Genomic DNA, 71,393 nt, shown 5'->3' on the forward strand with positions numbered 1-71,393 from the left:
TGCCTAAAAAGACTCCTTATTAGCTGTTATAAATTCACTGTAAACCATGGCTTCTTTGGCCTTGTTGGTTTATTATTTCCCCCAGATATGATTATGTGTTCCCTTTTCTCACTCCCGAAACAATGACGTTTCGGTTGTGGCTGTTTTGTAGTGACAATTTTATGGAATAACACCAAAAACAAAGATGTCAGCTCAAAGATGCTAATCAGAACACGGTTAGTTAGCGAGTGGTACACGTATGAAAACTAAATGTTATGGAATAACTCCTAAAAAAGCGTGCTTAAATGCAGAAAAAAAATGTTTGTTAGTGACGTTCCTTAAACAATGAAATAACTAACGTCATAATACATTTTTGTACCTTTGTTTCGCCTCAACGTTCCACTAACTTTCGTTCTGAACCACGTGCTCGTTTACAGTAAGAAAACGTATTTGCAGAAAACTTTAGCACGGTTCCAAAAAGACTGAATTTACAGTTTTTTAGTGTAGAGTTGTGTCTAAAATGGCCCTTAAACAAAAGGCAGATAAAACTCTGTAATGTTTTTAACGTTTAATATATTCACATCAGGTTCCCCCAGTGTAAAAACGTTGTATTACAAACTTTGGTGTCGTTATAATGTCTATTTCAGACCACAAAGGGAGATTGTTTTAGATGTTCTGCTTATGTTTGTCCATATAATGGCAGTGAACAATGACCATTAAAAAAAATACAGAAGTATCATAAGCGCAGACTATAAAAACAGATGACATCTATTGTAATGACACTGTAGTCGTTGTGGTGAGTGCTAAAAGTTTTGAAATTTGTTGAACACACAGTCATATAGGCCTAACATCAGAAGCGTGATATGAGTATTCGTGACGGACACCTTTATTGGTAAGAGCAAAATAATATTTCTCGTGGTGATGTTTTTTAAGTGAGTGGGAAAACATAATTACGCCACTATGGTGACGAGTGTATTGAGTGTCATTTAATACATTTAATACTACTATACATGTAATACTGATCAAAACTACATAAAATTAAATACTGAAATATTGTTTTAATTTAAAATAGCTGCGTTCAAATTATTCCTGTGATGGCAAAGCTGGTAAAACATAAAAATCACGCCACAAGATGGCGGCAAATTAATGTCTTTTGACTGCCATTTAATACTAATAAATACAAAGACTGCAGTTATTTCTTCAAAAATATAGTAAAAACAGGAATATTGTGAAATACTATTACATTTGATTACTAATACGTTTTGAAATAACTGCTTTCCATTTTAATATATTTTAAAACGTAATTTATTTCTGTGATGGCAAAGCTGGGAAAACATAACTACGCCACAAGATGGCGACAAATGAGTGTGTTTTGACTACCGTTTAATACTCATATATACTAAAGCTGCTATTGTTTGATAAAACATACAAAAAAAAAACGGCAATATTGTTCAATATTATTGTATTTTATCACTACTGCGTTCTAAAAGAACTGCTTTCACCATTAGATGGCGAGAAGTGAGTGTTTTTGAGTGACATTAAATACTAAAAAATACTAAGGCTGCGTTTATTTAATCAGAAATACAGAAAAACAGGAATATTCTGAAATATGATTACATTTGATTATTATAACGTTATAAAATAACTGCTTTTTAAATATATTTTAAAAAGGGTAATTTATTCTTGCGATGGCAAAGCAGGGAAAACAATTTCGCCTCTAGATGGCGACAAATGAGTGTCTTTTGAGTGCCATTTAATATAGTATATACATAAATAATATAATATATATAAGGCTGCATGTATTTAATCAAAAATACAGTAAAACAGGAATATTGTGAAATATTATTACATTTGATTATTATTACATTTAAAAAATATATATATTTTGTTTTCTTTAATATATTTTTAAAAAGGTTATTTATTCCTGTGTTGGCAAAGCTGAATTTCCATCAGTCACCTCCAGTCTTTAATGCATAGAAAGCTCAGGAGTAGTATTTATTTAAAAAAAAAAGTTTTTACAGTGCCTGAAAAACATTTCTAATAACTGGAGAGAATATCTCACCTAAATGCTTTTTATTAAGGGTTTTTATTTACTCTCAGATCTTTTCAAATACGTTTAGACAGGATTTGGTGGGCCCTGTTGCTCATTACTGGTCGTATTTGTCATATTCTACATAACATGTACTTTCTCCACCTTTATTTAACTATCACCGGCACCATGCTGATGGATATATTCATATAACCTATATGCTAAACAACCTCATTCAGCTTTGCAGATAAAACTTATTAATTAGATATTAGAAAAATAAATAAATAAACATATAACACATCTCAGCTAAAGCTAGACTTTTTAAAATGCTTAAAAAAGCTTAAAAAAGTATTTTGCAGCTACGCTGTACATGATGATGTTAAATTGCACATGATATTGGAGAGTTAGATATAGATCTTGACCCTCAGATGGGATGTTTAGTGGCTGTTCTCAGTTGAACTTTTTAAGTTTTGACAGTAATGCTTTGGTAGTGACCACATCACATTACAGAATTTTAACTTGCATACTAAAACACTACTAAAACATACCTCGGCTGGGATCGTTTAGAGTTCTTTGAAGCTGCATTTAAACTACATTAGTGCATAACTGTACTAAAATTCGCTTCCGGTCCTTGATTCGGATTGGTTGAGCCACATTCGAATCTGTGTTGCTCAGCAACCACAACCGTTTCTGAGGAACTACATTGTTTGGTGTAAGAATAATGTTTTTATTTACATCATTACACTTTATTTGCTCCGCTTCGCGTTGTGCCTAAAAAGACTCCTTAGCTGTTTAGGCTTCTTTGGCCTTGTTGGTTTATTATTTCCCCCAGATATGATTATGTGTTCCCTTTTCTCACTCCCGAAACAATGACGTTTCGGTTGTGGCTGTTTTGTAGTGACAATTTTATGGAATAACACCAAAAACAAAGATGTCAGCTCAAAGATGCTAATCAGAACACGGTTAGTTAGCGAGTGGTACACGTATGAAAACTAAATGTTATGGAATAACTCCTAAAAAAGCGTGCTTAAATGCAGAAAAAAAATGTTTGTTAGTGACGTTCCTTAAACAATGAAATAACTAACGTCATAATACATTTTTGTACCTTTGTTTCGCCTCAACGTTCCACTAACTTTCGTTCTGAACCACGTGCTCGTTTACAGTAAGAAAACGTATTTGCAGAAAACTTTAGCACGGTTCCAAAAAGACTGAATTTACAGTTTTTTAGTGTAGAGTTGTGTCTAAAATGGCCCTTAAACAAAAGGCAGATAAAACTCTGTAATGTTTTTAACGTTTAATATATTCACATCAGGTTCCCCCAGTGTAAAAACGTTGTATTACAAACTTTGGTGTCGTTATAATGTCTATTTCAGACCACAAAGGGAGATTGTTTTAGATGTTCTGCTTATGTTTGTCCATATAATGGCAGTGAACAATGACCATTAAAAAAAATACAGAAGTATCATAAGCGCAGACTATAAAAACAGATGACATCTATTGTAATGACACTGTAGTCGTTGTGGTGAGTGCTAAAAGTTTTGAAATTTGTTGAACACACAGTCATATAGGCCTAACATCAGAAGCGTGATATGACTATTCGTGACGGACACGTGAAATGATTCTTACCTTTATTGGTAAGAGCAAAATAATATTTCTCGTGGTGATGTTTTTTAAGTGAGTGGGAAAACATAATTACGCCACTATGGTGACGAGTGTATTGAGTGTCAAAACTACATAAAATTAAATATTGAAATATTGTTTTAATTTAAAATAGCTGCGTTCAAATTATTCCTGTGATGGCAAAGCTGGGAAAACATAAAAATCACGCCACAAGATGGCGGCAAATTAATGTCTTTTGACTGCCATTTAATACTAATAAATACAAAGGCTGCAGTTATTTCTTCAAAAATATAGTAAAACAGGAATATTGTGAAATACTATTACATTTGATTACTAGTACGTTTTGAAATAACTGATTTCTTTTCTAATATATTTTAAAGCGTAATTTATTTCTGTGATGGCAACGCTGGGAAAACATAACTACGCCACAAGATGGCGACAAATGAGTGTGTTTTGACTACCGTTTAATACTCATATATACTAAAGCTGCTATTGTTTGATAAAACATACAAAAAAAAAAAAAAAAACGGCAATATTGTTCAATATTATTGTATTTTATCACTATTACGTTCTAAAAGAACTGCTTTCGCCATTAGATGGCGAGAAGTGAGTGTTTTTGAGTGACATTAAATACTAAAAAATACTAAGGCTGCGTTTATTTAATCAGAAATACAGAAAAACAGGAATATTCTGAAATATGATTACATTAGATTATTATAACGTTATAAAATAACTGCTTTTTAAATATATTTAAAAAAAAAGGTAATTTATTCTTGCGATGGCAAAGCAGGGAAAACAATTTCGCCTCTAGATGGCGACAAATGAGTGTCTTTTGAGTGCCATTTAATATAGTATATACATAAATAATATAATATATATAAGGCTGCATGTATTTAATCAAAAAAACAGTAAAACAGGAATATTGTGAAATATTATTACATTTGATTATTATTACATTTAAAATTTGTTATTCATGAAAGAATCCTGAAAAAAAAAAATCACAGGTTCCAAAAAATATTTGGCAGCACAACTGTTGATATTATCCAACATTGATCATTCTAATAATAAATCCGCATATTAGAATGATTTCTGAAGGATCATGTGACACTTAAGACTGGAGTAACAGCTGATAAAAATTCAGCTTTTCATCACAGGAATAAATTCTATTTTAAAGTATGTTAAAATAAAAAAAAACATTATTTTATATTGTAAAAACATTTTGCAATATTACTGTTTTTTTTTTTATATATTTTTAATTAAATGAATGCAGCCTTGATGAGCATAAGAGACTTCTTTAAAGACTATTACAAGTCTTACTGACCCCAAACTTTTGAACGGTAGTGTATATATTTTGTTTTCTTTAATATATTTTTAAAAAGGTTATTTATTCCTGTGTTGGCAAAGCTGAATTTCCAGCAGTCACCTCCAGTCTTTAATGAATAGAAAGCTCAGGAGTAGTATTTATTTAAAAAAAAATGTTTTTACAGTGCCTGAAAAACATTTCTAATAACTGAAGAGAATATCTCACCTAAATGCTTTTTATTAAGGGTTTTTATTTACTCTCAGATCACCCTGATTTTATATTACTCTGGGCCCCTTATCTTTTCAAATACGTTTAGACAGGATTTGGTGGGCCCTGTTGCTCATTACTGGTCGTATTTGTCATATTCTACATAACATGTACTTTCTCCACCTTTATTTAACTATCACCGGCACCATGCTGATGGATATATTCATATAACCTATATGCTAAACAACCTCATTCAGCTTTGCAGATAAAAAACTTATTAATTAGATATTAGAAAAATAAATAAATAAACATATAACACATCTCAGCTAAAGCTAGACTTTTTAAAATGCTTAAAAAAGTATTTTACAACTACATTGTACGTGATGATGTTAAATTGCACATGATATTGGAGAGTTAGATATAGATCTTAACCCTCAGATGGAATGTTTCTAGTGTCTGTTCTCAGTTGAACTTTTTAAGTTTTGAGGTGCACAGTGTTTTCACAGCCTCTGTTCTTCTGAAAGCAGTTTCCTGGTCTTTCAGCCTTTTGTGCTCTTCTGTGAGAAAGGCGGACGCTCGTTGCCCGAGGGGGAGGTTGTGTGCTGTCTGTGGGGGATGGTGCGTGACATGTGACCAAGAGCGCCGCTACGTCAAGCTGAGCAATCCAATCATAGCTAGAAGAGTTGAGGCCTGTTTGCATATGATCTACAGCTCAGAGAATGTTCTGTTAAACCTTTACAAAAGTACTGGTTATAAAATTCTCTGGTTTTAGAGTTCTGCTGGTTTAGATCAGCATGATTCACAGTCACATTTGACATAAGTGAGCAGAATAAGGGATTTATTCACTTACCACCTATGAGAAACACGGCTGGGAGTCAGTGGTATATATAGCCCTCGTCGGCACCCTCTGTTCGTGCTTGCTTCGGCAGCACATATACTAAAATTGGAACGATACAGAGAAGATTAGCATGGCCCCTGCGCAAGGATGACACGCAAATTCGTGAAGCGTTCCTCATTTTTATTTATTATTATGAATTATTAAATAATAACTTACTGTAATATTTTATATCTTATACTGTATCTAGTGCAGAAGACCTGCAGTACGCAAGTCCGCCGCTAGATGGTAGCGCTGCACTGGCAGTCTGGCACAGCAGAGCTCGGATTTAATAAAGTTGTCTGAACAGAGACGGTTTTTTCTACTTTTTTTAAGCCAAAAATGGTTGTAATTATTAAAAATGATTGCATTTAGCATCCTGATGTTTGTTTAGACGATTTAATGTACCGTATTTAATCTGATAGCTGGTAATGTGTCAGCATCACTAACGATAACTCCGAATCTTCGTTCTTTTCGAGTCAAACCAGCAAATATCGACATGAAATCAATCCAAATTAATTATATATAACAAATACTAACGTATAAAATAATTTGAACCGACTTACCATTCATATGTGTTGTTTTCGCATAGCTTGGGTGCCAAATTTGCGTTGTTTCCTTTGACCGTTTGTACCTGAAAACGCAGAGGCAAAACAAGAATTAAAACACGTATTTTAATTTCCACCTACCACAAAAATCTGGTGTTACTAAATAAATGTTGTCGTGTATGTTGCTTCATAATTCAGAGGAGATCGTCCGTGCAGGACAAACGCTCTTCATTTAAGACTATTTTCCACACCTTTCTGTTTTTGTGTCACGTATCAGATTGTAAGCACGAAACATATTAAAAGTCAGAGTTCAAAACAACATTATTTTGTAGACTTTCAAGATTGTAGCGCAAACACATTGTGTGTTGCAAAACTAAACTCAAGGACTTACATATGCAAATACAACTCGACGTCATATTATTTGTCAACCGTTGTATTTATCTAAACGTCAGTTTACACGTTCATGACTGTTTACCTGAATATTAAGTATTGTCTTTGAAAAGAAAACAAAAACATACAGGATTCTATATATAAAATAAAAGTTTGATATTTTTGAGACTTGATTTCAAATTACCAGTGTTTTCACAGCTTGGACTGCAAGATTTATAAACAATTATCTCTATTTTAATATAGAATTTTATTAAAAAGTAAAATAATACCCACAATAATAACCATCAGTCTTATGTTTGTTATACAGTGCCCTCCACTAATACTGGCACCCTTGGTAAATATGAGCAAAGGTGGCTGTAAGAATAAATCTGCATTGTTTATCCTTTTAATCTTTCATTCAAAAATTCACAATATTCTAACCTATCATTTAGGTAAAACCATGGAAAGCAGGGGGGAAATCTCTTTATGAAGTAAATGTTTTTCTGTAGTTCATGTTGACCACAATTATTGGCACCCAATTATTGCAATGTATTCAAGATAACAGCTCTGTGTTTTCTTCTTTAATGCCTGAAGAGTTTGGAGAAAACCTGACAAGAGATCAGAGACCATTCCTTCATACAGAAACTCTTCAGATCCTTTAGTTTCCCAGCTCCATGCTGGTGCTTCTCTTCTTCAGTTCACCTCACGCATTTTCTATAGGGTTCAGGTCAGGCAACTGGGACTTCATTTTATGCTCAGTGACACATTTTTGTGTTGATTTTGATGTTTGATTTGGATCACTGTCCTGATGGAAGATCCAACCACAGCTCATTATAGAACTTCTAACAGATGCAGGCAGGTTTACGTTTTTTATCTGTTGGTATTTGCTAGAATCCATGATGCCATGTATCTGAACAAGATGTCCAGGACCTCTGGCAGGAAAATAAGCCCACAACATTAAAGATCCAGCAGTATATTTAACTGTGGGCATGGGGTACCAAACCTATCTTGAGTGTTTGCTGCCAGAAAGCTCTTTTTTTTTGTTTCATCTGACCACAGAAGCCAGTCCCAATTGAAATTCAAGTTGTGTCTGACAACTGAATATGCTGGAGTTTGTTTTTGGATGAGCGAGGAGGATTTTTCTTAAAGCCATCCTGAACAACATGTGGTAGAATTTTTTAGTCTTTTGGCCCCAAGACTCAACTAATCTCTGCAATTCTCCTACTGTGATCCTTGGAGAGTCTTTGGACACTTAAACTCACACACGTCCTTTTCCAGGCAGATTTGTAACATCTTTAGTTGATTGGAATTCTTAATTATTGTCCTAATGATGGAAATTGGGATTTTCAATGCTTTAGCTCTTTTCTTACAGCCACTTTCTATTTTGTGAAGCTTAACAATCTTGTTCTGCACATCAGAACTATATTATTTGGTTTTGTGCTCCTCATATTTATAATCCTGTGAAACAGGAAGTTATTGATGGACAATATCATACTCCTAGTCATTCTAGTGTGCTAAATAAATGCAAATATGAATGGGAATATACTTCAGAGGTATTTTACTCATTATAATTTCTAAGGGTGTCAATAATTGTGCCCCACATGCATATGAGAAAAACATTTATTTCATAACGTAAGTTTCCCCCCACTTTTAATTGTTTTACTTCAATGAAAGGTTAGCATTTTGTGAAATTTTTGAATGTAAGATCATAAAGATAAACAAAGCAGATTTATTTTCATAGCCGTCTTTGCTCATATTTACCAAGGGTGCCAATATTAGTGGAAGGCACTGTAGGTGGCAAATTCAGGAGAGTCAGAGGTATGTTTGGACTAAATATTTACACTAAAGCAGCTCAAGTCATTTGTACAGATTTTCCAAAAAGGAAAATAAAAAGATCAACGTGGAAGGAGAGAGAATGCACTTACATGCATGCATATTAAGCACTGAAAGACCAGTAGAATATAATTGTCAGCAGTGTTGCCAACTTAGCAATTTGTTGCTAGATTTAGCAACTTTTCAGACTACCCTAGCAACTATTTCTTCAAAATGCACTTGGCAACAAATTAAGCTATTTTTAAAATCTATCTGGCAACTTTTAGCAACTGTTTTAGCAACTCAAATGATAAAAAGGCACAACAATTGGAAATCAAAGGTGTCTAGCAGTACACATATCACATGAATTAAGTTGCTAGATGGAATTGTTCTATAAAAATTGTTCATTTATGATAACACCTTGTTATTACTTTGTACCTGCACTTGTTGATCAGTTCAAAAAAAAATAGGAAAGGTACTGGTAATTGTTAAAATTATAACCTGAGAACACAAAATACAATGTATTATTTTAAATTCAGGTAAAAAAACTGAAAAATCAATACAGAAATTTCCTTCAAATGAACACAATGCATTGTGCCCTATTTTACACGTTTCCTAAAAGTGTAGCATACTACCAATACACTGCTTAAAGATATAATTGGTCAGAATGTGTAGTTAATAAGAAAATACATAAAATGTAATTATATGCTATTAATTGTTAATATATCTTAATTCTTTTTTTTTTAAGGTCACATTACTGGTTCTGCAGCTGGTGCAGATGCATGGACTCCAAATATGGAAAACAGCCTCACTTGCTCATGTACACTAGGTTTAGGCTTTATCAGCAGGAAGGACTGGTGCAGTAGAACAAAGCCTTTGCAGATATCATATGCAAAAGCCACAGGTTTCTAGGAAATAAACTCTAAGGATTACACTACTAAGGTAAAGTGCATGGATAATGCATTTACACATCTCTTTCTCTCTCTCTAAGTTGCTATATAAAGACAACTTGCATTCTTCTGCCAGTTTAGTTACCCACTTCTTAGCAACCTACATTTAAAAACACACAGCATCTATACAAATCATATTTGAAGCATGATTGTATTATATTTGTTGAAATAAAAACACCTCGAAAGTCTTTCAGAGTAATGTCAACCATCTTATTCATATATTAAAAATGCCCAAGAAAACCCATGGCTTGTAAATGCTAATTCTCTTCCAGATTTGGACTACAAATAACTTTATAAATGTATAGGCCTGCATGTATTGTATGATTTGGTGCATTTTTCAATTTTACTTTTGGGATGAAAGTAACTTAATTTTTGCGTGTCTTCCATGCTGAAAAACAATAGACACCATTATAAAGTTTTGTAATGGTTATAATGGGACTTGTAGTGGTTTTAATGGAAACTGTAATGGACCCTGTGGATTTCTAGTAATTGGTCGCCTTCTATTGGTGGCTTGTTAAAACCACTAAATACTAATGGAATATGTCTCAAAACACACTACAGAAAACCATTTTTAATTGTTTTAATGGTTAAAAGTTGATGGTTTGTAATGTTTGTAATGGTATTTGTAGTGGAAACCATTAGAATTTCTGCGATGGTTTATATCACAGAAATTCTAATGGTTCCCACTACAAATGCCATTACAAACATTACAAACCATCAACATATGTATATATATATAGTTATTTATTTATTTTCCAGCAGGGTTGTGACCCTTGACCACAAAACCAGTCATAAGGGTAAATTTGAGATTTGAAATTGACATTCGTCATCTGAAAGTTGAATAAATAAGCTATCCATTAATGTTTGGTTTGTCAGGACTGTATTTGGCCCAAGATACAACTATTTGTAAATCTGGAATCTGGGGTGCAAAAAAAAAAAATCTAAATATTGAGAAAATTATCTTTAAAGTTGTCCAAATGAAGTTCTAAGTAAAGCATCTTACTAATTAAAAATTATTTTTGGATATATTTACCGTAGAACATTTACAAATGATCTTCATGGAACGTGATCTTAATATCCTAATAATCTTTGGAATAAAAGAAAAAAATAATTTTGACTCATACAGTGTATTCTTGGCTATTGCTACAAATATACCCATGCTACTTATGACTGTTTTTGTGGTCCAGGGTCACATATATGACTCCACGTTTTAATGTGTAAAGAGTCGTATGTTTAGTCCTCCACAGCAGAGGGCGAAATAGATACCCTTTCATTACTCTGTCAGAAATGCATCACTTCCGGCGACCTACATTCGAGCCAATGGCATTGCAACAAGACAGGCGGTCCAGAGTCTGGTTTAAATGCGCCGCCAGCCCGAGCTCGGGACAGGGGAAGTCTTACTGCATCTGAAAGTGAATACTTTTAATAACATTGAAAAAGGATGTCAAACGAAAGGTAACATGTTCTTTTAATTTATCAGATCTCAATGATCATATGCATTTTACATTGCTATATTTTCCTGAAATTGGGTGACTTGCGTGTTTCTGAACACTACCTTTAGATTCTCCCTCCACTTTGGTGCACTTTGTAAGTTCTACATGTTGGTGTATTATTAAAAAACACTGAGCATAATAACAAAAGTATATACTAAAACATAATTTCAGATCGCTTGTGCATAGATCTGAAGGACGCTTTTGTAAAAATGCATTTAGTCGAATATGCAGTTGGCGCGCGCCATCAGTCGCGTTGTGACGAGCGAGGGCGAGTTTTTCGATGATCGTGTATTTATATAAGCACATCTAAATTTTCAAGTTTCTTAAACCTTTTTAATTGTGCCTTCAGGTTATATATAGTTTTGTTTTTCGAAAACAAATTAATACGAAGGCTATTTTTGGTATAGAGGTAGTTTGCTGCAAATGGCGGGCATCACAACTTGTGAGTGAGCTTGCAGTTTACAGTAGCGTTATACAGGTAATTTAAAACGGTTTTAATGTGTTATTAGACATTGTGTATTGTTAAGTAAGAAGCTGAAGAAGATGTTTTTCTTTTTTTAAATGGTTGTAGGTTGAACTTATGTAACGGTAATGACGACTGTTTAACCTTCGCGGTTGTTACATAACGCTTTCTGCTGTTATACCGCTATGTGTCCTTCTAATATGATGAAATATTGGTGTTGCTGTTGTTTAATGTTGTCCTCGTTTTATGTAGAGCGTTTCAAGAACTGAGTGAGAATTTGGAGGGATCCCTGTACAGGCCTCAGAGGAGTAAATGGAAAAGGCGGCCCTCCTGCAGTGGGGGTCTAGACACTGAAAACACGCCAAACGAGCTCATCCAGCAGTGGTCACCCCCACACAAAAAGATACTGACTTCTGCAAAAGGGAAAGAGAATGAAGAAAACGTATTTGTTCTTGCCAGACGTCCCAGGAAAAGAAGAGAATCAACAGGTTTGTGACTGAGAAAATGAAGTAAATAAAGCCTACTGTAGCATGTTTCATACATGCATTTCTATCATGATTGCAATTTTATGAAAAGCCTGTTATACAAAACCTACTACAGTAGAAATAATACAAATTAATACTTTTATTTAGCAAGGATGCTTTGAATTGATTAAAACAGCATTTATAATGTTACAAAAGATTAAATGCTGTTCTTTTGAACCTTCTGTTCATAAAAAAAAACTGAAAAAATTATACTCGGATGGTTTTTTTTTGAGCAAATCAGAATATTAGAATGATTTCTGAAGGATCGTGTGACTGGAGTAATGATCTTAAAAATCCAGCTTTAAAATCACATTACATTCTAAAATGTATTCAAATAAAAAACAGTTATTTTAAATAGTGCAAAATTCTGTTTTTGCTGTACTTTGGATCATATAAATGCAGGCTTGGTGAGCAGGAGAAAAAACATTAAAAATCTTACTGTTCAAAAACTTTTGACTTGTGTAGTTGCATGAGCAAACAACTTAAATTTATTGCTGTAACATGGACTTCTATGGTCAGCAGAGAGCCTGATTTGTTAACTTGTTTCGTCCTCAGCAGGATTGTGTTGGGACAGTCTTCCTGATGAGCTGTTGCTGGGAATCCTGTCTCGTCTCTCACTGCAAGATCTTCTCCGGACGTCACGGGTCTGCAAGCGCTGGCATCGTTTAGCGTAAGTTATTGATACACTTTTCTTACAAAAAGATGGAGTTTGGAAGACCGCTGATCATTAGTGATGGAAATCATTAAAGTCGAAACTGTGCATTTGCAGGTTTGATGAGTCTCTGTGGCACAGTGTGGACTTGGTGGGAAAGGCTCAGTTAGATGCAGAGCTTGGGCAGGTTCTCTCAGCTGGAGCATTGAGGCTGCGCTGCCCGCACACCTGCATCGGTCAACCCAGTTTTAAAAGTGCACAGTGAGTAATTTGTGTATTCACAGTGTCACAGTAAAGTCATGTTGTGTCATTCTTCTGGTTGACTAGTAAGCGTTCATTTTATGTATTAGTCGACTATAGTCGCACGTTTATTAATAAACCTTATAAATCATAATAATCAGCCTTTAGTTGCTTACATAGCCTAATAAGCATTTTAAGCACATGCAAAAAAGCTTGTCATGGCACATTGGCAGATATAATAATTGTAAATGCATCAATTTCAGGAAAATGGCAAGTAGACTGCATAAACATTTTAATTATTTTATTGATACATTAGTGTTTTCTTTGTTTTTGGCTTGAGAAATGAAATCGGCAGCACTAACTCGTCACCTCTGCAGTTCATTTAAAAGACCTCTCTCTATAGATATATTTTTCATGTTTGTAAAGCAAGTGTACACAGTGTTTCGAAGTTTTGTGCTCAAGTTCATGGAGACATAGACTGCAGAAAGCGCATCCTGTTTGCTTTCGATATTTTACAAAAGCGCAATGTTTTGTTGTTGTGTGCACAATCTTCAGATTTGAAAGATGCATTACTTTTATCTGTATGACAAAAAAATGAGGGACTATTTTAAGGACAAGTGCCCGCACCAGCGCCTCCATCTGTCATGTAGTGAGCGCTACTATTCAGCTTCCACACTCCACACTGACACTTAAATAGTGCATTAGATTGAGCAGTTAAATCTACTTGCATTTTTCAGATGATAAGCCATATTTATTTGAGACTAATGAATGATAGGTGAGCCTTTGGATTTCCTGCCTGATGTACTGCATTACCACATAGATCAGCCGTTAATGATCTGTCCGTCTTAGAACGCCTGATTTTAGAAATGCGTGTTTTTTTTTTATTTTTGTTTGTTTTTTCCCTTCTTCTGTGACTAATAAAACTTTGGTCGACCAAGTCTCTTCTTGTCGACTATTAGCGGGAAGCCCTAGTAATTTAAGTGTGTTTTGAATTACAGGAAACTTCGTATCCAGCATCTGGATTTATCAAACTGCACAGTGCAGACATCTGTTCTCGAAGACATCCTCTCTCGCTGCAAACATCTGCAGAATCTCAGTCTCGAAGGATTGGTGCTCTCTGATAGCATTATTCAGTAAGTGACGGTCTAATATACATTTTACACACTACAACATATCTACAACATATTTGTAGATTTTTATTTATTTTTTATTTTTGTTAGCTGCACACATTGACCAGTCAAAAGGGGGGTTTATTCAGAACCAGTCAAACAGCTTTTAGTTTTTGTGTTTTTAGACATGGAGAACTATACTTGCAATTGCCAGTGTTCCTGGGCTTTGTCAGTCCAACAGTAGATCTTACCTGATAGTCTGCCAAGCACTTGCATTTATTTCTCTTTGTAAACTTTATGTAGAAATTACACATTTTATGGAGAAATAATTGCAGTTTTTTTTTTTTTTTTAATATTTTATTTTATTTTTTTTATAAGTGTTATTAACCACTGGTAACATTTAGAATCCTTGTAAAGTTGCAATTTTAAAGGAGAGCTTTCTGACCTTGCATAGACAGCAACGCAACTGACACGTTCAAAACCGTTAAAAAAAAGGTTGTAAGGACATAAAATGGTCCATGTGACATCAGGGGTTCAACCGTAATTTTTATGAAGACAGAACACTGGCTCCTGCATCAGCAGTGCCACACACATGCGTCAAGTTAACTCTCATAAATGAGTGTTTAAGACTGACATGGATGAGAAAAATTGTTGAATAAATTTATTTATTTTTTTTTCTCACACAAAGTAGTCTGGCAACTTAAAATTACAGATGAGGACTACTTTTAACAATGTCCTTACTACCTTTCTGAGCCTTGAATGTGTCAGCTGCGTTGCTTTCTATGCAGGGTCAGAAAGCTCTTGGATTTCATCAAAAATATCTTAATTTGTTTTGAAGATGAACAAAGGTCTTACAGGTTTGGAACGACATGAGGATGAATAATTAATAACAGAATTTTTTTTATTTTTGGGTGAACCAATCCTTTAACTATATCTTTTTTTTTTTTTTTATTCACATAAGAGCATATGAAGACCTTGAACCTGTATTTTGTTGTCTTGCAGTTCTCTGGCCCAAAATACTGAAATTGTCCGACTGAATTTGTGTGGCTGTTCAGGCTTCTCCCCCTGAATCGTTGACTGAGATGTTGAAATCTTGCACTCGGTAAGATCAACTTGTATACCAAAAAATAAAAATCAGCATTGATAATAAGCAAAATTAAATCAGCATGTTATAATGATTTCTGAAGGATCATGTGCCGCTGAAGGTTAGTGTAAAGGTTGCTGAAAACTCAACTTTGTCAACATAAGAATAAACTATTTTAAAGTACAACTCTGTTCTTTTTAATTGCAATAATATTTCAAGATTTGACAGTTTTTACTGCATTAGGCTTGATGATTATTACAGACTTTCAAAAGCACACAGTCTTACCAACTTTTACATGTTACTGTATATATAAAGATAAATGATTTCATAATTATTGCTTATGAGCATGTATTCATCATCAGAAATGTCAGAACAAATTTTGCAGTCACATTAATTTCAAGTTAATTGATACAATACACTTATCATGTGCATTTTTACATATTTTAAAATATCTGGATGCAGTTACATGTAATCAGTTTCTGTAAATACATCCCACCTCAATAGCAGCAAAAGTTGGTTACAATTTATTTTATGGTGTCCTTTTTACAGTGTAATTATACATTTAAGTACTGAGTATTATTAATTAACTACATGTATTTTCTATATGGTTAGGATTAGGGTTTGGCCTAGGGTTACTTGCATGTAATCATGCATAATTAATTGTTATAATAGTAATTACTCATAGCATGTGTAACAAGGACACCTTAAAATAAAATGTTACCCAAAAGTTTTACAACATTAACGCAAGCACATTGTACTGAAAATGTATTTGACATGTGCATGGTAGTTAGACTGTATTGTAGCATAATACATCAAGCATTTTACCTCTAAAGATTTAAGAAAATATTAAACATGATGTGACCCCTTTTAAAGCTTGTAATTTTCTCTCTCTCACCAGAATTGAAGAAATGAATGTGTCATGGTGTGACTTCAATAATCTCCATGTTCAAGCTATTGCTAGCAACGTTCCCTCCAGCATCACTCAACTGAACATCAGTGGTTATAGACAAAACCTCACTATGGAAGGTAAGAAAATGAAGGCATTCAGCTTTATGTAAATGCATTTGTAACAATTTCATGCAACAACTTTTTTTGTTTGTTGTTTCAGATGTTAAAGCTATAGTAAAAACATGTCCGAACCTTTCAAATCTAGATTTGAGGTGAGCTCATAATTCAGAAAAATGATTGTGGGTCATATGCCTAATAGCAAACGGCAGGAGGTTCATATTCAGTTATGTTTTATCGTTTACAGTGACAGCGTGCTTGTGACGACAGACAGTTTCCCAGTCCTAGAGCAACTTTCCTCCTTGAAACATCTGGGGCTGAGCCGCTGTTATCAGATCCACCCAGCTTCTCTCATGTAAGATATTGGTTTAATTCAGAAAGAAAAGATGAACTTTTTTTTGTCAGTATATCCACCTTTAGCTTATGGGTGAGACTTACAGTTCATTGGCCACTACAGGGAAATAATGAAAAGAATAACAACATGAAGTAAACGGTAACTGTTTGCACTACAAACCAGTGTGTTAATGATTAAAATAATACATCAAAACAATATGGTGAGACACACCAATTTGCTATATCAAGCAACAAATGAGCTGTTTTGTACAGCTAAAAATAGCTGGAACTTTTACGTGAAGAAAAAGGTGGTTAGTCTCTGCATACAAATACTAAATTTTCCTTTTTTCTCTCTCTGTCTGCAGTGACTTTGAAAAGTTTCCAAATTTGCAAACCCTGGAGGTCTTCGGGCTCATACAGGACAGCTACCTCCCCATTCTTTGTAAAGGTCTACCGCACATACAGATCAACACACAACCGTTTTCCACTGTGGCACGTCCCACCTCAGCATCAAAAAAGGATCGCACAATTTGGGGAATGCACTGCCGACTTGTGTACAAACATTGATGTTTTTAATCCAGGATGGTTACAGGGTGAACCAAATTGTGAAATAGCTTTTGTAATAGTCCTTATCTCTCTCTTAATTGTGCCTTTAAATGTGATTTTAAAAAAAAGTCTTAAACATCACTGGTAAATCCTCGTTTTATATTGTACCAGTTTGTTTTGTGAAGACGACAATTGTGTTGGAGATCCTGACAATCTTGAATTAAGTGGCGTTCTTGTTACACTGCAGCAAAGATCCTATCATTTATCACAAAATAAGAGACGAAGAGTGGACAGTTAGCAGTATGTTTTAACTTTAAATGTTTGGTACCAATAGCTATTAATGTTGAAAATGGTGAGTTTCACTAGATGTTTATTGCTTCAGGTGAAATCTAGAATATAAATGGTAGGTCTGATCTGTTTTCCTGCCACGGATCAAGTACATTTCCAGTTTTACTATAGGATTATCAAAGGATTGTCTAGTTTAGTAATAAAACAATGGTTTTATGGTTATTTTATACTGTTCCCAAATTGTTTTGTTATGCAGAAGCATTAAACCAGGTGCTTTCAGACCAGAGACAATATTGTGAATCTCTTCCATTTTTGTGACCAGTTTTAATATTGGAAAACTTGAATTTTGTACAACTTCGGTTGTCGCTAGACATGTATTTTTATGAATTGTTTACATTGTCTGAATTGTAAATAAATGTATTGCTTTTTATTTAAAACCTTTCCCGTGTGAGTTTTTCCATATCCGTATTATATTCTTTACATGTGGTGTGCTTGTTACATAAAATGCTACTCTCTAAACAAATTTAAATCTTACAGACATTTTAAAGCACCAAGGGACCTGAAAATGTGTTTTTACAAATTTCTGATATGTTAAAGGATTATCACTTCTAGAATAAAAATTTCCTGATAATTTACCCATCCCCATGTCATCAAAGATGTTCATGTCTTTGTCAAAAATAAATTACGGTTTCTGAAAACATTCCAGGATTTTTCTTCACTTAAATGGGGAGCAATAATTTAAAGGTCCAATTTGCAGTTTCAATGCAGCTTCAAAGGGCTCTACATGATCACATTTAGGGAATAAGGGTCTTATCTAGGAAAACAATGTTATTTTCTAAAAACAAACCAAAAAATGTAACATTTATATAATTTTTAACCTAGCACTCACACTGAAGTCCACTATATGGAGAAAAATCCTTAAATTGTTTTCTCAAAAACCTTAATTTCTTTTTCAATCGACGAAAGAAACATCTTGGATGGCATGGGGTGAGTAAATTATCAGGAAATTTTTGTTCTGGAAGTGAACTACTCCTTTAAGCCAATGCCTGCACAGTGTTTTGACCTGATGGAGTTTGATTACACATCCAAAGGACTGCCATATGTGACTTTGGACCACAGAACCAGTCATAAGGGTCTTTTTTTAACTGAGATTTGTAAGCTTTCAACTGACGTGTCGTTTGTTAGAAAAAGGACAATATTTGGTGCAACTATTTGAAAATCTGGAATCTGAGGGTGCAAAAAAATCAAAGCATACCCTTTAAAGTTGTCCAAATTAAGTTCTTAGCAATGCATATTACTAATCAAAAAATAAGTTTTGATATATTCACGGTAGGAAATTTACAAAATACTAGTGATGGCGAAGTGAGTATCGGAAAAAGGTTCATGTTGGTCATACAAATGAATAACACCTTCCAAAGTGCGGTTTTCTCTCACATAAATCGCTGCGGAAGTACCGACCCAGTGTTTACACAGTGAACATGCGAAGAACGTCAAATGTCCGTTACAAAAAAGGTAAAACAGCGACGTAGGATGATTTTGACGTTGTTTCGACGTATCCTAACAGTATTGACCCGGATTACACAGTCGTGTCTTGAACTAGAATACGTTACACAGAGTTCATGCAGACCTCGAGGAGCGTTTAAGGTTAAAAAGTATATACATCGTGATTTTTTAAAGAAAATAACCGATCGTTTTGCTAGATAAGACCATTCTTCCTCGGCTTTAGAGGCCTTGAAGCTGCATTTAAACTACATTTTGGAAGTTCAAACTGAGGGGCACCATCAAAGTCCATTATATGAAGAGGAATCCTGAAATATTTTCCTCAAAAAACAATTTTTGAAACACATGAACATCTTGGATGACAAGGGGGTGAGTACATTATCTGGAAATGTTTGTTTTGGAAGTCAACAATCCTTTAATACCCCAATGATTTTTGGCATAATAGAAAAATCGATCATTTTGACCCATACAATGTATTGTTTGCTATTCCTACAAATATACCCGTGCTACTTAAGACTGGTTTTGTGGTCCAGGGTTACATATTGTGTACTTTTAATATTAAAATATCATGTTTTCAGGTGGCAGTTTCATAAAGTTTTGATTTCGACATACTTGTGTGCATGTTTGAATACTACAGTATTCAAAAAATGTTCAGTAACTTTGACTACATGTGCTTAAAGGTGAACCTGAATTTGAATATTACACATATTACACTGATATAGTGACATGGCAATATAATGCTGGTGTAACTGGTGCAGGAAACAGTATTTTAATATTTATTCCTGAATGCTGCAGCCCAGAGGGTCAGTTAAGTAAGCACAGACTACAGATGTGTGAAATACCTGATATATACCAGGACAATAAATGTACATTTCATCTGCAAACCGCACCTGGTGCTTAAAGAACCCGCTGTCCATCTCAAAGTCTGGCAAAATAAATAAAGAGTTTGATGTATCAAAGGATTTAATCAAGAATGACAGTTCGCAACAGGTCCTCCTCATTTAAGCTGATTGTAGCAATGGCACCGTCGTTAAACTCGAACGACGTCCCACCATCCACCACCATGCAGGCATCCCAGCACCTCGAGCGGACACAAACCCTAGCGAAAACAACATGAGCATGAGCACTGCATGTTTTCAAGCATTTTTATCAGTTTTCATCTTGCGGTCTTGTTTAGTCAACAACATGGAGAAATAGTTAATGCATTAAACTAACAATAAACCAGCATTTTACAGCATTTATGCTTTCAAATGTTTGAAATTTGAACATTTGTTACAAACATAAACCAATAAACGTATTATTAATACTTATTCAATCATTTACCAGACAGTTGTGAGAAGATGAAATTAAAACTCACTTTTTGGCAAAACCTCTTTGTCTGCTGTTGGAAAATACTCTGTTGACTATCGGCTCCCTTACGCTGAAGAAAAGTTTGTCCTCCTCTGGGCCGAAGATCAGCGACTCGTTGTAGGTTTCAGTTACTGAACACAAAATAATGTCTAATTATTTAATGTGCAGAATATTAACATTACTAATATATTGATATTATTTTAATTGAAGAATTTTAAGCGGAATTAAAATGGGTGAAAAATCTTTTACAATACAACCGGTCACTGATCACAAAAAGAGATACCAATTATTTAAAATGCAGAATATTAATATTATGATTTTAAACAGAATAACAACGACAAAATAATTTTAAAAACAAATTATATATTTCAGCCACTAAACATAAAATAATAGCCAATTATTTAAATTGCAGATTATTCATTTTTATTAATTTAAACAATAATAAAAAAAGAAATTTTAAAATACAAATAATATATATCAGTCACTGAATATAAAAACAGGAGTAAATTATTTCAATAGCAGATTATTAATTTTATACATTTTAATCAATTAAAAAAATGACGTTTCAAAATACAAATAGCAGATTATTAATTTAAAAAAGAGAACATTTTAGAAATACAAAATATATGTCAGTCACTGAATACAAAAATATGAGCCAAATATTTAAATTTATAAATGTAAACAATAAAAAAAAAAAAAAAAGATATTTTAAAATTCTAATTATATTAGTCATTGAATGCAAAAATAAAATTAAATTGCAGATTATTCATTTTATGAATGTAATTTTTTTAAAATGACATTTTAAAATACAGATAATATACATCAGGCACTGAATACAAAAAATAGGAGCCAATTATTAAAATGGCAGATTATTAATTTAATAAATCTAAACAATTAAATAAAAGACAATTTAAAATACAAATAATACATATCAGTCACTGAATACAAAAATAGGAGCCAATTATTAAAATTGCAGATTATTAATTTTACAAATTTAAACCATTAAAAAAATGATATTTTAAAATAATTAAAAAATAAAATTAATACAATAATATTAATTAAATAATTAAATAATTAATATATAGTCAATAAATGCAAAATAGGAGCCAGTCATTTAAAATGCAGATAATTCATTTTATAAATTTAAACAATAAAAAAAATTACATTTTAAAATACCCATTATATACATCACGGAATACAAAAATAGGAGCCAATTATTTAAATAGCGGACTATTCATTTTATAAATGTATACAATAAAAAAAATGAAATGTTAAAATACAAATTATATATTAGTCACTGAATACAAATATAAAAACAATTATTTTAATTGTAGATTATTAATTTTATAAGATTAAACCATTAAAAAAATTACATTTTAAAATACAAATTGAATTTCAGTCACTGAACTGAAATAGGGAATAGTTATTTAAAAAAAAAAAAAAAAAAAAAAAAAATTTTCACTGAATATTACTTTTATAAATTTAAACTGAATTAAAAAAAGCAGTCATTTTAAAATACAAATGAGACTATTATTTATACTTGTACAGACAAAAAAAAAAGAAATTGTATTTTGAACTCACCACTCTCAATGAACTCCCGATTTAGAGGGACGTCCAAACCGGTTTTTAATTTACCTATGATGCAGAAAAGATGAAAAGATAATTATACACTGTAATGTCATAGAACATTTGTAATGCAAAATGTCACTTATTTAAATATATAACTTTTGTTTTTGTGTTTCTAACCTATTCTAAGGACATCCTCCACTGCCTGTTCCACGAGTTTATTAATATTGTAGGACCTGGATGAAGGAAGAAAAATGATCTGGTAACTCTCACATCTCTTGACATTTTTAGAGGTGTTGTAAGATCACTTCAGTAACTCACCAGGCTTTTGATCCAGTTCCAGTGCAAATGCTAAGCCCTGAGCTCTTCTGCTTCTCCCACGGCCCGTCGTCGATGGAGATTTCGTAGTATGAAGCCCTATGAAGCGAGAGGGTAAGATGGGGTTTGAAGGATTTATACTTCAACCTGTGGCAAACAGAAATCCACAAGTAAGGGGAGATGGGGGGATGAATAGAGTGGAGGAGGAAAAGTGGCTGATGAAATGTTCATGATGGTGACTGGCTCCACAACGTCACAGAAAGGTGGGCAGGGATATATACCTGGAGGACAGGGACTCCCCAATGAAGATCTCATTGAGCCCTCGGACAGGGAGTAGGTGAGGCCTTTCAGGACTGTTGTGTGTTGTACCTGTGACAAAAAATGATAGCATTTTTATCTTTGTGCTTCTTGGAGCAATATTTTTTTGTAGTCTGTAGAACACAAATAAAAAAAAACAAACATGTTCAGAGCAAAATGTTGATTAAAGTGATTAAAGCTGTTTTGCCCTAGTTTTTTTTTTTTTTTTTAATCTACTAGCATTTTCACGTTTAATGCAGGTGGGTTGTTTCATAATAATTTTGTAATATAGCATGTATCAAAAATCTTATAAAAGTTATTTTTTTAAGAAGTCATTTTTATTTTACATTCTTTTCCTAGTTATGCATTTTTATTTATTAAATTATAGTTTTAGGAAAATGACTTCAAAACATAAAATAAAAATTACTTTTTAAAACTTTTTGATAGATTCTGTATTATAAAACTACCTGCATTAAATATGAAAATGGCAGTAGATAAAATACTAAAAATCAAACTGAAGCAAAAAACAAAAAAAAAACAAAAAAAAACACTTATATAATATATATTATACACTCATACAGTTTTGTAATTAATACAAAAATTTTGTAATAATTATTTTTAATTAAGCCAATTTTTTTCAGTCTGTTAATTTAACATTTATTTACTGAACCTTAAAAAAAATGTAAGGTCATATTTCAAATAAAAAAAAAAATACACACACACACATATATAACATATATTTTTTGTCGCAAATGTAATTTTCCACAAAAAAAAAAAAAAAAATCCCTCCAATTTTTTTTTATTAATTATGTATATTTTTTTAAATGTATTAATTATTTTTAATTAAGGTAAATATAAATAAATAAATAAACATACATACACACACACACACACACATATATATATATATATTCATATACATATACACATACACACACACACACACACACACACATTTTTTTAATTAATTAATTACAGTGAAAAAAAACCTTAATTATTTTTAATGGAGCAAATTTTTTCAGTGTGTTGATTTATTTAGTGAACTTTAAAAAAATGTCAAGGTTATATTTCACCGCAAAAAATACACACACACACAAATATTATATATGTATATAATTTTTTGTCACAAAAATGAAGCCAATTTATTTCAGTCTGTTAATGTAATTTTCAAAAAATGCAAATGTAAAAAAAAAAAACCTCACACTTATATAATTTGTAAATATTTTGTTGCCAATTTTTTCAGTCTCTTAATTTAATTTGTAATTTAATTCCTACAAAATATAAGCACGTCCACCAAAACGTCTTATTATTTCAACATCGCAAAAAACATCTCACTTATTACTACAGTAATGGAAATTAGGACAGCGTATTTAATTTTTTAAATATTTCATTTAATATTTAATTATAATATTTTATTTATATTTTATGCAATTAAGCATGTTTTCTTTCCAAAATGCCTCATTATTAAAAATCATTTCTCCTTTTTGCTGTGAAATATGACATAGAATTTTCTTGACATTATTTTTGAGATTGTTTTGAGATTGTATTTGAGAGGAATGTTATGTTGAGATAGCAATGCGTAAAATGTGATTCGTACTGCTCTGAGTCTCTGTGGTGATTCGGTGTGCCTTGCTGTGCTGCTCGAGGCTCAGCTGCAGCTCATGCAGGTCCACAGGAGTCGGGTTGATCCCGGTGCCCTCCAAATACATACGGATACGCTGACGCCACTGCCACCTAGTGAAAATAGTTACTTTTTTAAAAAGGGAAAGGAAAGATATAGAAGGGATACATCATAGAAACAAAAAAAGCAGCGAGAATGATGATTAGATCACCCCCACCAAAAAAACGGTGTGTTATTGGTCAGGTTCATTCTTGCAACTGTTACAGCCATTTATGATTAGAGAATAAACAGTTTAGCATTTTACAGAGCTGGCTGGGGTGGATTTTTATTTGTATGTTGATCAAAATTAATTAATTTCAGTTATACTCAATTACAATTTTCAGCAGAATTTTTATTTTATTGACACACACATAAAACGTCCCTAGCTTTAAATACGGCTTAACAGTGGATTTGGCTTTCTAAGCTTCAAAGCACCTCCCCCAAGACCAAGATCAATCTTTATCCCATAAGAAACAGTTATTAGCTAGTAACATTAGCTTTCCAATGGGGTACATAGTTTTAATAAGAACTGTTCTCTTGAACTAGAACTTCTTTACAAGAGGGCAAAGTACTTTTGCAGAGCACTTTTGCAAGAGGTGTGGAAGAAAACAACTGATTGCAAATTGGATTACATAGCAAATTGGATTACTGTCAACCGTAAGCAACAGCAAACAAGCGGTACCCACCTGAATTCACCCTTCCTGAGTTTCTGTAAGGCCTCAGAAAAGGCATGTGTATAGTGCACAGGTAAACACAGGTGACCTTCTGACCTTCATATACAAAAACACAGCTACGTTACATATTATAAAACAAACAAGAAAATCAACTCACTGTAAGACAGTTTTATTACCTTTCTGGGTCTGTATTGACTCCTAATACAGGTTTGTTTTTATCATAAACTTTACTGGCAACTAGTAGCATGGTGCCATCACCTATGAAATAAGTTAGAATTTCACAAAAGAGAAAAGAATAAAAACGCATAAAATTTCTCATGTGTCAACTGGTGCACTGATAACTATCAAGCATAAAAAACAAAACCTAAACTTTACCTCCAGCAGAAATGATGGCATCGGCCCATCGCACTGTGTCCTCGTTATACTCTCCTCTTTTGACAATGCGCACCTCGATGCCTTCTTTCCTACAATAATGAAAGGATGGTTTTGAAAACTGTTTGAAAATACAGTCAGAGTTTCCATTTCTGATCGTCATTGTCTTACTCTAGGCTGTCCACAATCTGTCCCACATTGGAGGTGTGTATATTGTGTCTCTCCAGAAGCCCGTTGTAACTGGATCCTTTCAGGGCAAGCTGTGATGACAGGTAGAAGAGAACAGCATATTGCTTATTAAAAAATAAACACTGTCGCATTGTGTATAACGGGGTGTTATTTGGATTTGGACTCTGTAAAATTTTCTTGCAGGCATTGTTGGTGACCTGTTAAATACTTAAGCTATTTTGCTCGCTACAGAATTAAACTGACAATATGCACCAGCAGTAAAGAAAGGTAAAATATTAACTTTTTTGTTGAAAAATATAAGTAAACTGTCAGTTTAGACTCAGTAAGGTAGGAAAAAATAGTGTTAAAGTTAACCCTTCAATACATCCAAATATACACAGATATAAACATTTTATGAAGGTATTTATATCTAATATCCCAACATAAATATCTTCAGTAAACCCAAATATAGATCGAAGGAGGGGTGGAGAAAGATAAAGCATGGAGAGAGAGACATAAACTTCCCGCTTATGGCATTTTATTATCACAATTGGAAACAGCTGTGCTGCTTAATATTTTTTTTGGAATCTGTAATTTTTTTTTTTAGGATTCTTTGATGATAGAAATCTTTTGTAACAATATACAACATTGTTCAAAAGTTTAGCGTCAGTAAATTTTTAGTCTTTGTTTTTTTTTAATCATTTTAATCCGCAATATGTGTTAAATAAATAAAAAAAGTGATAGCAAAGACTTGTATTGTTAGAAAAGGTTTCTATTTTGAATAAATTATGTTCTTTTTGTATTCTTTGTATACATCCAAGAATCCTGAAAAAAGTATCACAGGTTCCAAAAAATATTTGAAAGCACAACTGTTGCCAACATTGATAATTCTAATAATAAATGAGCATATTAGAATGATTTCTGAAGGATCATGTGACATTGAAGACTGTAGTAACGGCTGATGAAAATTCAGCTTTGCATCACAGGAATAAATTATACTTTAAAGTATATTAAAATGGAAACCATTATTTTATATTGTAATAACATTTCGCAATATTACCGTTTTGCCAGAATAACTCTTTAGTGCCCGTCCGTTCCCGTGAAACACAACAAATGACATATACTAAATTTGGAAATACATAAAGTACTACTCACACTATTTCTGCCATAGAAAGATGTAAAAATAGCAAGAGCAGAATGCTAGTAGGTGGTTCTGAAGTCAGTAATTAGTCAGTTTTCATACTCTCTCAAACTACTTTATATATTTACGCATATTATGCATGTTTTGCAATAAATGGGAAATACACTACCAGTCAAAAGTTTTTTAGTACAGTAAGATTTTTATTTTTTTTTAAAGAAGTCTCTTCTGCCCACCAATCGTACACTTATTTGATACAAAGTACAGCAAAAGCAGTAACATTTTGAAATATTTTTACTATTTAAAATAACTGTTTTCTGTTGGAATATATTTTAAAATGTAACTTATTCCCATGATTTCAAAGCTGAATTTTTAGCATCATTACTCCAGTCATGTGATCATTCAGAAAATATTGTAATATTCTCATTTTTTTTTTTTTAAGAACTTAATACTTTCATTCACCAAGGATGTATTAAGTTAATAATTAAAAGTTTATTAAAAGTTAATAATAAATCATTTACATTGTTATAAAATATTTATATTTTGAATAAACACTGTACTTTTTAAACTTGTTATTCATGAAAGAATCCTGAAAAAAAAAAAAAAAAAAAAAAAAATTACAGGTTCCAAAAAATATTTGGCAGCACAACTGTTGATATTATCCAACATTGATCATTCTAATAATAAATCCACATATTAGAATGATTTCTGAAGGATCATGTGACACTTAAGACCGGAGTAACAGCTGATAAAAATTCAGCTTTTCATCACAGGAATAAATTCTATTTTAAAGTATGTTAAAATAAAAAACATTATTTTATAATGTAAAAACATTTTGCAATATTACTGTTTTTTTCTATATTTTTACTCAAATAAATGCAGCCTTGATGAGCATAAGAGACTACTTTAAAGACTATTACAAGTCTTACTGACCCCAAACTTTTGAATGGTAGTGTGTATATATATATATATATATATATATATATTATTATTATTATTATGATTGTGTTAAAAACAGCATTTTGCAGGTGTTTTAAAGCAAACTTAAATGATTTAATTTTTTTAATTCAGTTAGTAACAAAAATGCATATAGTACCTAACGCTAATACACTATTAATACTAGCCCTGTTGCATACAAAAAGTCTGAAAGAACAATGTGTTCGTGGGGAACGTAGAACTGTGACGTCAATTTGACGTCATAGCCTTCATTTGGGTTTTAGCGGGGTTGAATTTATAAACAAGTAAAAGAAAAGAATGGATTCTATAAATAAAGTTACATGTGGTAAACATCACTCTTAGATATTTTACGTCTATTTTTATAAAACACCCGCCTTAAAAGCACCGTAACAAGACAAACCGGTCTTATCAATGCACAAAGATAAACAGGTGTATTCATATCTTCACAATTATCTGCTTACCAGCTGTTTAAGATCCTCTTCCGACAGTCCTGCATAGCGATATCTCTGTTGTTCGAATTCATATCGTGTGGTCTTTGTCACAACGGCCACTTTCGCCGGTTTGAAGCCACTTTCAGCTTGCAAAGCAACTTTACTCACGGCGGTTTGATGAAAATACAGACGACTACAATAGCTCCCACTGAAACCCGCCACTATTGGATTTCCATAGGAAAGGGATTTCCTCAAAGCTCGGGATAGCATTCTACTACCGCAAAATAATGTTGGAAAAACAACCAGAAACCCAAAAACGAATTACACAAAGAAAATGTTCACTCATTCAGAGCCTGAATCCTGTTCTGCTTACACAGACCACCAGTCAAAACTACTACCATTAAAAGGTGCAAGTGCTTGGCAAAGTAAATAAAAGCAGTGTAAACTCTACTAAACACACAGGACTGATTTATATACGGGGTCCTAGGGTGTTAATGTAGTTAATGGAACCAGAAGCATTCAGTGACTGACAGGTCCCTTGCTAACAATTGCAAAGCACCTAATCTTACTTCCTAAACATATGACTTAGAGGAGCTACGGCTGTGATCTGACTGGCAGGTTGTCACCTGCTGGCTGCGTAGTGTTGGAAGCACAGAAGGTCACATTTGCTGAAGGTTTCGTGCACGATGCCCTTTCTGAGTGTACGAGAACAGCTAGCTGATTACAGCTGTCAGTTTTAGCATGTCAAACTGGCCACCAACTCTACCTCTCCAAGCGCAGTGAGCGATCACACCCCCATCTATCTGCCCTCAGACATCTGAACGACGGAGAGCGAGAGTCTAAGCGATCTACGGAAACCTGACGTTTAGCGCCTGCCTAAATACTGTACTTCAAATCACAAACTTGAGGCTAATAAAAACATCAGATCCCACACTCACACATGCCGCCATCTTTAAAGCACGTAGTGCTGACTCGGTGGGCGTGGCTTTGGATAGAGTTTTTTTTTTTTTGTGGTAGTGTGCCCATTCTGTACTGGTGCCCAGTGTGAAGGTTACATCTAGGTCTAATAGCCTACATTTTAGGGAGAGTATCTCAACCTTTTACCCTAAGGTTTCTAGAGGCAGATAATTCCAATAATTGAACCCATGATATTGCTGTATCACTAGCTTTCCAAAGTTGTTGAAACTGTCTACCTTACTCCTCAAGGGGGAAGTAAGCATATGGGTGAGACTTCCGGTTCATTGGCCGCTATAGGGAAATAACAAGAAGAATAACAGCATTCAGATTGTTACGGTATACGGTTACGGTTGTAGAACGGTTGTAAACTGTAAAACTTTTTGCACTAAAAACCATTGTGTTCATAATTAAGTTAATACATAAATATAATATGGTTAGAGACACCATTAAGCAGCAAAATGAGCTGTTTTGTACCGTATATATATCTATGTTTTGTACAGCTAAAAATAGTTGGATGTGGATGAGACCAAAGCCAGACCCATTAAATTTACAAATGGCTGCGCCCGCTCTTATGGAAAAAGAAGGTTTTTATTATTATTATTATTATTATTATTATGGACTCAAAGTTGTGTAACGTATCCCCAAGTGGTTTTTATGTACAACATATTATTGTATGTGTATTGTCTGTGTAAAGCAATATTAAATACACTACCAGTGAAAGGTTTTTAAACAGTAGGATTTTTTTGTTTTTTAAAGAAGTCTCTTCTGCTCACCAAGCCTGCATTTATTTAATCCAAATATGTTTACTATTTAAAATAACTACTTTCTATTATATATTTATATATATATTTTACAACGTAATTTATTCCTGAATTTTTAGCATTGTTACTCCAGTTATACATGATCCTTCAGAAATCATTCTGATTTATTATTATTATTATTATTATTATTATGTTGAAAACAGCTGAATATAATTTATTCATTGATGAATAGAAAGTTAAAAAGAATAGCAAAAAAAAATAAATTATATATATATATATATATATATATATATATATATATATATATTTGGATCTTTCTATTCATCAAAGAATCCTGAAAAAAAATACTTGGCTGTTTTTAATATTCATCATAATAATAATAATACAAAAATAAACATCAAATTAGCATATTATAATTATTTCTGAAGGGTCATGTGACACTGAAGGCTGGAATAATAAATGATGCTGAAAATTTAGCTTTGATCACAGGAAAAAATTACATTTTAAAATATATTCAAATAGAAAACAGTTCTTTTAAATAGTAAAGATATTTCACAATATTACTGCTTTTGTTGTAATTTGGATCAAATTAATGCAGGCTTGGTGAGCAGAACAGACTTCTTTAAAAACATTAAAAATCTTACTGTTCAAAAACTTTTGACTGGTAGTGTATGTGTTCAGAGTTTTTCACACCACAGAAAATGTTATTAACCACCTAGCCAACTAAAAAAAGTTAGCAAAATCTTAAAAAAGTAAGCAGTACAAATGTTGTGGGTGTGTCCACTGTATGTGCGAAACCACGCCCACTCATAGAAAAGCTCCCGCCTCTCTCAGCTGTCAAACACTGCTACAACCTGAATGGATGACTATGCTATTTTGTAAATTATTGCAACCAGGTAATATGCATTTGCGTGATGACGGCACAGCTAGCTAGCAAACTTTTGAGTGGACGAAGCACTGATGCTAATGCACTCTAGTTATTATCATCTTAGGAGAGGGTCCATGCTCAGTGCTCTGTTGCATCATTGACATGATTTTAGCCCCACCCAAAAAAATCCTGAACATATAAATGGTGAAAATCTGTTTAACTCCACAACTTAGTACTAGTTAAATGGATAGTTCACTCAAAAATGAAAATTCTGTCATTATTTACACACCCTCATGTCGTTCCAAACCCGTAAGGCCTCCGTTCATCTTCGGAACACAAAATTAAATGTTTTGATGAAATCCGACAGCGTTCCGACCCTTCATAAACAGCAATGCAACTGAAATGTTCCCAAGCCCAGAAACGTAGTAAGGACATCAATAAAACAGTCCACATGATATCAGTGGTTCACTGCAATTTTACGCAATTTTTAAGCTAAAAAAACAACAAAACAAAACAAAAATAACGACTTGTTTTTTTTACAGTTGAACCATTGATGTCACATAGACTGTTTTACTGATGTCCTTACTACGTTTCTGGGCCTGGGAACACTTCAGTTGCATTGCTGTCAATGCAGGGTCAGAAATCTCTCAGATTTCATCAAAAAATATTTTAATTTGTGTTCTAAAGATGACTCTGGATGAACTATCCTTTGTAACATATACACTTCTAACATCTATAATATGTTTAGAAATTCAGTAAATAGACTGTAAATAGTGTAATTGCTGACGAATGAGGTGGGGATTGTGTGTTAAATGAACTGTCTTCTAACAGGCTATCTACAGTTCATTTAATGAATAGTCTTATTGTATCTTCTTCTTGCTTGGAAGGAAAACTTGAGTTCAAGGGGTCAAACAAAGTAGGCGGATATAAATTTCAGGAAGGCAAGCCCTCTCATTCTAAAAACGTATTGATGGTGGACAAATAGTGGTATTTTGAATAACTGCCCAACAGGATCTTGAGTCTTTGCCAATAACAGTCAACTGCGCTGAACTCTGAACTGCACTGAAGACAGTTTACAACTCTACCCCTCTTGCAATTTTATTTAGGGCTCCACTGTGCTTGTTTTGAATACTTGCGTTGCATTCAATTTACTTATAATAGGCTAGACCAATATATTAGTCCATAAACAGTTTTGCACATTGGTCATTTCCATATGGATATACATGTGTCTCCATCAGTAGTTTTCAACCGTTTTCCTCAAGATTAGTAAACAGCCACTCAAAAATCTACGTGCGCATCGAGAGTGCAAAGCGGCCCCTCTTGTTATGCAAATTCAATTCCATTTATTATACGCTGAAGCACAATAACACTACTGTTCAGCAGTGCAGTAATACAAACTCACGCAGTCAAAATCTAATCTAGAGCTCGATATTTTTTTATTCAAGCTCTCATTACCCATGACTGCAGCGCAACACAATACGTCGGTTGGCAACAGACCAGTGATGAAGCTACATGAGGTATTTCCTTTCACTTGAGAAAAACGGACAGCATACGGAAGGAGACACCGACACGCTTGGATCTGACGTGTCGGCGACCGGCTTTAGTTATTCGGTGAGGTATTCGGCTATATATATATATATATGCTCGGATATATTCGGATATACATTGCCCCCGCAGAATATGATGCTGAAACGAGTACCATACTCTCAAGAGCGATTAGGTAAAGCAAACAAGTTTATCGGCTAGTGTCACGGTATTTCCTCCTTTCTGTTGACTGGAAGAACACGAACAGATGTGGGATGTGGAACATTTGTGCTTCGCTTTATGATTTCTTTTTGTGTTTAAAGGCTAAACGGTGCCTTCAATATTTGTGATTATTTCTTTCAGTCATATTTTGTGATTAAGGCATTACTGTATACAAAGTATCACTGAAAACAAAATATCACTGAAAAATACAAAAGCTGACCGCGCTAGCTAGTGTTAGCCAATTAGAAAACAGAAGGCAACTCTTTGTCAAAGTATAGGCTTAATTATTATTTATATTATTATAGTTTTGTTCAGGATGAGGGTCAGTCAAGTGTTGTGGAATCAGCCTTGCAGCCTTAAAATTGTACAGTTGGAAACTACACTGGCATAAAATATAGCAGAAGCAAAGACAGTATTACACAGTGACATTTTATATGCCAGATTTTTAGTAACATAATTTTAGTGTTTTAAACAACACAAACTGTGCAAATTATCAAGAGATTTTTGTAATTATATTATTTATGCATTGACAGAACCCAAATTCGTCTCGCTTATGGGTACAACACAGACCGAGCCAACCCAGATGAAGTTGGGTAAGTTGAAAGTGGCACGCCAGAGGTTGCTACAGCGTTATGAGCACCAGCCCTTTGTCTTCTGTCTAGCTGGACTCTACGGCTGCCAGTGGAAACATTACCAGCTCACACATTCTCAGCCCGGACGCTGCTGCTGCTCTAAGGTGCTCTCACATTTATAATGTTAAAAAATATTTCTATATCAGATAAATGCTGTTCTTCTGAACTTTCTATTCATTAAAGAAACCTGAAAAAATTCTACTCGGGTGTTTTCAGCATAATAATAATACATGTGTGTTTTTTTTTTAGCAGCAAATCAGCATATTAGATTGATTTCTGAAAGATCATGTGACTGGAGTAATGATGCTAAAAATTCAGTTTTGAAATCACAGGAATAAATGACATTTTAAAATATATTCAAATAGAAAACATTTTTTAAAATAATAAAAATATTTCAAAATGTTAGTGTCTTTGCTGTACTTTGGATCAAATAAATGCAGGCTTGGTGAGCAGAAGAGAGTTCTTTAAAAAACATTAAAGATCTTACTGTCCAAAAACATTTGACTGGTACACTGTAAAAAATTTCCCCGTAAAAAAACGGTAATCTACTGGCAGCTGTGGTTGCCAGCATCTTACTGTAAAAATACGGTGTACTACTGTTTTTGAAATTAACAGCAAAATGCTGTTTTGTCATCTACAGTATACAACTGTAATTTAGCAGCATATATCTGTTAAATTACATACAGTGTATATAAAATATCACAGTAAGAGGAAATATACACTGATGCAAATCACTTTGCTTTTTCCTCACAAAAGTTCCCTACTATTGTATGAGGTTTTGTGTCCTTATATGCCTGTATGTGATTATTATAGTAATATTTAGGTCAGTTTGAAAATGCAGTGATAGTAAGCCAGATATTTATGCGTTATATAATGGCTTAAAAAGGCTTTACTGTCTTTAATCTTGCAGCTGGAGTGTGGCAGTTTTGCCTTGATCGTTCTGACCTTTTGTATCAGTCTGGTGTTCCTGTACTTTTGGAGTGAAGCACGGAATGACTACAATGACTTTGACTGGTTTGTGTCATACATAAAAGATATATTTGTAATGTTTCATTGACTTCCATTGTGCATTTCTGTTCATTTTTTCATATTTAAAGGAATAGTTCAGCCAAAAATGAAAATTCTGTCATTAATTACTCACCCTCATGTCGTTCCAAACCCGTAAGACCTTTGTTCAGCTTCAGAACACAAATTTAGGTATTTTTGGTGAGATCAGAGAGCTATCTGACCCTGTATAGACAGCAACACAATTGACACATTCAAGGCCCAGAAAGGTAGTAAGGAGTCATGGGACTTTCATGAACACAGACTGGCACAGAAGAGAAGAAAAGGATTCTCATAGCTGCATAACATTACAGTTGAACCACTAATGTCACATGGACTCTTTTAACAATGTCCTTACTACCTTTCTGGGCCTTGAACATGGTAGTTGCAATGCTGTCTATGCAGGCTCAGAAAGCTCTTGGTTATAAAATATCTTAATTTGTGTTAGGATGAACCAAGGCCTTACTGGTTTGGAACGACATGAGAGTGAGCAATTAATGACAGAATGTTCATTTTTGGGTGAACTGTCCCTTTAAATAAAGATGTTTTCAACCTGGAACATTCAATAGTTAAACAGACAGAACTTTTTTAAAGATCTCTTAACTTAACTGAAATACACTAAGGTAATATTTCTTCTGTTTTGCCTCCAGGTTTAATTTTGGTAATCTGGGCTTCTGGTTTCCGTGGTCCATAGTTTTGTTGATTCTTGCTATTTTTTTGTTTACTTATGTTGCTGTTCTGCTGGTATGTGCTTTAAGAATATTCATTCTCACAACCACACAGTTAAGAAATCACTGTTATAGATTAAAGATAGTTCACCAAAAAATTAAAATTCTGTCATTAATTACTCACCCTCATGTCGTTCCAAACCTGTAAGACCTTTGTTCATCTTCAAAACACAAATTAAGGTGTTCAAAAATCAAAAGGTGTACAAATCCAAGAGCTTTTTGACCCTCCATAGAAACGTACCAAAAAACATCAATAATATAGTCCATGTGACAACAGTGGTTAAACTGTAATTTTATGAAGCTACAAGAATACTTTATGTGTGCAAAAAAAAATAAAAATTTGGTATGTTTCTGGGCCTTGAACATAGTAGGATCCTTGCTGTCTATGGAGGGTCAGAAAGCTCTCGGATTCATCAAAAATAGCTTAATTTGTGTTCTGAAAATGAATGAAGGTCTTACGGATTTGGAACAACATGAGGGTGAGTTGTTTACTATTCTCCATTGTGACTGATTAAACGTATCATTGTTGTCAATGTGGTTTTTGTTTGCTTTTATGCTTAAAGTCTTCATTACAAGTTACTAAAAGGTTCATCTGATAATTCGCTGGTAAGAAATGTGTTTACATTCACAGCTGCTGGCAGTTTGTCTTCTCACAGAAGGGCAGAGGTTATATTTACATTGGTGTCACAAGGTAATTTAATCCACATCTTGGCTATGTAACAACTGAAAGTCTGAGTCTGAGAACTGATGGCATCTCTTTTGATAGATCGGGATTTCAGTGACTTTGATTCTCTCCGTTGTTGCCTCATCTGTTCTCACAGATTTATGGAGCAAAGAATGGATGACTGTACTTTTATCTTTTCAGGCATGTTTACTATCAAATGTCTATCTAATACAGATTTATTATTAATATTGAAACACAACTGTGATATTTAATGTTCTCCATTCCCATTTGTCAGGTAACAGCTCCATATCTACACATAGGTGGTGTAGTTTTAATGACTCTATTATCTTGGCCAATAGCTTTCCATGTCTTCCGTATCAATATGAAAGGTAAGAATCAGTTTTTATGCATAATATCATTTCCTTTTTCCACTCTGATGAATCTTAAGTCACAGAAAGTGCATATTCATATTGTGAATTCTCTGCCTGTGTACATTTCAGTGAGACGGATGGCCATCTTGGTGCTGTATATAACTGTTCTAGTGACTTTGTATCTGGTTCCTCTGGGCATGTACTCCCCTTGCATTAAAGAGAGGAGCAGTCTGGGATCAGCTCCAGCTTTAATTGGACACAGGGGAGCACCAATGGTACACTTCATTATTCTTCTAAGGCTTTTAAGGTTCAAGCACAAACCTTGAAATATTACATTTTTTTCTATGTTAAAAACTTCTAAGGTAAGACACCCCAGGTGGAACCAATAGAGTAAAAAGACTAGTTATCACCATACTTTTTGAGTTTAATTGATTGCATTAAGAATGGGAAAAAAAAGTGTATTACAAGTTTTTTGAAATGTTACGTTTACTTAGGAATGATCTAATTATTCAAATATTTCTGTATGCTAATTAATGCTAGCAGCATCCCAAATCATTGGTTTTAGCTGGTTTTAACTGGTTGTAGTTGGTTTGTAGCTGTTTTTAGTTTTTGGTTAAATCAGCTGGTCTTACCTGCTTTTCTTCTAAATCAACTGGTTTTAGCAGTTTATTTATTTATTTATTTTGTTAAAACTGTTAGCTGTTTTTTTGTTAAATCAACTGGTTTTAGCAGATTATTTTTGCTAAATCAGCCGGTTTTAGCTGTTTTTAAGTTGGTTTTCGTTAAATGAACTGGTTTTAGGTAGGTTTAGCAGATTTTTTTTGGTAAATCAACCGTTTTTTTTTTTTTTTTTTTTTTGGTTTTGCTGTGTTTTTCTAAATCAACTGGTTTTACGTGAGTTTTTAGCTGGTTTTGCTAAATCAACTGGTTTTAAGCTGTTTTTGTTCAATCAACTGGTTTTAACCATTTTTTAAGCTGGTTTCCATTTCATTAACTGGTTGTAGATGGTTTTAGCAGTTTTTTTTTTTTTTTTGCTAAATCAGCTTTTTTTTTTTTTTTTTTTTTTTTTTTTTTGGTTTTACGCTGTTTTTCTAAACCAACTGGTTTTAACCATTTTTTGTTGGTGGTTTTATCAGATTTTTTTCTTGCTGAATCAGCCGGCTTTGGCATTTTTTTAAAGCTAATTTTCGTTAAATTAAATGGTTTTAAGCTGTTTTTGTTCAATCAACCGTTTTTAACTGTTTTTTGTTAAATCAGCCAGTTTCAGCGTTTTATAAGTTGGTTTTCATTTCATTAACTGGTTTTAGATGGTTTTAGCAGTTTTTTTGCTAAATCAGCCAGTATTAGCTGTTTTTTAAAACTGATTTTTGTTAAATCGACTGATTTTAGGTGGTTTTATCAGATTGTTTTCTTGCTGAATCAGCCGCTTCGGCGCTTTTTTTTTAAAGCTGGTTTTCATTAAATTAACTGGTTTTAAGCTTTTTTTTGTTCAATCAACTGGTTTTAACCCTTTTTTTTTTTTTAAAACAGTTGGTTTTAGCTGTTTTTTTGTTAAATCAACTGGTTTTAGCTGTTTTTGTTAAGTCTTAGCGTTATTTTAAGCTGGTTTTCATTTCATTAACTGGTTTTAGATGGTTTTAGCATGTTTTTTTTTGTTTTGTTTTACGCTGTTTTTCTAAATCAACTGGTTTTACATGAGTTTTTAGCTGGTTTTGCTAACTCAACTGGTTTTAAGCTGTTATTGTTAAATCAACTGGTTTTAGCTGTTTTTGTTAAATCAGCCAGTTTTAGCGTTTTATAAGCTGGTTTTCATTTCATTAACTGGTTTTAGATTTTAGATTTTGTTTAAAGGTTATTACATAAACCAGAAAATACTGTCAACAGCCAGAAGAAAAGTTGTAATAGTAAAATGCTGTAAAAAATCATGCAAATGCAATATGAACATCCTATGTAAAAATAGTAATTCTGGTTTTATTAATAGTAAGTCTGGTTTATTTACAGCAAGTGCTACTGAAGTGGAGATTTATGGCTCAAAGCATGACAAAAAACTACATTTGAGAAAACAGCTTTTAAAGTTATGTACTGTAACTGAAATCTACAGATGCAAATAGATAAAGGGCAATAAAATAAACACATTTGGCATGTTTTCTTTTATCTAGTATGAAAAGCGTTATGAAAAGCTCAATAGATCGAAATCTCAAAACTGACCAGTGCATGAAAAAAGTGTTTTTGCTTGTAGTGTCTTGGCATAATGTGATAATGCGACTCCTAGTTCAGTATATCTCAAACAACTGCATTAACACTGTAACAGTACAGGACTGCAATATACCATGTGCAGACTGAAAAAAAGCAACTTGTTTGTTGTATCTTCTCTCAGCTTGCCCCTGAAAACACCTACATGTCTTTTGAGAAGGCACTGGCAGCTGGAGCTGATGGTCTGGAGACTGATGTCACTATCAGGTCACTTCTTTAACTGCAAAAAAACCTATTTTATTAATAATGAGTCTATATAAGTCCTCTATAACATTGTTTTTTCTCTTGCTGCAGTTACGATGGCATTCCTTTTCTCATGCACGATAAGAACCTACGCAGGACAACTAACGTAAAAGACGTGTTCCCAAACTGGACGCACACCTCACCTGCCATGTTTACATGGAGAGAGCTGCAAAATCTCAATGCTGGGTCCTGGTTCTTCTCTGTAAGTCTTCAGGATGCAGTTTTTTACTCCTGTAAAAACGTGTTGATATCTAACACTAAATAAAGAGTATTTTCATTATTATTTCCCGCTCAGCAAGACCCCTTTGGAACAGCTTCATCTCTGAGCGTAGATGAGCGTTTGCAAGCTCAGAATCAGTCTGTGTGCACACTGAGGGACTTCCTGGATCTGGCTGCTCAACATGAGAAACTAGTGATCTTTGATCTGTATCGGCCGCCCAGAGGTCACCCTTACAGAGATGACTGGATATCCCGCACCCTGGACGTCATCCAAAACGAGTCATCCATACACTCCAGTCAGGTGTGCCATTACACTGTTACATTTTTGGGTATACTGTAATAAATAAAACAATCTAAGAGTACTTTCTTTAAAAAGTAACACTCTTGTGGTCTTTATGCAGTTTGTTATCAGTTCATTATTATAGATGTTTATTGTGTTTTTATCTAGGTATGGTGGTTGCCTCCAGAGCTCAGAGAGTTTGTACAAGAAATTGACCCAGAGTTACAGCAGACAACAGCTGAACAAGCACCTGTGGAGGACCTTCAGCTCAGACACATATCCAGACTCAACATCCATTACAGCTCCATGTCAGAGAAAGAAATCAGGTTCAGTGGATAGGCTAAAATAAAAAATATATGATTTTATGAACTGATTTTTGCTAATTTTAGCTGTTATTTTTTATTTTATCTGTTTGGCTTCTGTGTTAAACTGTTGGTTTTAGCTGGGGATTTTTTTTTAGCCTTTTTTTCCCTTAATCAACTGGTTTTAGCTGTTTTATTATTAAAACAGCTGATTTAAGCTGTCTTTGTTAAATCAACTGATGTTTAGCTGTTTCTTGTTAAGTCAGCTGGTTTTAGCTGTTTTAAGCTAGTTTTTGTTAAATGAACTGGTTTTTGCTAAATCAACTTGTTTTACCTGATTTTAAGCTGTTTTTTTGCTAAATCAGCTGGTTTTAGCTGTTTTTGTTAAATCAACTGGTTTTAACTGGTTTTTAGTTGTTTCTTGTTAAATCAGCCAGTTTTAGCATTTTTTAAACTGTTTTTGAAGTGAACTGGGTTTAGCTGTTTGATGTTTTTTTTTTTGCTAAATCAACCGGTTTTACCTGATTTTTAGTTGTTTTTGGTAAATCAGCTGGTTTTAGCTCGTTTTTGTTAAATCAATTGGTTTCAAGCTGTATCTTGTTAAATCAACTGGTTTTAGATGTTTTGTAATCTGTTTTTTGTTAAATTAACTGGTTTTAGGTGGGTTTAGCTGTTTTTTCTAAATCAGCTGGTTTTAGCTATTTTTTAGCTGTTTTTTGTTAAATCAACTGGTTTTAGCTGGATTTTAGTTGTTTCTTGTTAAATCAGCCGGATTTAGCTGTTTTTTAAACTGGTTTTTGTTAAATGAAATAGTGTGGGTTTAGCTGTTTTTTACTAAATCAACACGTTTTACCTGATTTTTAGTAGGTTTTCGCTAAATCAGCTGTTTTTAGGTGTTTTTTTGGCTAAATCAGCCAGTTTTGTTTTTAGCTGTTTTTGTTAAATCAACTTGTTTTAGCTGGTTTATGCCTCTTTTTTTTTGATGAACCAGCTAGGTTCAACTTTTTCTAGTTAGATCAGCTGCTTTTAAGATGGTTTTCTTCAAATAAACTGGTTCTAGGTGGGTTCAGTTGTTTTTTGTTTTGTTTTTTTGCTAAATCAGCTGGTTTTACCTGATTTGTAGCTGAATCAGCTGTTTTTGTTAAATTAACTGGTTTGAGCTGGTTTATGCCTTTTTGTTTTTCGATGAAGCTGGGTTTAACTGTTTTTCCTACATTATATATATATATAATACACTGCTCTCCAAAAGTTTGGAAACACCCCTGGCAAAGTGTGTTCCTCAAGTGTTATTATGTCCATTCCCTGTTGTCCTCTCACATCTGTTTTGGACTATTTTCACTTGTAAATGCTGCACATTTCTCTCCTGATTCAGAAAATACGCCGCTGCTAACATCAGCACCAACCTGTATGTGATCAGCGAGCCGTGGCTGTATTCTCTTGCCTGGTGTGCAGGGGCTCATTCTGTCGCCACTAATGCTGTTCACATCCTCAAGAACCTGCAAAAACCACTCTTCCTCATGGTAAATGACACACATCTAGAGATATCAGAGATGTTTTCATCCTGCTATTGGAATTTTTTTCTATGGCTTTCCTTTGTCTCTCACAGACGCTGGATGAGTACAGGCTCATGTGGATTCTTACCGACATCGCTTCCCTTATTCTTGTCGTGCTCATCTTTGTGTTTCACGGGTGAGTCCAAGCACATCTCACTGTAACAGTCAACATGTAGCTGCAGTCCAAAAACACTGTACATCAGAGTGTTTTTTATCATTATAGGGTGGATGTGTACATACACTGCCAACACACATTAATGTTCAAACAACATGTAACAACATGTAAAAGTGAACTTTGCATCCGATGACCCCTTTAAGCTATTCAATAGGTATTAAAAGGTCATACACAACTAGTGATTAGAACATAATAGACAAATGTGTGGGTAACATACATGGTGTGGAGTTGCAATAGATGCAATGGACTGATGTTCATCTATAAGCCCTTTTAAGCATCATTTTGGTGCATATTTATGTAAAAAGGACAGTCTCTCTGTCATTCTGTGAACTAAGGGCATGTTCTGAGGAGCAAAAGAATCTTATCTTGGGTGGGGGAGCACCACCCAACGAAGTTTCCTCATGTGATGGTCCTGATGTCCTGTATCTTTGACCATTAATCTTGGGTTTCTAGCCCCAAAATTGACAATCTCCTTCCTGTGTTGGCATTATCAATAATTGTGTTCTGTTGCAAGTTGTTCAAAGCTGTTCAAAGTTGGTTGGTTAGACTTACTTCAGGCTGGCTGGTGCCAGGGTATCATGGACAGATTTATGACGTGATCTGGTTAGCCTGGGCCTCTTTGTGGAATTTGGCTCTTTGGTTTCAACAATGTTCTAATTGAATCTTCAATTTGTCTGATTCGCTCTGATACCCTACACTATGTAGGCTGTTAATGGTGTTGTATTTGCAGGTGGAGGGAGCGTGGGTTGGCTCTCAGTGTGGACAGCAGTTCAGTACTTGAAAACAGGTCCTACAGACAGTTCAGGACAGGTAAGAAGCATTTACTCTTTTAAACAACCTCTTAAGTCAAATAAATGAATAATTAAATGAATGGTTCACCCAAATGTAAACTATTTATTTAATCTGAATCTTCAAGACCATTATGCTGATCATGTTTCACATTCCCATGAACAGAGGTGAATGATGTGTGGTCTTTATCCAACATGAGCGCCTCTGACAAGCAGGAACCTGATGCCTAATGAAGTGTTTTGGTTCATATTTAACCCCTTATGTTAAAAAAAATCTCTAACTGATGTTCAGTTATGGCAGTATAAACCACTGTTTATGTGGTACATTAAAATCGCACTTACATTTTATAAATTGTAAGCGTTTGGTCAGAACTTCACAGATATGTGAGCTGTCATGGGATTCATATAGTTAACAAATGCTAAGTTCTAGTGACTAATCTTGCACGTCAGACTTTATATTATCATCATTTGAGTTATTGCCTTTCACAAGCCCCAGGTTTTATCAGTGCTACCGTAAAGGTTTCCATTTCAAGCACGAATGGAAATATTTGTCATGTCAATGAAACTGATGTTTCTTTCACTGATCTATTAGTGGATCCATTGGTTTTATGTTTCATCGTAAGTGATATTTAAAATCCATGTCATGGTTTTGGCTGAATCATTACTCCTAGACAGGAATTTAATTGTGTAAGAATCCAGGTGATAAATCATTTTTGTACAAATGTTTTGTCTTCTAATTTAGTTCAGGTCTGATTCAGTATCATGTTTAGGCTTGTAGGATCATTCAGTGTAATCATTTTTTGGTTATTGCAATATGATATACGTGTGTCTGGAATTATGATGTTCTTAATGTTTGCTTTAAAGCCATGTTTGTTTATTCTTCATTATTTGGATGATTTTTCTTCAAATGTTAGGACTGTTACAATCTTGTTTTTTTACTACTTGAATAAATCTTGTGTCTGATTAAATTGTTTTACATTGCATTTTGCAAGAAACTACAAAATCTGTTCTTATAAAAAATATTAAAAATTATTTTCATTAATTGAAAATAAAATATAAATATTAGATGAAAAACTTAAACTTAAAATTGTAAATGTTGAAGTTGGAGTATTAAAATGACTAAAACAACAACAACAAAAAAACTAAACAAATAAAGAATATATTAAAATAACACTGACTGCAAAATTTCTTTTACCTCAAATGTTGTTTTATTTATAAACAGCAGCTTCCAACACAAGAAAATAGGAATGACCAGAATTATGAACTACAAAAACATACATTCTAAAAAAAAAAAAAAAAAAAAAAAAAAAAGAATAAATAAATTGGACAATGCTTAAAGATTTAGCCTAAATATCTTGAGTAGAAATTCTGATTGTAGTCTTCTAAATGATCATTTAATTTACATTTTAATATGTATCTCTGAAATACCTGGAGAAATATTATTCAGAAAAATTAAGAGAATATCTTTTTAGACAATTGAATTTTGTCGTTTCATGAGTAAGTCTTCAAGCTAAGGGTCAAAACCAAATCCTGCAACATTTTCATAATTTTATAATCCATTTAATTGGCAAAATGAGATGTGCAAATAATTCATAAATTAAATAACTGAAATCATGAACTTGATCATAGACTTTCAAATTGGTATCAAAAACCATATGAGGGCCTAAAACTCAAAGGCAACAGTTTTTTGACTGTGAATTTATCATGTTCTTCATTGACAATAAAAGACTGAGAAATGCTATAAAATAAATTAAACTCACAATTTACAATTAAGGCTCCAGTATGAAAAAGTAACAACACTAAAGCAGATTCATTTTATCTTCATGTATCAAAATTATGGATCTAAGATATAGTGAGAACTGAGTCTGTGTGCTTATAAATAAACAGTGCACTATTACAAGTCTTTCATGTTACTTGTTATTTACACGTGAACTGCGCTGCTTGGTCATGGTCGTCAACATCTGACTGATGTAAGACGTGAGAAGATCATCCATCTTGTATCCCTGCCACACAAAGTATCAAAGTATCATCTTAAGTCTTTTATAAAAGAATAGCATTTATGTAACCAGTACCATCTGATACGATCACAGTATTTTATGTAAGAGGTGACTCACCAGTGAAGTCTCACATAGAAGTTTGCTGCCTCTAACCAGGTTACCAATGGTAATGTGGAAATAGGTATTTCCACTACTCCAGTTAGAGATTTTGGTGAAGGGGTGTGTGCCCAAAACGTCCTGCAGGCAGATGAGTAAATACCATTCAAACATTATTCGAAGGTTCTACATTAGGATCTAATAAAAGTTAACAGAAGAGTTTTTGACACAAAAGAGGAAGAAAGTGTCAACTGGCTGCTGTGATTTAGTCTTTATTTATGTTACTGCAAGGTAAGTGTAACATCAACATTTAAATATGAATGCTAAATGCCAAAATTACGACGCCATTTTAGTGCCACGTTAAAAAAATAAAAAATTACAAGTAGCCAGATTAAGGTCGTAAAGTGAGAATAAAGTAAAAAATATTTTGAGAATAAAGTCGAAATTACAATAATAAAGTCGAAATGTTTCGAGAATAAAGTTGAAATTACGAGAATTAAATCGTAGCAATTAAAGTTATAATATTTTGAGAGTATAGCCTGCGCATGAAAATGGCTCGGATTGGGAGTGCCGGGAGAAGTTGCCAGGCCACCTGAATTTATTTGGATATATGTGGGATTATTAGCAGAAGTCATACCATGTGTTATACTCACAGGGACAGTACACTTGGAAATAATATTTTCACGTCTTCGATTGCATTCATTAGGCTTATTTGTAGTGCGCCAGCCACCCAATAATAGCAATAAGCTTTGTGCTTTTGGTACTTTTAATATAAAATACCAGACCACACAAAACTGTCACGCCACATTAAAGAGTTGTAACAGACATATTGTTCATATTTTGCTATAAAACTGACAGATTTTGAAAGCTGAGACTTTGGAGTATCTCCCGGTGCTCCCAATCTGGGCCATTTGCATGCGCAATAGGCTAGAATATACTTTTAAAATTTAACTTTAATCTTGTAATTGCTACAAATTAATTCTCATAATTTTGACTTTATTCTCAAAATACTTTGACTTTATTCTCTAAACATTTTGACTTTATTTTCGAAACATTTCGACTTTATTTTCGTAATTTTGACTTTAATCTTGAAACATTTCTCATAATTTTGATGTATTGTCAAAATATTTAGACTTTATTCTCGTACTTTCAACTTTATTCTCGAAATATTATGACTTTAATCTAGTAATCTTTTACTTTTATTATTTTTTTTTTTTAACATGGCACTAAAACGCTGTTGTACAAAATTAACACTTTTTAGTAAAAAATACTCAGCGAAGACACATTAAATACAAAAAATGACAGCAAAAATGTTGACACTGTTACAAAAAATTCTAAAGAATATTGTGCTTTTGAACTTTATATTCATCAAAGAATCTTTAAAAAATGTATCACGGTTTCCAAAAAACATTAAGCAGAAACTGTTTTTTTTTTTTTTTTAAGATTTATTTTTGTAGTTTTTGCCTTTTATTGATAGGACAGTAGTGAGACAGGAAATTAAGTGGGAGAGAGAAGGGGGGACGGGATCGGAAAGGTCCACGAGCCGGGACTCGAACACGGGACGCCTGAAGCTATCTTCGAGGCGATCGGTGCTGACAAGCAGCAACTGTTTTCAACATAAGAAATGTTTCTAAAAGTGAAAGTTCACCCAAAAATGAAAATTACCCCATGATTTACTCACCCTCAAGCCATCCTAGGTAAATATGCCTTTCTTCTTTCAGATAAATATAATCAGAGTTATATTAAAATAATGTCCTGGCTCTTCCAAGATTTATAATGGCAGTGAATAGCTGTTGAGATTTTGAAGTCTGATAAAGTGCATCCATCTATCATAAAAAGTACTCCACACAGCTCAAGGGGGTTAATAAAGGCTTTCTGAAGCGAATCGATGCGTTTTTGTAAGAAAAATATCCATATTTACTTCATAAACCGTAATCTGTAGCTTGTGCTAAGTGTCGTACATGTGTTCATGAGCGAGTGACATTGTTATTGGCGGATGATGTAGGACAAACGCGGTGGCGAATGTGGAAGTGACAAGCGCGGAAACGCAGCGTAGAGAACAAAACAAATCACCGGTCATGAGCAATAAGTACAAAACAAGGATTTGTAAAGAAAAATGTTGGAAGATTTCAGTAAGAGCTGAGAGGAGCCTTGTTTTCCTTTGTTGCAAACAAAATTTGGTTCTCATGAGACATATTCCGCTACATTTACATCCTACATCATCCGTTTCAACGCCACTATTGTGAATGTACATAAAACAGTTAGTGGAAGCTAGAGATTATGCTTTATATAGTTTTAAATATGGATATTTTTCTTACACAAACACATCGATTCACTTCAGAAGGCCTTTATTAACTGCCCAGAACTGTGTGGAGCACTTTTTATGATGGATGGATGCACTTAATTGGACTTCAAAATCATAACACCCATTCACTGGCATTATAAAGCTAGGAACAGCCAGGACATTTATTAATATAACTCCGACTGTATACTTCTGAAAGAAGAAAGTCACATACATCTAAGATGGCTTGAGGGTGAGTAAATCATGGAGTAATTTTCATTTTTTGTGAGTTATGTCTTTAAATCTGCTATTTACATACATTACATTGGTCTTGGCAGTGTGTAAACCCACCTTTGTTTTCGGGTCAATGAGAGTAACACCATGCTTGTTGATTGCTATTAATAGGACTTCTGGGAAATTTGGATCTGAGGATTGCTGTGGGTGAAAATCAAAACATCATTAAACCACATGATGTCAGTTCAATTTACAAAGCTGAATAAATCAAATTCTAGAATTGAGGACAAAGTCGTTTTGTTTGCTCAGCATTTGCCATTCAGTGATTCAACTTTACATCATGTTTTGGCAAACTTGCCTTGACTTCAAAAAATGCAGATCCAAAAGTAGGCCACTTGTAAATGATTTCCAGAAACATCAGTTTAGCTTCCTCTCGAGATTTCCCTGCATGTTTATTGAAGTATGTGACGACAGGCTGTAGAAGAAACAAAGACTCACCGCATTAGCTTCTCACGAATGAATGTATGAAGTAGGACTAGTGTTGTTCACTCACCCGTTTCCAGTCGTCGGGTGACAGCTGATGGATCATGTCCTGAGGAACCAGCTCTTTCAGCATCTTGCTGAAGTTATGAAACTGTGATTTGTCCTCCTCAAACCTCACTCTGTAAATGAGCGCAGCCAGCTGGAACGCCTCTTCAAGACAGCACTTGTGGTAGCCACGCAGATACTTCGGGAGCTCCTGAAGAAAGTTTAGGAAAAAGAGCATCAAACAAAGTGTTTGAAAAAAGAGCTTGAATTCACATATTAAGTACAAGAGAGAATCTTCCACCTGGAAGTAATGAAAAATGGAGTCGGCCATTGGATCTTTGCCTGGAACGGTGTTGGTCCACAGTTTCTTCATGAAAAACACTTGGTAGGTCAGTGAAGGCACTGCGCCTACAAAACCAACAGAAGCATTAGCACCTCTCATGTTTACACTCAATATCATTTGAATGAACAATACACATAAATACCGTCTTTCACAGCTCTGGCTTTTTTGATCCAGTCTGTCAGATGTCGAACAAAGTCAAAGAAGAAATCTCCTTCTGGCACACTGATCACCTGAAACGTTTAACCCAAATGCTGACATGTCAAAGACATCTAAGATTAAAATACACACTGACAAATAACTGCTGACTAAAGATCGTGCTTTGAGAAGGCTGTAATGTAAAAATCACGTCCTGAGTTATTTAGTGTGTCATAAACTCACACAGAACTCCTTCATCTTATCTGAACAGACGTTTGACAGCTTTGTAGCCTCACCTTGTCAGAAATTTTGACAAACAAGCTGAAGCCTTCAGAAGCCTGGAGCGTCATTCTGCCGGCGATGTTCAGACAGAAATCTTTGGCTTTGGTGCTCGATTCAACTTCGAAAGCCTAGGAATAAAAATGATATTTGAAAAAAAGACAAATGCTGGTTATTGGGGGAGTTTATTTTAGCATATATACAAACAGTGGAAGGTAAAAGGCCTAAAACCACTTTTCAGGGATATTAATGTTAACTAAAGCTAAAACCATTAAAAATCATTACTTGAACCAAAATAACTGATAACTTTAACTTATATTTATTTTTAATAAAATAAACTTTAACATATTTTATTTATTTAATGTTAACTAAAGCTAAAATTATTTTAAAAAGCATTACTTGAATAAAAATAACTGTTAACTGAAATAAATTAAAATATTTTACATTTATTTTTAATAAAAAAACTTTAACTTATTTTATTTCCTTAATGTTAACTAAAGCTAAAAAAAAAAAAAAAAACATTAAATTTAAATATTTTTAATGTATTTTTCATTAAAAATGAACTGATTTTATATCTTTAATGTTAACTAAAGCTGAAACATTTAAAAAAAAAAAAAATTACTTGAACCAAAATAACTTTTTCGAAAATAAATTAAAATATTTGACATTTATTTTTAATAAAAAACTTTAACATTTTATTTCTTTAATGTTAACTAAAGCTAAAACATTAAAAAAAAACAATACTTGAACCAAAATAACTGTTAAATGAAATAAATTAAAATATTTTATATTCATTTTTAATAAAACAAACTTTAATATATTTTATTTCTTTAATGTTAACTAAAGCTAAAACCATTTAAAAAAGCATTACTTGAACCAAAATAACTGTTAATTGAAATGAATTAAAAATATTTTATATTTATTTTACATAAAAAAAACTTTAGCCTTTTTTTATTTCTCATTTTTGTTTACTTTAATTTTTACAAAAATTAATAAATAAAAATGAATAACTATATAAGCCTATTAAAAAACACAAAAACAGAATTACTAAAATTACTAAAAAGTAAAACGAAAACAGACAATATAAAAAAATATAATTCAAGATTTTAACAAAAGCTATAATAACTGATAATATATCAGTGATACAAAAATAACACTGGTGTAAATGCTTCTATTGACATTTTTATTCATTTTAAACCTTTTCTTTACAAATTATATCACCATAACAATTTAAATCAGACATTAACAAATTGATCTATTTATACACTATATGTTTTTTTTCATACCATAAACTCAGTTAAATGATTTTTTAGGAAAATATTGTAATATAAATAGTCAATACAATACATAATATAGATAAAACAATATAAAGAATCAACATAAATCTATATATCTATCTATCTATCTATCTATCTATCTATATATATATATATACACACACACACACACACACTAAACAGTTAAAAAAATCTAACAATAATGTTGCATCCTTGCTCCTATGATTTAATGTTATCACCAATTAATTTATTAATGTATACATAACTAGACTGTGTATTTGATGTTTGTTGTACTGAATTATGAACTACATTCTATGTCTACATCATTTGTATTAATTTATTATTTTTTTATAACTAAAAAAAACAGTGCAGGCCAGATTTCAGCTATATTTAAACCAAAAAAGAAATGAATCTCTGGAGTCTCGAGTCTATTCACACTTCATCTCTCTTTTCCCGCTTTCTCCAGAAGCTCCACATAACTCTGTGCTTAATTGAGGATGCAAATGAGGTCAGAGCACAATGGGGCGTTCTCTCTGCTTCCTCATGCATAAATAAACACTGCAGCGCATGACAGACAGAGAGAATATTACCTTCACAGGAGGCTGGATACAACACAGACTACAGGTAACAGATGCACGACTAGAGTTAACATGAAAACTCTCACCTCATCAGTGTCATCAGGGAAGTACACTTTGTGAAAGATCTGGGTAGTTTTGTGTTGAATAGCCTCCACTTCTACAAGGTGAGGAGGATACTTTCTAGATCCGTTTCTGTCAGTGGAAAAAAAAAGTTTTAAGGGAATTCCAAGCAACATTGGAGACACATGTTCGTATGTGCTGTGAGGGTTACCGCAAGGCTTTCTGGAGTCTCTGCATGCAGTCTGGAGCGACTGGATGATGTTTCTTGGATTGGAGGAACTTTTGTACATGAGGAAGCAACATGTTGCTTGGAGGAAAAAGCCCAGTGCAGAGCCAGAGAAGCTCCCAGCCCTTCTCCTCGCTGTATCTGAACACAAAGAAGCCCTGTCAGCTGACTAATTAGTCAACAATGATGTTAACTTTTGCAAGCTGACCACTAGGGAACAGACTGATACAGATTCATGAGACACATTATCTGTTTTTTACAGTTATGGGTCTCATTCACTATATGTGCGTAACCTGTGAGCAAACATTTACATGCAAAATGATAATTTATTTAAATTTTTGCATGTATACTTAAAAAAAAAAAATCCTAAAATAATAACTAGATGAGTAAAGTTTGAGGAAAAACTTTGAGTTGGCTTGAGAAAGCCTGAAAGTTTTTAAAGCAGCTGTAAGAGTATGAAAGTTGATGTTACTAGCATGATTTAGAACATTGCTTACATGATTTAACATGTTGTTAGCATGTTTTAGCATGATTAGCTTGTTGGTTGCATTTTTATAGGCTGATTACCATGTTGTTAGCATATTATTAGCATGATGTTAGCACGATTAACAAGTTAATGGCATGATTCTAACATGATTAGCAAGTTACCGGCATGTTGTTAGCATGATTAGCATTCTGCTACTATGAGTAATATGTTACTAACATGTTGCTAGCATGTTTCTAACATGATTAGCATGTTGCTAGCATGTTTTTAACATGATTACCATGTTACCAGCATGTTTCTAGCATGATTAGCATGTTACTAGCTTGTTTCTAACATGTTTCTAACATGATGAGCATGTTACTAGCATGTTGCTAGCATGAGTGGCAAATTACTAGCATGTTTCTAACATGCTTAGCATGTTACTTGCATGTTGTTAGCATGATTAGCATGTTGATAGCATGTTGTTACCATGATTTGCAATTTAGTAACATGTTGCTAGCGTGATTAACAAGTTACTAGCATGTTAATAGCATGATTACCACGTTTCTAGCTTGTTGCTAGCATGATTAGCATATTACTAGCATGTTGCTAGTGTGATTAACAAGTTACTAGCATGTTGCTAGTATGATTAGCAAGTTATTAGCATGTTGTTAACAAGTTTATAACATGTTTAACAAGTTAGTAGCATGTTAGCAAGTTACTAGCGTGTTTCTAGCATAATTAGCATGTTGCTAACATGATTAGCATGTAATAACATGTTGATAACATGATTAACAAATTACTAGCATAATTAACATGTTTCTAGCATGATTACCATGTTGCTAACATGTTGTTAGCAAGATTTGCAAGTTAATAGCATTTTGCTAGCATGATTAACACGTTACTAGCTTGTTGCTAACATGATTAGTATATTACTAGCATGTTGTTAGCATGTTTCTAGCATGATTAGTATATTACTAGCATGACGTTAGCATGATTAGCATGTTACACGCATTTTACCATGATTAGCAAGTTACTAGCATGTTGCTAGCGTGTTTCTAGCATAATTAGCATGTTGCTAGCATGTTTCTAGCATGATTAGTATATTACTAGCATGCTGTTAGCATGATTAGTGTTACAAGCATTTTAACACGATTAGAAAGTTACTAGCATGATTAGCAAGTTACTAACATGTTGCTAGCGTGTTTCTAGCATAATTAGCATGTTGCTAGCATGTTTCTAGCATGATTAGTATATTACTAGCATGCTGTTAGCATGATTAGTGTGTTACAAGCATTTTAACATGATTAGAAAGTTACTAGCATGATTAACAAGCTACTAACATGTTGCTAGCGTGTTTCTAGCACAATTTGCATGTTGCTAACATGATTAACAAATCACTAGCATTTTGCCAGCATGTTGTTAGCATGATTAACATGTTTCTAACATGATTAACTTGTTTAAAACAGGTAAACCAGTTGATTCTGTAAAAACCAGCTAAAAACAGCTAAAACCAGCCTAATCTGGCCGGTTTAATCTGAAAATAGCTGTTTTAACATTGGCTTTTAGCACGTCTCCCAGCTTGGCCAGCTAAGACCAGCCTAACCAGCTTAAAAGTGGCCAAAAATACTTTAAACCGTTTTAAAACCAGCCTAGGCGACCAGCCAAATCAGCCATTAAGCTTACGCTGTTTTTTTTACAGTTTTTTTTTACAGCTTTCTTATGTACGGACTTGTTAAGCTTTGCTATAGCAATAAACAGCTTAGATGCACCATAGGTCTTGATATAGGTTTTGATAGTCTGGCTTTCGAAAACCATAAGCCGGATCAGTTAAAAGATATAGCATATAAGATATAACTTCAGAACAGTCTGAAGGTCTGACCTGAGTTTGATGGTTGTAGCTTTAAAGCTCTAGGAGGAGATACTGACTAAGTTTTGGCTCAGAAGAAGAAGAAGAAGAAGAAGCTAGAAGCAGATCAGTAAGCTGGCAGACTGCACTATACACTGTATCAGTTTCAACTGGGAAAACCTACTTCACATGATTCTCAGTCAGTTGCTTGATGATCTGACAGAAGATTTCGTCCTTCAAAGGTTCAGCCTTTAAAGCTCCTTCAAAGATCTGATCGGTGAGCTCGTTGACCGAACGGCTTCTCTTCGAGGGGTAGTCGCCCATGTACTTCATGATGGGTACGACAGAGTCAAGGATCAAAATGAAGAAACTGCAGTTATAAAGTTAACACGATTAGCTGTCAAAATGTTCTAAAGTTCACACTGTTAGCTGTAAAGGATATCAATAAAGGCCTGGCAGGCATCCTGGGACAGCTCTTCATGATTGAGAACTTTCTTCAGCAAAGGCTGTTTGAGAGGTTCTCTGGTGCAACACCACAGTTTATCCTTCCCTCTGCCTTTATTGATGATCACACGACTCAGTGTGCTCTTGGAAGGTGGTCTAGAGGATGGAAAGATAATGAATCCAGAATTTAATGAAAAAGAAGGAAATGCAGTGAAATTAACATGCACAATGATGAACTACAAGTCAATGCAACTGATAATTGAAAATGAAGTTGTGCATTTTAAAGTTGGTATGATTCTTTAGGGTCTTCATGAAATGTCTGCAACATACTTTGGTTAAAATTCCTCAATGGTCATGTAAAACAACACCCTTTTTACCATGTCAAAAACAGCTCTGTTCACAGCGAGCCATTTCAGTGCATGTCTCTTTAAATGATAATGAGCTACTGCTCACCCCACCCCTCTCTTCTGTTTTTGCGTGTTTCGTTGACACATTAGCATCTAAAACAAAACTAATCCGCGTCCTCAGTGGCTCTGATGTCGGGAGAAAATGAAGACTCTTATGTTCACATTTTGTAGTCATCCAACTACAAAACATGTGCATTGCTTACAAGACATTGTCGCTACAGCTTCTCAAGCGCAGAGAAAATGGCGGACAGCGTACAGTTGGCTGAGGGAGGAGACATGCTAATACGGGAAAGTCCGTCAGCGGTCGTGGGCGGGACTTGAGCAGTCAAATCAAAACGGCTTGATAATTGAGACTGTTTAGCTTTTTTGGAAATTAAAAAAGGGGTAAATGGATTACTATCATTGTAGCTTGGTTGTGTCCACACACTGCTAAGACACATTTATATGCAAACATGTAAAAGTGAATTTTGCATCTGATGCCGCTTTTTTAAATTTTAAAGTTTAGTTTTAAGTTAGTTAAGTTTTAACATGCTAGTTTAATTCCTTCAATGCTGTTGGCTAGATGTTGAAGCTGATTGATTGGTGTTAGACTAAGGCCCTTCTTCCCTATAGTAATATAATAATTTTTGTTTGCGCTAAATTTTCTTTTTTCAACTTTAAAACGAGGGTCTAGGTGATTTTTTCCGATTTCATCGATTCATTTGAATTTAATGTTTTGCCACAATTTTATTTTTTAGAATTCGAGGAATAACGATATTGAATAGAAATATTACCAAATGTTGGAAATATACAGTTTGACAATATGCCACTGAAAACTGTAAAAAATAAAAGAATGACGCACGTGATTAACCACTCACATGTGATGCGCTCATATCGCTAGGCGCCATTTATACAAAATGCGCTTTTGTTTTGACGAAGATATGACACGGGCAGTGGAATAGGAAAAGCATGCTAGAAGATGGCAGTGAACCAACTCGAGTGCCACAGTTTTATAATGCCATTTTATGCATCAGATTCTGCAAGAGACGTGAGTGCAACAGTCAAACGTGTCCATTTTTACATAGAAAAAGCAGCGCTTTCGAATAAAAAACCTGTGAAGGACTACTGTACATCTGATATTTCATATTTGCAGCATGGTGACAGGCTGAAAGCTGCTGTTCATTGATTTTACAGAACATTTATATTTAATAATAGTCTACTGGTGTTATTCCTTAAGTCATTTTGAATTTGAATTACCTTGACCTTTGAGATTTATTTTAAAGCATTTTCCTAGTATTATTTCTGAACATACAATATGCATAAGACAAGTTTATACAAGATGTGGTTGCAGTTCATGCATTTTTTCTGCAAAGATATTTAACAAGTGATTTATTTAACATTTACATCATGTCGACAACTTCACGTGTGGTGCACTTGGAATAGAATTTTCTTTAACTAGAGGGATAATATTGAAAAGGTTACTTGAATAACGTTGTAGTTACATTTTCAAGTTGATAAAAAAAAAGAGAATCGGTCAACAGATTTTAATTTTTTGCCATATCACCCAGCCCTATTTAGCCCTAGTACTTTTCCAGTCGGACACAATAGAGAAAAGGTCCTGAAGAAGGTTAAAGTACCTGAAGTGATCGTAAGAAAACTCCTCTAAAGTGTACGGCTGAATCTTCTCCCCATTGTCCAGTAGATTCTGATGGGACAAACTGATGGAGTCCTTACGCTGGTCTGGGGTCATGGTTATCAACGACTGTAGGAAACAGAAATTAGAAGATCAAAATGACTATTTAATATTCCAGGTGTTTCTTGAGTGTAAATATTCGGCATATTTTGGTGCATATGCTTATGTTTTTACCATGAACAAATGATTTACCAAGTTAAATACAATACAATGTCAGTAAAAAAAATGTGTAAAAATTGTAACTTTAGGTATACAACAGAATATAACCCTTAAAGGCACAACTTCGTGCATAATTAGCATGAATTAGATGAAAATGATCATTAATTACCCTCATGTTGTTTCAAACCTGTAGGGCCTTTGTTCATCTTTTTAACACAAATTAAGATATTTTTGATGAAATCCGAGAGCTTCCTGACCCTTGCGTAGACAGCAACACAACTACCACGTTCAAGGCCCAGAACGGTAGTAAGAACATTGTTAAAATAGTCCATGTGACATCAGTGGTTCAACTGTAATGTTATGAAACTAACTCAAACAACTGAAGTAAACTTGAAGCTATTCAACAACTTCACTTCCGCATCAGACTTTGTGGTACTCTTGTGACTGACACGGAAAAGAGGAAATTGTTGAATAAAGTCATTATTTTTGTTTTCTCTGGGCACAAAATATTCTCGTAGCTTTATACAATTACAGCTGAACCACTGATGTCACATGGACTATTTTATCGATGTCCTTACTACCTTTCTGGGCCTTGAACATGGTAGTTGTGTTGCTGTCTATGCAGGGATTTTATCAAAAATATTTGTGTTCCAAAGATGAACGAAGGTCTTAAGGGTTTGGAACGACATGAGGGTGAGTAATTAATGACAGAATTTTTATTTTTGGGTAAACTAACCCTTTAAATGTACACATTAGTACTCTACAATGAATGTAGTGAATGAAAACTCACTAACCACAATATCATATTGTGGCCTGGTGATGGTGGGCAGCACATAGACGCTGTCTGCAGGGAAGTCTCCTCTTTTTTTGGTTCTGTCATTGACCCCATGAGTCCAACCTGAATTCAGGACCTGCTCTCCAGTGTGCTCATCCAAAAAGATCAGATCTCCCTTTGAGAATCTCAGAAATGAAGAGTCGTGTCCAGCTGAAAAGGAAAATCAAACAGAAATATAAGCATTTTGATTCATAGTCTGTTTGGGGCTGAAGTGTATTGATTTCCAGTGCACTTCTAAACCCAACTGCTGCATGTATGTGCTCACCAGGGTAATAGCTGTCCACCAGGGCCACCACAAACTTAGACCTGGAACGCAGGCCCTCTAGAAAGGTGACAACCAGGTCACGGATGTCTTCAGCATTGTTGGATGTGAAGGTGTACTCATCTCCTTTAATGGTGGCCAGTGTGAAGCTCTGTCCCTGCAGCTTTCCACCTCTGCATACACACGTTAAATTAATAAACACTAGCAGAGTACACTTATATCAAATGAATTTGCTTTGGAGGGACGTGCTACTGCACCTGCTGCTGGAGACTGCAGTGATCTCTGGGAAAGAAAGGTCCAGAAGGACCTGCTCCTGCTCATCCACAAAGTAGACTCCAGTCCAGTTCACTGCCACTATAACATCATTCTTTGGGAGACTAGGCCCTATGAATGAACAGAAACAATGGTCTTCACATTGTTCTGTGCAATTACAATGAATAGAAAGTATCATATAAACTGTTTTGGGGGGAACTATTGCCTCTAAGTCTTACCTGAGAATTTGAAGGCCTCATAGAAACGTGAAAAAAGCAAAGGCCACTTAAATCGAGCGAAATCCACCACCTCTTCCTTCACTCTCTGCGAGTGAAACCTCTTCTGCGTGTAGATTCCCTGTGGAGATGCCGTTGTCAATATCTTAGTCTTAGAGTAACAGAAGACTAAGACCTCAGAGACAATTACCTTTGCTCTCGTCACCTGGCTATAAGAATAAAATCTAACAAAGTCATGCATTACCACAATCCATAAAATCGATCTCCAACATTATTAAACATTCATGTCCATCACTTGAGCCTATGAAAGGTAGAAGGATAATTAAAATGGCCTTCACCCTTGAGAGAAGAAACATGTGATTAATGTTCCCACAGGAACCGTCAATCAAATTTCAACCTGTGGTCAGTCCATCAACCGCTACGAGCCAGCGCAGAGTGCTGACCTAAACTACAAATGCATAACAAGTGACCACTAAGTAAGGCTGAAAGAACTGTCTCAAATATTCAAGGGCCAGTGATTGCATTCTATTACAGCAGCCTGTAGGTAAGAGTGGCAAACAGTGTGAAGGTCGCACACACTTAGATAGGAAAGTTAATCATAGCTGTGAGATTATATTAGTGCTAGGAGGAGATACAGGTACTGCTCTAAAATAATGACACTGCCGTCCTTGAGAACGTAAAGTGAGGTCAGTCAGGCACAGCCTGACACAGTAATGAAGACGTAGGTATAGATATGTGCTGTGACTGTACGTTTGGTTATAATGAAAAGGTTAAAAATAGATTTGTTCAATTATATGTGCTGGTCTATCGTGAAAATATGAGCCCATTCTCAGAAAATGGTGACATTTGTGCATAAAAATGTGGTGTTTTTTTTCATTTTTCCATTTCTATTTTTACTTATTTTTATACTTAATTTTAATAATAAGAATTTGTTTTTATATAATATTATATAATTTTTTTTAAGAAGTCTCTTCTGCTCACCAAGCCTGCATTTATTTCAACCAAAGTACAGCAAAACAGTAATATTTTGAAATATATTTTAAAATCTAATTTATCCCTGTGTGAATTCAAAGCTGAATTTTTAGCATCATTACTCGTCACATGAAGCTTCAGAAATTCTGAATTATTCTAATATTCTGATTTGCTGTTAAAAAACATTTATTATTATTTTTAAGTTGTTGAAAACAGCTGAGTAGAATTTTTTCAGGTTTCTTTGATGAAAGAAAGTTGAAGAACAGCATTTATCTGAAACCCAAATCTTTTGTAACATTATAAATGTCTTTATCATCACTTTTGATCAATTTAAAGCGTCCTTGCTAAATAAAAGTATTAATTTCTATAATTTATTTAAAAAAAAAAAAATAAATAAATAAATACTGACTCCAAGCTTTTGAATGATACAGTGTATGATGTTACAAAAGCTTTTTATTTCAGATAAATGCTGATCTTTGAATCTTTGTATTCATCAAAGAATCCTGAAAAAACTGTTACTCAACAATTTTAAATATTGATCAAATCAGCATATTAGAATGATTTCTGAAGGATCATGTGACACTGAAGACTGGAGTAATGATGCTGAAAATTTAGCTTTGATCACAGGAATAAATTATATTTTAAAATATATTCAAATAGAAAACAGTCATTTTAAATAGTAAAAATATTTAAAAATTTTACTGTTTTTGCTGTACTTTGGATCAAATAAATGCAGGCTTGGTGAGCAGAAGAGACGTCTTTAAAAAACATGAAAAATCTTACTGTTCAAAAACTTTTGACTGGTATAATATAATATAATATAAAATTTTATATTAAAAAAGTGATATACAATTATAATTTGATAATAAATAAAACATTAAATTAAACAACAACAACAACAACAACAACAAAATGTATTGAAACTACATATGTGTACCTTTATATGAGTTGCTATGATCATTTGAGCCCATTTCTCTACTGTCTTGGAGGGAGTAATTTCTCGGTCTGGTATGTAGGATGGAATAAGACTCAGAAGACGGTCTGGTAGGACTTCTGACCCATAGTCCACATAGTACTGTTGAGAAGCCAGCTCGGCCAGGTCCTCCTCCTAAAATAATAAAACATATACACCTGGTTTATGCAAATCACTTAACTTATATAGCCATATGTTTGGAACAGCTCTCACCCTATCACAGCGGTACTCCCCGAATTTGACCCCACGCACGATTTGCTGGTAAATGAGGTTAGTGGCCACGCTGTCCTCAGCAGGGTTATGCCAGGGCGTGAAGATTTCCTTCCTGAAGAACAGCCTCCAGGGGGCATTGCGCTCCTGAGCGCCCTGCTCTTTAGCATATTGCTCACACTGTGACACAGCATCCATCACATGATCCTTGCCACTGCCCAGTGATGAAACCTGAGGAAGATACACATTTTGAAGGTCTTAGATTGGAGTGAATAAATAAGGTATGCACTGATTGGAGTTTGGAGTAGTGTTGGTGTTGTTGTTTTTTAAGAAATGAATACTTCTATTCAGCAAGAATGAATGAAAATGAACAAAAGTGACAGTAAAAGACGTGAAATGTCACTAAAGATTTTTATATTAAATGCGTGCTGTTTTTTGGAAGTTCTGTTAATCGAAACTGTTTTCAGTGTTGATGATGTTTCTTGAGAACAAATCAGCAAATTAGAACAATTTCTGAAGGATCATATGACACTGAAAACTGGAATAACGGCTGCAATAAACCAGGAATAATTTACATTTTAAAGGGGTCATCGGATGCAAAGTTCACTTTTACATGTTGTTTGAACATGTAAAAGTGTAATGTGTGTTGGCAGTGTATGTACAAATCTACCCTATAATGATAAAAATTCATGCAGTGTTTTTAATTAATCTGTAAAAATAACATTCCCTTTTTCAAATCAAGCCATTCTCAGATGCCTGTTGGCGTGACGCCACACCACTAAAGTTCCTAACTACGAAGTTATAAGGAAAGTGCCCTTGTTAAAGGAACAACCCCTTACAATGAGATGATATTTGAAGAGCTCATTTTGACAAGGTTAAAAGGGTGTTGTTTTACACAACCATTGAGAATTTTTAACCAAAGTATATTATAGACTTTTCATTAAGAGCCTAAAGAATCATATCAACTTGTGGAAAATGGGCATCCGATGACCCCTTTAAAATATATGCATTAACATGCCTTATCAAAAAGAGCAATGTATAAGGAGAAGCCAAAGCGATCCTTCAGGCCGATTTTGTCTGACAGGGCATTGCAGAGCTCTTCGGCTGTGGTGGCGGAGTCAGTCAGCAGTGTCTTCGTGGTGCCGTTCATGAAGGTCACTGGCAGCATGATGGGTTTCTTAGATTTAGTGGCCTGGAGGAGGAAAGAAAACGAGATCCAGCCAAATAATTCATATTTTCCAATGAAGTTTCCCAAAAGTGAAATCTAATGGCTTTTTTGGGTCCAAAAATACCTGCAGCTCGAGCCAAGAAGGAGGCTGAGTTCTTGTCTTATTTGCAAATGTTCTTCTCAATCTCTCCTCACAATAAGGCGCATAACCAGGCGGCCCGCAGTTAATGAATGATCGCAGATACTAAGGAAATTACAGATAAAGACATGAAATGGGGATATTGAGTTGGGCCACATTTAAATGACACAGGTTTAGGATCATTTAAAATGCATGAGATCTTATTTCCTGCTGACTGGCACAAAAATAAAGAATATGTTTTTCTTTTTACTTTGACAAATTTTTCAGAAGGAGCGAAGCAGCCCACACAAAGGGACAGAAGGATCCAGCCACGAGCATGGCTGCTTTTGGATGTATTGTGGCTCAGCTGTTTACAGATTTGACAGTAGATCTCATCTCTGAGGAAACAAACCCAGATGTAATGTAATTCAGATAAACTGCAGATAAATTCAACAGCACTAGTGTACTAACAATTATGCATTTGCCTTGTACTGACCTGAGAGCAGGGCGTAAAATGCCATTGCCGATGATAAAGTGTAGCTTCTCTAAATTGGAGGTGGGTCGGTCTTCCAGCATGCTGTTTCCCTGCAGACAGTAATCGGTGTCGGTTAACCGTCTGGTCACCTAACAGAGACATATAGTTTACTTTTATTAAACAAGGATACATTTCTTGAGCAGCAAATCAACATATTAGGATGATTTATGAAGGATCATGTGACACTGAAGACTGGAGTAATGATGCTGAAAATTCACCTTTACCGTGATAAAATATCCACTTTTTTCTTCACGTAAGAACAGGTGCAGCAATTTATAAATTTTATGGGTCTGGCTTTTGGTCTTATCCGCGTCCAGCTGTTTTTAGCTGTACAAAACAGCCTGTTTTGCTGCTTGAAATTGCAAGTTGGTGTGTCTTACCATATTGATTTAATGTATCTTAATTGCAAACAGTTTTGCTGTTTACTGCATGCAGTTATCCTTCTCATCAATTCCTTATAGTGGCTAATTAACTGGAATTCTCACCCATAAGCTTACTTTGGTGTTGTGAATATAAAGGTGGATATAAAAACAGTTACTTTACGGTATTTTAAATCGCTATGATATTTTACAGTTTGAAATATTATTATAAATTCAGGCTTGTTGAGCATAAGAGACTTCTATTAAGAACATCTTACTAACCCCCAATCTTTTGAATGGCAGTGTATTCAGAGACAACTCTAGTAAACCATTATTAAGTTGATTTCAACCAGTCCAACAGAGGCACAGAAATTACTTCAGTGTTTAGGAAATGTATAGAAATTGATTCTTTGCAACACAAGGCACAATTGGTAACAGGTAGTTACAGACCTCCTCTGTGATCTTTGACTTCTTCTTTAATGTGAGGGACACCAGCTTATGTCGTACACTATTTCTCTTCTGGATGTCAGTAGTGGAACTCTGGAAACAATGAAGAAACTTTCTTAGATGTCATAGCTGTAACACTTTACAATGAGGTTTAATTTCATTAACATTAGCTTCTGCCTTGTGTTTACTAGTCTAGGTTCCCATTTAAAAAGATAGGGTAGGGCGAAAAATCTCATTTTCTCCTCCAGCTTCAAAATGTTGAAGTTTGTTTGACTTTCTTTGCACATACACTTTGTAATCTCTTGGTTAGTACTTCTGCCTATGTCATGCGTGACCTTTCCAATGTGATTACATAATGCGTTATGTCGAGTTAGTGCAGGATGAACATTTGTGGTTAAAATGTAGGATTTTCTAATTTTTTTTTAAAATGGCAGATAGTTTTACTAGATAAGACCCTTTTTCCTCAGCTGGGATCATTTAGAGCCCTTTGAAGCTGCACTGTAACTGCAATTTGGACCTTCAACCCACTGGTCCCCATTGAAGTCCACTATATGGAGAAAAATCCTGAAATGTTTTCCTCAAAAAAGTTTTCTTTTCGACTGAAGAAAGAAAGACATGAACGTCTTGGATGACATGGGGGTGAGTAAATGATCAGGAAATTTTAAATCTGGAAATGAACTAATCCTTTAATGTTAACTTATAAATACGCCTCACTTGTCTCACCTCATCATCCACCTGCAGGGCCTGCAGCTCCCTTTTGTAGGTCCTCTTCCCCAGTGTCTCATAGATTTTAGTCATAACTGGAATCTTCTCACTGCCATCACTTATACTGATATGATATTTGGGTTCAGGGAGATCTCCCATAAACCTCAACACCGTGATCCACACAGCCAGAGCAGCCTAAAGAGATAAAAAAAAACTTAACATGATATGGGCAGCGCAGTGTAAATATTAAACAATTAACCTGTAAGCAATAACACTGACATCTAATAATATATATTTTTATTATAAATAATACTTTTAAATAAATAAATAAAAGCTTACTAGCTGATCTCCTTCATCCTCATGAAACAGCAGAGGTTGTTTCAGTGGTCGCCGTATATATGTATGTGTGGCATTTCCCTGGAAGTAGGTTGCAGCAAACTTTGCAAACTTATACTCTGATAGGTCTAACTCTTCATCATCAGGAAGTGGAAGAGGTTTGTCAATGACGTCCTCAAACTGTCTTGGAACTTTCTCTAGATCCTGTCGCATCCAAACAAAAATAAAATAAGAAAAATGTGCAAGGCAAGGCAAGGTTACAGAGATTAATAGTCAGTATATCCTGTACCTCAAACCCTTCTGGTGCTTCACCCTCCAGGTTGGGAAGGGAGTTGGCGCTGCCCAGGAATCCAAACATCTTGTCTACCATATCAGAGTCATTGACTGGCTCCTGTTTTTCTCTTTCCATCTGCTCCAGAAGTTCCTTCTTCCTACGTGTCTCATCCCGCTCTGCCTGCTCTCTCTCCTTCTGTTCTTGGTCGAGCTGGGCCAGACGCTCCTGGTGCTTCCTCTCTGCCTCTGCTCGAGCCCTGCGCGCAGTCATTTGGTTCCTCAGACGCTCCTCTTCTGCCAGACGCTGCTGCTCGGCTTCTAACCGTCGCTCCCTCTAAACAGATAGAGAGAACAAACTTTATTATAACACATATAACTAGAAACAAAGTGTCTGCTGGTTGGCTTGTCTGAAAGATGAAAAAGCCTTCAAAAGTCTGAAGGTTATTTAGATCTTATGTGATATAAAGCTTGTTGGACAGTTTGAAGAGAGATTTTAAGTTTGAAGAGTATGTGGTTGCTAGGCTGTTGCTATATGGATGGCTGAATAGATGGCTGGATGGCTGGCTGGATGGATGGATGGGTGAATGGACAGACTGATAGATAGACGGATGGATAGACTGATAGATTAATGGATGGATGCGTGGACGGCTGGTTGCGTGGATGGATGCATGGAAGGATGTATGGACAGACTGATAGATTGGTGGATGAATAGATGGTTAGATTGATGGATGGGTGGATGGTTAGACTGACAGATGGATGGACGAATGGATGGGTGGATGGTTGGTTGGGTGGAAGGATGAATGGATGGATGGATGGATGGATGGACAGATTGATGGATGTATGGAAGGACAGATGGATGATGAATGGCTAGACTAATAGACTGGTGGATGAATAGATGGTTAGATTGATAGATGAATGGATGGGTGGATGGATGGACAGATTAATGATGAATGAATGAATGGACAGATGGAAAGATGGATGGACAGACTGATAGATGGGTGGATGGATAGGTGGATAGATGGTTGGACAGATGAATGGATGAATGGACAGATAGTTGGATGGATTTTATGGATGGATGGATGATGGATGGACAGATGGATGATGAATGAACATATTGATGGATGGATGATAAATGGATAGATTGATGGACGAATTAATAATGGATGGATGGGTGGGTGGATGGTTAGATGGATGTATGAATTGACAGACTGATGGATGGGTGGGTGGATGGATGGATGGATGATGGACAGATGGATGGATGGATGATAAATGGATAGATGGATGGACAGATTGATGGATGGATGGATGGATGGATGGATAGATGGGTGGACAGACTGATGGATGGATGGATGGATGGATGGACAGATTGATGGACGGATGATAAATGGATAGATGGATGGACAGATTGATAGATGGATGGACAGATGCATGGATGGATGATAAATGGATAGATGGATGGACAGATTGATGGATGGATGGACAGATGTATGAATGGCTGGTTGGTTAGTTGGGTGGAAGGATGGACAGATTGATGGACGGATGGATGGATGAATGAATGGATGATAAATGGATAGATGTTAGATTGACAGATGGATGGATGGGTAGATATTTGGTTGGGTGGATGGATGGATGGAGAGATTGATACATGGATGGACAGATTGATGGATGGATGATAAATGGATAGATGGTTAGATTGATGGATGGACAGATGGATGGATGGACAGACTGATGAATGAATAGACAAACAGACAGACTGACAAACACACCAGACACATCAGATAGACAGATAGATGGATATAATGTAGACTTACCTCTAGTCTGAGACGCTTGCACAGTCTACGTGCTATCATTCCTCGTGCATAAGCCTGGATTGTCAGGACTGCGTGGAAGCGCTTTGTGAACGTTCGCCGCACCAGCAAGCCACGGCACCAGGCCTGAAGCAGAGTGATGCGTGTCCTGGACACTTGGTATGCCAGGTACAACTTCCGTGACCTGTACAAGGCCTGGAGCCGCAAGAAACCTACACGCATCTGGAATGAAGGCATAATTACAATTAGACAAAACCACAGTGCATATTAGGTCTTAGTCTTAGGTTTCACAGACATCATGCCAACTCACCACAGCATAGTGCTTTCTACAGATGTAGCCTCTCCATATTCGCTGGATTAATGTCACAGCCTTTTTAATCTTCAGGAAGTTAGTTCTGGAAAGAAAAACAGACAGATACACATCAGATTTAGATGTATTCCCCCCCCACCCCTTTCTTCTTACCTCTCTTTCAGACCTCTCACAGTCTTCTGGATGAGAATGACTTTGTCAGTGATGGCTTTATCTCTTTCAATTTCCAGCTGCATGTCATGATGATCCTACAGCAAGTATAGACCAAGTATACAATTTGTCACAAATAAGAAACAAAGCAAAATCTTCAATAAAATGTTTATTTGTGGCTTACCTTCAGAAAGATTTTTGTCTTTCCCATCTGCCAGTCATTATCTCTCTGCAGAACTGACACAACAATGCGCTGACAGGTCCCCCGCAGATCTTCCTGTAAGAGGACACAGATTCAAAGCTACCACCTTACAGCAAATTGTCAGAAAAAATATCACAGATGGCAATTTTAACAGACTGTACAGAAAAAAACACAGCAATGCTTTAGACTCACCTGTTTGTAGGCTGGTTTGACCCCAGGCATAAGGACACGATAACGGTCCACAAACTCAGCAAATGTGTAGCGTATGGGATATCCAGCTCTGCGTATACGGATAGTCTCCATCATCCCGGAGTAGCGTAACTGCCTGACACACAGTCCTCTATCAAACATCTGCAGGAGAGAAAACGTTTTTTTCATCTGATCAAAATTAAAGTGTTACAAATGCTACAAACATAGCATATGCATACACACATATCTTATTCAATTTTACATTAAAATGTAATTTGTTTTAATAATTTGTTGATAATTTAACTGGAAAACAAGTCAAAAATACTGAAATACAAATTTTAGATTTTTACGATCAACATTTTCACTGACCACTTTTTTCCCAAACAAACAATAAATAAATAAAGCCATTCTCTAAACCACTTGTCATAGTAGGGTCATGGTAAACAAACAAACAAAAGAAACAAACTAATAAATAAATAAATCTATCTATCCATTCTCCATACCATAGGAACATGATAAATAAATAAATAAAGAAATAAATAAGTCAGTCATTGATTGACTGACTGAATGAATCCATATAAAATAAAATAACTAATAAATGCATAAATGCATAAATCCATCCATTTTCCACAACACTTGTCTTATGTAGGATCATGGTAAGTGAATGAATGAATGAATGAATGACTAAATCTGTCCATCCATTCATTGACTCTCCATACCACTGGTCTTATGAAGGACCATGGTGAATGAATGAATGAATGAATCCATCCATCCATCCAATCTCCATACCACTTGTTTTATGTTGGATCATGGTAAATGAAAAAAAAAAACACGAATGAGTGAATGAGTGAATGAACGAATGAATCTATCCATTCTCCACACCACTTGTCTTATGTAGGATCATGGCAAATGAATGAAAGAAAAAAAAAGAAAGAAAGAAAGAAAGAAAGAATGAACAAATGACTAAATCCATCCATTCTAAACATTACTTGTCTTATATAGGATCATGGTAAATGAATGAATGAAAGACTGAATGAATTAATGAATAAATGAATCCATCTGTTCATCCATACCACTTGTCCTATGTAGGATCATGTTAAATGAATGAATGAATGAATGAATAGAGGAATAAAAGAATGACTAAATCCATCCATTCTCCACACCACTTGTCTATTGTAGGATCATGGTAAATGAATGAATGAATGAATGAATGAATGAATGAATGAATGAATGAAAGAATGAATAATTGAATGAATGAATGAATAAATGAATGAATGAACGAACAAATTAATGAATGAATCCATCTGTTCATCTATTCTCCACACCACCTGTCTTATGTAAGATCATGGTAAATGAAAGAAAGAAAGAATGAATGAATGAACAAATGAAATAAAGGCTAAATCCATCCATTCATCCAATCTCCATATCACTTGTTTTATGTAGGATCATGGTAAATGAATGAATGAATCCAACCATTCATCCATTCTTCATACCATGTCTTATGTACGATCATAGTAAATAAAGGAATGAATGAATGAATGAATGAACAAACTAATGAATGAATGAATGAATGAATGAATCCATCCATTCATCCATTCTCCACACTGCTTGTCTTATGCAGGATCATGGTAAATCCATTCTCCACTCTCATAAACCATTCTCCATACCACTTTTCCTATATAGAATGATTATAAATAAATAAATAATAACATACATACTTAAATCCATCCATTCTCTATACCATTTGTCCTAAGTAGTGCAGTGGCAAATAAATAAGTAAAGAAAGAAAGACTGGCCGTGGACCTTCACATCATCTTTTTTGAGCCTTAATTAAATGCTTACATTATCTGCATCTCTTCAAACACACTCAAAAACATTGTTTTACTCACCATGGGCTTTTTGAGCTCATTGGGTTTGATACAGCGCACAAAGAAAGGCTGACAGACGCTCAGCGTTCTCATGAGCAGCTCGAGTGAGCGCTTAAACTGACTGCTCAGAGTCGGGGAACGCTTCCTTGTCTCCATTCCCTGAAAAAGACAGAAATTCTCCTATTAAAATCACACAAAAATAAGTTAAACTCACAAGAGAGAAACTCTACTGCCACAAACACACAACACAAAAGCACATCACACAAAACTACAACAAACACCCATACTATACACATCACAAAGACTAATTCACCGTTCTATGTGGCCTTTTAGTGATCCAATCTTTCCTTCTTTCTTTTCCATCCCTTATAAATGTAATTCTTTCATTCTTTCTCCCTCTCTCATCACATTTCTTCGGGATCTTCATTGGTTGCTTGTATCCTTCTCTATCTCCCCCTCTCTTGTTGTTATTCCCTATGCTTTACATGCAAATGCTTTAAGAGGCATTGCAAAGAAAATCTAGCAGTTTCTCCCTTCCTCAATCTTCATTCCACGCCAGGAAAAAGAGTAAACGGAATTTCTGCCACCAAAAAAACCCCTCAAAATAATGCTGAAAACACCAATGAGAACAAGCTGCATTTAACTTGAAACAGAATCTCTCTGTGATGACTAATGTTTTTCCGCAATTCAACTGGAGAATAATGCCACTGTTAGAGCTATTAAATTATTCTGTCAGCATGCCCTTACAGACTACTTCAACAGAACTCATTTCCAAAGGAGAAGAAAACCACAGGAATGAGTTTTAGCAAGGGACTGTTGAGAAAAGTAGTTCAATAGGACTCTGAGAGGGACACAAACCACACCATTGATTACCTTTTGAAGGGATGCAGTGGGCTCCACATAGCCACAAAGAAACTGAGGCCAAAAATAAGGTAAGATTGAGGGACAGAGTGAGGATAGAAAAGAGAGAAAGAGAGAAAGAAAGACAGAATTGAGCCAAGTCTGTTGAGAATCAGCCAAGAAAGATTAGGGCTGACATCACCACAGAGAGAGTGAGTTACAGAGCAGCAGGGTTAGTCAGACTGTGCTGACACTGTCACACAGAGTCATGTTAAAGACTCGGGCTAAAAGTTCTCTTATTTGTAGCAGCCACTTCTCACCGTGTGTTTTTCCAAGGGCAATTATACTAGCACACGTCTTTGATTTAATATGCAACCCTGACATAAACCTGCATGGCCAGCATTTGGCCCGTAGAGATCTGTGGCCTCGCTGGCATGTCGTGAGCATATTAATGCTGAGCAAATATGGATTCGGTATTGGAAAAGGGCATCACCATAGCAACATCAGTTTGGAAGATCTGCTTGATGAACTTGTTTTTGGACGAGTGCACGAGTTGGATGATGTCACTGTGGAGGCTGTCACGGTTTTTCTCCAGGAAACCTGAACAATGAAACGGGAGGGGATTAGGTTAACTTTTCATGGAAATATAAATATTGTCATTCGTATTTTTAATATGATGAATATGGGATGAAGTGCAGTTATTATTGCAAAAATAATCCCAAAAGAATGTGCTATCCTGATAGGGTTTAATGATGCAATAATGACAGGCTGATTGTATATTATTCTGTTTATTAAGCAGCTATTTAGTAAATAAGGAAACACAGTCATGAAATGTTGATTTGAGTTCAAATTAGAGACTGAGAAGTGGTAAATAAGCAAATATTTATATTGTATAATGTTATATACGTTGGACTACTTTTCAGAAGTTTAGAGACTATTATGCTTACCAAGGCTGCATTTATTTGAGCATTAAAATAGAAAACATTCATTATCATTAATGTATTATTATCAATGCTAAAAAGTGCTGCTTAATATTATTGTTGAATCTGTGATTTTATGAGCAGTAAATACTGTCACTCTTGATCAATTTAATGTATCCTTGCTTGTGGACAGTATATTTATTGTATAAAAAATATATTTATACATTATGATTATAAATATAAAACAACTGTTGAATAATCATATAACATATTATTAACAACATTAACTCACTTTGAGAAACTATTCTCAAATTTGCAAATACAGTGTTTACAGATTAGAATCTGAAATAATAAATAGAAATTACATTTCTTTGTATTTAAAATGCTTTTTATGGAAGCCTGTTTCCTCCACTGAATAAAAAAGGAAAAAAAAAAGGAAAAAAGAAAACTGTGGCTTTATCACACAAATCTTACTTTACGACTTTTTTCTCAGAATTCCATGATATAAACTTGAAAATGTGATCCCTCCCAATTCTGAGAACATATCAGTCTTTTCTCCCTCGGAACTGGACTTTATAGCCTGCAATTTTATATCTCACAATTCTGAGAAAAAAGTCTGAACTGTAAGAAAAAAAGTCAGAATTGCACGTTTTTATCTAGCAATTCTGACTTTATTTCTAGCAACTGCAAGCTTATATCATGCAATTGTGAGAAAAAAGTCACAATTGTGAATTTATATCACACAATTTTAAGACAAAAATTCACAATTGTGAGTTTATCATGTAATTCTGTGAAAAAAAGTCACAATTGTGAGTTTATATCCCAATTTTGAGAAAGAAGTCACAATTGTGAGTTTCTATCATGCAATACTAAGAAAAAGTCACAATTGTAAGTTTTTTTTATCATGCAATACTGAGAAAAAAGTTACAATTGTGCGTTTATATCATGGAATTCTGAGGAAAAAGTCACAATTGTGAGTTTATATGATGTAATTCTGTGAAAAAAGTCACAATTGTGAGTTTATATGATGTAATTCTGTGAAAAAAAGTCACAATTGTGAGTTTATATGATGTAATTCTGTGAAAAAAGTCACAATTGTGAGTTTATATGATGTAATTCTGTGAAAAAAGTTTTTATGTTTTATTCAATGGTGGAAACGGGCTTCCACAGTTTTTGCATTGTTGTGTCTGCTTTTGTTGTAAAGCGCTATACAAAAAAAATTATTATTATTATTATCAATAACTGTATAAGTCAGTAATGTGTACCTTTTGTTTCATAGTGCACGACTCCAGCAAAGTGCTGAATGCCAAACTGGGTCTCGTGACTGTGCTTAGGAGGGATGTAGTTGGTATTAAATTTGTGCTGGGAGTTTAGCTTGTTCAGCATGGTAGCATCTGTTCCCTACGAAACACAGCATGAACAGAAACACAGCACACAGTCATGAACTCACAACATGGCTAGATATCCTCCATTCACCTGATGAATAAAACATGATGCTACATAGATACTCTGTATGTACTGTATGTTCTGTGGTGCTCTATGAAAATTACGTTCTAATTTACAGTCCAAATGCACAGCACATCAACAAAACTCACACTTTACCTTTGGGAACTTGCTCTCCTCATCAATAAGGGAAATGATATTCATAGGTTTGATGGCAATCATATCCAAGGCATCCTGGTTGTCGGTAAACTCAATGTGTTGCCAGTTGATATCTTCCAGGTTGTACTCCTCCTGCTCCAGCTTGAAAACGTGACGAACGAAGAATTGCTGCAGGTTCTCGTTTGCAAAGTTGATACACAGCTGTTCAAAACTATAGCAGGAATGAATAAGATTAGTACCAGTTTGATCATAAAATGCCTCTAAAATGTAAGTTGTTGTGTCTGGAATCTGGAATTTTCTATTTACTATTACTCACCTGTTTATAGTGAAATTCTCAAAGCCGAAGATGTCAAGCAGGCCTATAGTCCTGCGAACAGTCTTGTTTTCTGTGGAAGGAGCCCTATAGATTGCAGCATTGATTTTATCCACTATCCACACAAACAACCTTCCATAGATTCCCTGATGGAGACAAAAATTGCCCACTTAGTGCATATTGACGACTTCTGTGACAAATGGAGAATCAAAACTGGGTCATTTATTGATTGGGAACAATCTCACCTTGACAAAGGCATCACGGACATCCAGTCCCTGCTCCACGCTGAGAGGGGTGGACACACTTTCACCCCTGGTGATCAATGTACGTGTGGTCAGACATATCATGACGTCCTGAGGGTCTACCTGTAGACAGAACCAGTATAGTTCATTGACAGCTGACCAGTTCAATAACTGGTCAATGGTAAATATATTATGATATGTAGGCTAGATAAAAAAAAAATACAGAAAAGTTAATCACTGTTGATTCATAGTTATATTACAATATTAAAATTGGTTGTAAAATTGGTTTTAATACAGTGTAATTAAAATACGGTGCACTCAAATGTTCTTTCTGACTATGCTTGTGATGTTTTATATCTTGCCACCAGGGGGCAGACGTAAGCAAAGAAAATGGTTTTGAGATCCAGCATTGAGCCACAGCCATTTAAATCAAACTGAAAAGAGAACAAAGATTGTGGACAGTGGAAATATGCAGAAAGACGTAGAAATCGTAAAGACTGACAGCAGAGTGCTGCCGGCAGGAAGTCTAAACAGACTCGTCACGCTGTGCCACTGTCTACGATAATAACATTAGAACGAAAGTCTGATGCTCACTAATGACTACATTTATCTCGAACTCCCCTCCCTCAACTACACGGATAACGCAGTACCACAGAGCTAATGAGAGAGATGAATCTGAACAAGACAGCAGAAACAAAACCCTCAAGTAACAGCAGCTTTGAGAGACAATAAATGGATGCAAAAATGGGATTAAACCAATGCTAAAAGATGTTTAGTTTAGTTAATGCAGACCAAAG

General features: G+C 34.6%; 4 protein-coding genes and 1 non-coding gene across 11 annotated transcripts in view; 3 read left to right on the forward strand and 2 right to left on the reverse strand.

Annotated features, from left to right (window-relative positions):
• The first annotated feature begins 775 nt into the window (after window positions 1-775).
• skp2 (S-phase kinase-associated protein 2, E3 ubiquitin protein ligase) lies at window positions 776-17,561 on the forward strand. Its single transcript, XM_051093416.1, is given in 13 exon segments — window positions 776-871; window positions 9,490-9,683; window positions 10,977-11,146; window positions 11,900-12,135; window positions 12,727-12,841; window positions 12,941-13,084; window positions 14,062-14,196; window positions 15,175-15,235; window positions 15,237-15,274; window positions 16,155-16,282; window positions 16,365-16,416; window positions 16,509-16,616; window positions 16,960-17,561. Coding segments are annotated over 11 exon segments (1,233 nt in total). The 5' UTR covers window positions 776-871; window positions 9,490-9,683; window positions 10,977-11,132; the 3' UTR covers window positions 17,162-17,561.
• On the forward strand, window positions 6,052-6,158 carry LOC127153086 (U6 spliceosomal RNA). The gene has a single exon (XR_007825175.1). It is a non-coding gene; the product is annotated as a U6 spliceosomal RNA (small nuclear RNA).
• A 147-nt stretch (window positions 17,562-17,708) lies between the features above and the next one.
• On the reverse strand, window positions 17,709-28,827 carry nadk2 (NAD kinase 2, mitochondrial). 2 transcript variants are annotated; one of them, XM_051093415.1, is made up of 12 exons: window positions 27,890-28,827; window positions 25,337-25,425; window positions 25,169-25,257; window positions 24,970-25,051; window positions 24,806-24,889; window positions 24,057-24,193; window positions 22,444-22,531; window positions 22,166-22,261; window positions 22,025-22,080; window positions 21,860-21,913; window positions 20,286-20,409; window positions 17,709-20,027 (listed from the first exon to the last, which is right to left on the reverse strand). In XM_051093415.1, exons 1-12 carry the CDS (start codon window positions 28,127-28,129, stop codon window positions 19,892-19,894), a joined length of 1,275 nt encoding a protein of 424 aa, XP_050949372.1. In that variant the 5' UTR covers window positions 28,130-28,827; the 3' UTR covers window positions 17,709-19,891. The 2 variants fall into 2 exon arrangements, with proteins under 2 accessions (XP_050949372.1, XP_050949371.1); XM_051093414.1 differs by having other exon boundaries at window positions 22,166-22,309.
• A 2,962-nt stretch (window positions 28,828-31,789) lies between these two features.
• On the forward strand, window positions 31,790-42,765 carry gdpd4b (glycerophosphodiester phosphodiesterase domain containing 4b). 4 transcript variants are annotated; one of them, XM_051093268.1, is made up of 17 exons: window positions 31,790-32,165; window positions 32,725-32,784; window positions 32,854-32,927; window positions 33,734-33,837; window positions 34,518-34,611; window positions 35,227-35,286; window positions 35,362-35,460; window positions 35,555-35,648; window positions 35,760-35,905; window positions 38,008-38,090; window positions 38,178-38,328; window positions 38,422-38,646; window positions 38,794-38,951; window positions 40,300-40,447; window positions 40,534-40,616; window positions 41,386-41,465; window positions 41,610-42,765. In XM_051093268.1, the coding sequence occupies exons 1-17, from the start codon at window positions 31,958-31,960 to the stop codon at window positions 41,672-41,674; spliced, it is 1,932 nt and encodes a 643-aa protein (XP_050949225.1). In that variant the 5' UTR covers window positions 31,790-31,957; the 3' UTR covers window positions 41,675-42,765. The 4 variants fall into 4 exon arrangements, with proteins under 4 accessions (XP_050949225.1, XP_050949228.1, XP_050949224.1 ...); XM_051093271.1 differs by having other exon boundaries at window positions 31,790-32,056; XM_051093267.1 differs by having other exon boundaries at window positions 32,725-32,927.
• A 45-nt stretch (window positions 42,766-42,810) lies between these two features.
• Window positions 42,811-71,393, reverse strand: part of myo7ab (myosin VIIAb) — a 47,592-nt gene continuing 19,009 nt past the window's right edge. The window contains exons 11-49 of one of the 3 annotated variants that reach the window (XM_051093265.1): window positions 70,600-70,719; window positions 70,358-70,500; window positions 70,042-70,252; window positions 69,705-69,840; window positions 68,013-68,119; window positions 67,553-67,594; window positions 66,701-66,838; window positions 64,815-64,973; window positions 64,605-64,697; window positions 64,424-64,518; window positions 64,271-64,355; window positions 63,964-64,182; window positions 62,169-62,486; window positions 61,883-62,083; window positions 61,562-61,738; window positions 60,842-60,931; window positions 59,994-60,082; window positions 59,769-59,895; window positions 59,504-59,623; window positions 59,230-59,403; window positions 58,215-58,442; window positions 57,966-58,136; window positions 56,060-56,177; window positions 55,826-55,952; window positions 55,572-55,741; window positions 55,266-55,456; window positions 54,257-54,381; window positions 52,232-52,389; window positions 51,974-52,127; window positions 49,463-49,618; window positions 49,278-49,383; window positions 47,354-47,467; window positions 47,065-47,152; window positions 46,881-46,987; window positions 46,605-46,790; window positions 46,410-46,526; window positions 46,169-46,252; window positions 43,558-43,677; window positions 42,811-43,446 (exon numbers count right to left, since the gene is read on the reverse strand). In XM_051093265.1, the coding sequence (XP_050949222.1) occupies window positions 43,354-43,446; window positions 43,558-43,677; window positions 46,169-46,252; window positions 46,410-46,526; window positions 46,605-46,790; window positions 46,881-46,987; window positions 47,065-47,152; window positions 47,354-47,467; window positions 49,278-49,383; window positions 49,463-49,618; window positions 51,974-52,127; window positions 52,232-52,389; window positions 54,257-54,381; window positions 55,266-55,456; window positions 55,572-55,741; window positions 55,826-55,952; window positions 56,060-56,177; window positions 57,966-58,136; window positions 58,215-58,442; window positions 59,230-59,403; window positions 59,504-59,623; window positions 59,769-59,895; window positions 59,994-60,082; window positions 60,842-60,931; window positions 61,562-61,738; window positions 61,883-62,083; window positions 62,169-62,486; window positions 63,964-64,182; window positions 64,271-64,355; window positions 64,424-64,518; window positions 64,605-64,697; window positions 64,815-64,973; window positions 66,701-66,838; window positions 67,553-67,594; window positions 68,013-68,119; window positions 69,705-69,840; window positions 70,042-70,252; window positions 70,358-70,500; window positions 70,600-70,719 (5,457 nt within the window). In that variant the 3' untranslated portion in view covers window positions 42,811-43,353. Of the gene's footprint in view, window positions 43,447-43,557; window positions 43,678-46,168; window positions 46,253-46,409; window positions 46,527-46,604; window positions 46,791-46,880; window positions 46,988-47,064; window positions 47,153-47,353; window positions 47,468-49,277; window positions 49,384-49,462; window positions 49,619-51,973; window positions 52,128-52,231; window positions 52,390-54,256; window positions 54,382-55,265; window positions 55,457-55,571; window positions 55,742-55,825; window positions 55,953-56,059; window positions 56,178-57,965; window positions 58,137-58,214; window positions 58,443-59,229; window positions 59,404-59,503; window positions 59,624-59,768; window positions 59,896-59,993; window positions 60,122-60,841; window positions 60,932-61,561; window positions 61,739-61,882; window positions 62,084-62,168; window positions 62,487-63,963; window positions 64,183-64,270; window positions 64,356-64,423; window positions 64,519-64,604; window positions 64,698-64,814; window positions 64,974-66,700; window positions 66,839-67,552; window positions 67,595-68,012; window positions 68,120-69,704; window positions 69,841-70,041; window positions 70,253-70,357; window positions 70,501-70,599; window positions 70,720-71,393 lie in introns of all 3 variants that reach the window. The other 2 variants (XM_051093264.1, XM_051093266.1) reach the window with 2 other exon arrangements.

This window comes from Labeo rohita, chromosome 21 (genome assembly GCF_022985175.1).
Source record: "Labeo rohita strain BAU-BD-2019 chromosome 21, IGBB_LRoh.1.0, whole genome shotgun sequence".
NCBI classification, from domain to species: domain Eukaryota; kingdom Metazoa; phylum Chordata; class Actinopteri; order Cypriniformes; family Cyprinidae; genus Labeo; species Labeo rohita.

Excerpts from the sequence above, each read along its gene's own strand:
- gdpd4b (XM_051093267.1), top strand. The coding sequence starts at position 31,958 with ATGAGGTATTTCCTTTCACTTGAGAAAAACGGACAGCATACGGAAGGA. Across the intron at positions 32,166-32,724 it reads ATACTCTCAAGAGCGATTAG|AACCCAAATTCGTCTCGCTT; the intron begins GTAAAGCAAACA and ends ATGCATTGACAG. Across the intron at positions 35,287-35,361 it reads ATTTACATTGGTGTCACAAG|ATCGGGATTTCAGTGACTTT; the intron begins GTAATTTAATCC and ends CTCTTTTGATAG.
- nadk2 (XM_051093414.1), bottom strand. The coding sequence starts at position 28,129 with ATGCTATCCCGAGCTTTGAGGAAATCCCTTTCCTATGGAAATCCAATA. Across the intron at positions 25,258-25,336 it reads CAGATTGTGGACAGCCTAGA|GAAAGAAGGCATCGAGGTGC; the intron begins GTAAGACAATGA and ends TCATTATTGTAG. Across the intron at positions 21,914-22,024 it reads GGAGGATGTCCTTAGAATAG|GTAAATTAAAAACCGGTTTG; the intron begins GTTAGAAACACA and ends TCTGCATCATAG.